The 72,089-nt window shown below is 37.1% G+C and overlaps 5 protein-coding genes across 9 annotated transcripts; all 5 read left to right on the top strand.

The window, feature by feature from the left end:
* The first annotated feature begins 2,304 nt into the window (after positions 1-2,304).
* On the top strand, positions 2,305-3,314 carry LOC147625758 (thaumatin-like protein). The gene is made up of 2 exons (XM_086817315.1): positions 2,305-2,502; positions 2,606-3,314. Exons 1-2 carry the CDS (start codon positions 2,445-2,447, stop codon positions 3,073-3,075), a joined length of 528 nt encoding a protein of 175 aa, XP_086673441.1. The 5' UTR covers positions 2,305-2,444; the 3' UTR covers positions 3,076-3,314.
* Positions 3,315-11,837: 8,523 nt separating this feature from the next.
* LOC147625757 (thaumatin-like protein) lies at positions 11,838-12,869 on the top strand. Its single transcript, XM_086817314.1, has 2 exons — positions 11,838-12,057; positions 12,161-12,869. Exons 1-2 carry the CDS (start codon positions 12,000-12,002, stop codon positions 12,628-12,630), a joined length of 528 nt encoding a protein of 175 aa, XP_086673440.1. The 5' UTR covers positions 11,838-11,999; the 3' UTR covers positions 12,631-12,869.
* An 8,523-nt stretch (positions 12,870-21,392) lies between these two features.
* Positions 21,393-22,383, top strand: LOC147625756 (thaumatin-like protein). The gene is made up of 2 exons (XM_086817313.1): positions 21,393-21,578; positions 21,682-22,383. Exons 1-2 carry the CDS (start codon positions 21,533-21,535, stop codon positions 22,149-22,151), a joined length of 516 nt encoding a protein of 171 aa, XP_086673439.1. The 5' UTR covers positions 21,393-21,532; the 3' UTR covers positions 22,152-22,383.
* A 20,384-nt stretch (positions 22,384-42,767) lies between these two features.
* On the top strand, positions 42,768-46,183 carry LOC147625755 (thaumatin-like protein). 3 transcript variants are annotated; one of them, XM_086817310.1, is made up of 2 exons: positions 42,768-42,964; positions 45,482-46,183. In XM_086817310.1, the coding sequence occupies exons 1-2, from the start codon at positions 42,907-42,909 to the stop codon at positions 45,949-45,951; spliced, it is 528 nt and encodes a 175-aa protein (XP_086673436.1). In that variant the 5' UTR covers positions 42,768-42,906; the 3' UTR covers positions 45,952-46,183. The 3 variants fall into 3 exon arrangements, 2 of the variants coding, with proteins under 2 accessions (XP_086673436.1, XP_086673437.1); XR_015268726.1 differs by lacking the exon at positions 45,482-46,183 and adding an exon at positions 43,067-43,118 and having other exon boundaries at positions 42,780-42,964; XM_086817311.1 differs by lacking the exon at positions 42,768-42,964 and adding an exon at positions 45,193-45,378.
* Positions 46,184-66,522: 20,339 nt separating this feature from the next.
* LOC147625754 (thaumatin-like protein) lies at positions 66,523-69,936 on the top strand. Of its 3 annotated transcripts, none has more exons than XM_086817308.1 (2): positions 66,523-66,717; positions 69,235-69,936. In XM_086817308.1, the coding sequence occupies exons 1-2, from the start codon at positions 66,660-66,662 to the stop codon at positions 69,702-69,704; spliced, it is 528 nt and encodes a 175-aa protein (XP_086673434.1). In that variant the 5' UTR covers positions 66,523-66,659; the 3' UTR covers positions 69,705-69,936. The 3 variants fall into 3 exon arrangements, 2 of the variants coding, with proteins under 2 accessions (XP_086673434.1, XP_086673435.1); XR_015268725.1 differs by lacking the exon at positions 69,235-69,936 and adding an exon at positions 66,820-66,871 and having other exon boundaries at positions 66,533-66,717; XM_086817309.1 differs by lacking the exon at positions 66,523-66,717 and adding an exon at positions 68,988-69,131.
* Positions 69,937-72,089: the final 2,153 nt, after the last annotated feature.

Here is a 72,089-nt window from a genome sequence, read left to right as displayed (position 1 = left end):
AGCATAAACTCGATAAAACTGGACACCCTGATCTTGCAACAACCCGCAAAATGCTTAATGCATAAGGCTTTATGCGTAAAGCATTATGCATAAAACTTTATGCATGACCTTATGCATAAAGCTTAATGCATAAATAAAAACTTTGCTTATCTTAATACTTTTTGTAGCTAGATTTAGGGTTTCTTCTCCAAAGAAGATCAACTGCATACAAGCCTTCTCACAAGCATAAGAGGTAAGCCCCTTCACCTTGCTCTTTGTTTTTGCACCTTCAAGTGTCTGGGATCATTTTTCTTATATATGTTTCACCTCTAAGCCTTATTCATGCATGAGTCTCTATGCATGAGACTCTATGCATAAAGCTCAATACATAAGCCTAATGAACTAAGGATCTATGCATGAGCTCTATACATGAGGCTCTATGAATGAGGATTCATACATGATATCTATGCATAAAGCTCAATGCATAAGCCTTATGCATTAAGGCTCTATGCACAAGGCTTTATGCACGACTCAAGAGGCTCTGTGCATGAGGATCTATGCATTGAGGCTTTATGCATAGGGCTCTATCCATTAAGACTCTATGCAGGAAAATTCATCTAAGAGACTCTATGCATTAGAGTCTATGCATAAAGCTCAATGCATGAGCCTTATGCATTAAGCTCTATGCATGGGACTCTATGCATTGAGGTTTCATGCATTAATCTCTATACATTAAAACTTTATGCATAAGCTTTTTATGTAATGTATGCTCTATGTGAGCTATGTTTTTATGTGTTTATGTAATGTTTCTATGCATATAGATGTGGCCATCATAGCGTTCATCGCCAACGGACCAAAATTGGATATATGGAGGGGCGTCTTCTAATGCCGCCTCCATACTCATAGATGACCTAGATTTGCAATGTATTCTAGAGGCACAGGCGGCTTGGAACCCCACCTGAACTCTAGGTACGGAGCCGAGCAATTGAGTCGCTCGGTATTATGTCCTTCCTACTATGTGCTTGGCATGTCAGTTGTCCCATAGTAACCCCTATACCTCTTGACCGCTTCACTCGACTCGCTCTCCTATTTTACTCCTACATTTACCCCTCTCCCATCACACCCCGTTTTCTTTATTCCTTACCTGAACACTTCGCCCACATCCATGCTTCCCACCACCTTTTCTACTCCTATCACTTCTAGTTTACTTAGAATGAACAAATGTGTGCCAGATACAAAAGATAAGTACATACCCCAAAATGAGTAGATATGATGGTGTACATACGATGCAAGAGAGAAAAAGCCTCCTAGTGAGGGAAAAAGTGCCTCGATGCTCCCAAGTGTGTACACACGCATCACTACCATATAATGCTACAGTCGATACTCAAGGTTCGAGTGTGAGAAAAGTAGCTCAAAGAAAAAAACTATCTTGGAATTTAGTCACATTAAAGGAAAAGTATGATGTAAAAAGCGGTCAATACTCAAGATGAAGTGTGAGAATAGTACCTACAGAAGGCACGTGGAACAAAGAAAAACACTACCTTGGCATTTACTCACATCAAGTAAAAAGTAGCTGTATTTCACATGTATAATGTAAAAAGTGGTGATCAAGTGTGAGAATTGTACCTAGAGAAGATAAGTGGGAGAAAGGAAAACGCTAGCTTCGCCTTTAGTCATCGAGGAAAAAACAATTGTATTCCACATGTATGGATGTAAAAAGTGGTTTATACTCAAGATCGAGTATGAGAATAGTATCCTAAGAAAGAACAAGTGAGACAAAGAAAAAAACTATCTTGGGATTCACTTATCGAAGAAAAAAGCCACATATTTGACGTAGATCTCAATGATTTGCACTTCAATGATATAAAAAAAAAGTTCTTTTTAACCCTTAAAATTAAAGGTCTTTAATGCTTGGCTTAACCAAGATTTCAACTTGAAAATCACTAGAAATCATATAAATGCTAGGATTTGCAATTAAAATGTACAAATTTCATGGCTTAAAATTAAAGGCAACGTCAAATTCGAATTTTTGAATTATACTATAAACTCGGTTATGTGAGCACTAATTTGAACCTGGCTTAAAGGTGAAGCGTAAGGCCATCTTTGAATCTTTCCATAGCCAAGTTTGAAAACTTAGCCAAAGCCTTTATTGCCTCTTTATTGGGCGCGTAGACCGTCGTGGACCGTGCTGGGCACAGCTGAAAAGGTGATGGAACAGTGAACACTTACACAATTTACTTTTGGCACAGTGCGCGTGCCAAAAGTGAACACTGCAAGGAGGTTCTGCTATTGGGCGCACAGTGGTGTATAAATAGCGGGGACGTGTGCCTCTCCTCCTCCTCCTCCTCTACATTGTGTTGTTCTTCTGTCGCTTCAATTAGTAGTAGTTGGTGGTGGTGGTGGTGGTAGTGTGTGTGTGTGAGAGAGAGAGAGAGAGAGAGTGAGAGAGATTGAACAATAATATCATGGGTATCAAAATGGGAATATCATCCGTATTGCTGCTCATTCTTGTTGGAGCCTCGGGTAAGTACTAAGGCGCGTCAATTTAATTAAACGCTAGTAGGCGGAAAGGCCTACTTAGTTTTCTTTTTGTATTTTTAAACATGAAATGATATGCATCATGCAGGAGGGTGGGTTCTGGTGAATGCAACGACGATCTATGTCCACAATCAGTGCAGCTCAACTGTGTGCGCCAAGTATTGGGTACCCAACAACGGAGTCGGTGGGGCGTGCTCGCAGCTAGCGCCAGGGCAGACCTGGACTGTAGCTGCATCGCCGAGCTGGTCAGCTGGGACGGTTTGGGCTATTGTAGGGGGCTGCGGGGGCCAAGCATGCAACACTGGTCCACCGTCCGGCGTCTCGCAGTTCGAGATCACGGTGGACGGTGGCAACCGCCTGGACTACTATGATATCTCCGTCTTGGCAGGCTTCAATGTGGCTCTCAAAGTGGTTCCTACAAACGGCGCTTGTGCTTCGGTGGACTGTACTGGCACAACTGCGAGTACTTGCCCAAATGGCTACTACAACGGATCTCCCGACGAAACGAAGGCTTGCGCTTATGGCTCTACCGATTACAACCTCTACTTGTGCCAGTAGTAGTAGGCCGGACTCCGGAGGAGCGGCTGCATATATAACACGCGGCGCAGAATAAAGCTTTGAGGAGCTATCATGGTTATAACTTCCAAAAATAGTTTAAGATGCCCTATAATAAGTAAGCTCCTACACTATGAAGATCGTATGAGCTGCTTTATAAAGGTTTATAATATATAGATCTTATGAGCTATTTATTATGGTTGTACGTTATAAATTAATAATTGCATGATGTGATCTTGTTAGATGATTCTGTGTGCCCATCCGTGGACTCGGAGTAGGACTAGATGGAACTATTTGTGATTACATCCTCATTTAGGAACTCAAGCTGATGTTGGTGGGGTAGATTCGTAACACGTATGAGATTAAATGAAAGCTTAAAGGTGTGAAGATCACTTTCTTTGCCACATGAAGGAGCATCAACAACAACAACAACGTCACTCTTAGCATAGGCTAGAAGGGGGATCGACATTGAAGTCATCCATCTTCCCTACACGAACAAATCAAAAAAACAAAAAACAAAGGAAGAATGGCAAATTCTATATTTGTTTTTTGCACAAGACAAAAAGATATAACACAACCATGCCTAGCATTTGAATAATAAAACTTAGGCCTTTTATCATCTTGAGCCGAGGTCGCATATTATAGGTTTTAGTGTTGGTAAAACAAACAGCCAAGATTTACGTGTAGTTTTAGGGTTAGAAGACATGAACAGCTCCTATTTGTTGGAAATATCTGGATCGAGATGTAGAGGAGATATAGATACGGCTCTGATTATATCCTTGTATCTCGATTGAGATATATGAACAACTAAGACGTGCATGTATCAAACTCCCTCCTCAAAATGCTATACCCAAATCAAGGGATCCACAGTATTTCCTTAATTTTATCTCTTCTTGAGAAATTCGTCAGAGATCAAATCATTCATAGAAATGTGGGTGACTATTTATGATTTTTATTTACTAAAAAAGTTTACACTCTTGATATGATAATTATATGTATAAGTTTATACTTATATAATGCAATGTTTATATTCATAAGTTTTTTATCATATAGGCACTACGTGTGGGTGGTTGTACAATAAGGATCCTCACTTGATACACCTTTCAAGTTGGCCAAGGAATTTTAACGTTGAGGTCTTCTAATGAAACATCACACGCTAGTAGTTGTACAGTTAAACATAATATGGTTTGATAAAAAAATCAAAAATTTAAAACATTTGTGTCATAAATGTAGTTATGGCTTGTCCCATATTTTATGTGTCATAAATTTATATTTATGGCCTGACCCAAATTTAAAAGAGGTAGACAATATGATCTTAAAATGTTAATAAATTTCTTGTTTTGACTACCATTCCATCCCCACTTTGCACGCTAGAAAAGCATTTAATGGTGGTGATCTTAACTTGGTTTATTGAGTAAGTTTTTGCATATAGTTTCTTTTTATAATTAATTATTATATGTTTCGAAGGTATGCAAAAGAGTAGTTTTTCTGTACATTACATATTTTTCTTGATTAAATGACAAATAGATAGATATATATGAGGTTACTGTGGCTATATGGTCAAAATTCATTTTTGGGGATTAGATTTTCGAAGATCTCTATTGGAAATTCACTTCAAAGTCTTAGAGCAGTTGAATATAATTGGTAAATTAATTTTATTCTTTAAATTAAGCAATAATTTTATGTGAGATAGGAGTGCTAAAACATGGTGAATCTATGAAAAACCATTTGGTTTAATTTGAGTAAGAAAAGGTATATTTTCATCCATTCTATCTGAAAATAGCTCTGCTTGAATTATTTTTATATGAAAATGGCTTTAGTTGAGTAGTTTCTTCCCTTCCAAGCCTAAACCTAACCCTAACTAGGCTTGGTAACCTAGCTTAGGTAATATACCAAGTCTAGGTGGAGACCCCTAAGGAGGTCATCCATGTGCGCACATGTGTGACATCACCTACACATTGGCATGCTTTCCACCTCAATGAGCCATCTCAACGTACCACTTCATTATGCCACCTCATTAGGAATGAGATAGCATGCCATCTCACTATGCCACCTCATTTGATGCCATGTCACATGCATTAACACATCATCGAGGAGGAAGAGTTGCCACCTCACTCTAATTGCTACATCATTGGTCCATGCCATCAAAACATCCACCATATGGACATACCACATTATCCTTGATTTGGTGCCACATTTCATAGACATATATGCCATGTCAGCAATGTGCACTACCATGTCATCATCACTCCATATGCATGGGTGCATTCATTATAGTTTCACATGCATATAAAATAAATATAGCTAATTTATAGATAATCCATACATATGAATGCAAAATACACCTACTACAACGGATCTCCTAGCAAAACTTAGACTTGTTCTTATGGCTCTATTGATTATAACCTCTACTTGTGCTAGTACCCTCTATGCAAGTGTTCACGGCCACGTCGGCCACGTACTAGATGCAGAATATTAACAGCAATACTACAATTGCTAGAACCACATGAAATGTGTTTTTTGGATGGAGATCTACCTAATGAATATGCATATCAACATATCCTCGCATAAAGCACTCGAGCTAAATAAACAAGTTGTAATTTACAAACGGCCAGGTATGGTCATAAAGGAAAGGCCTAGCCATGATCTAATGTTCTTTCTAAAATGCCACAATATATCTAACAATACAATAAACTCAATGGTATTATATATCTTTATGGTAAAGCACCCAATGTCTACTTTTGCCATTAATTAATCAAGATGTTGAAAAAAGAAATTTAGTGGACCTTAGGTTTTTTAAGGTATAAGATCTTTGACACAAAAGATTTGGTATATTATTCTGCTATTAATTCATCAAGATGTTTAAAAAATAATTTGGTGGACCTTAGGTTTTTTAACGTTTTAGACATTGACACACAAGATTTGGTAAATGCATGTCATGATGCTTGTATTACATATCTTTCCATTTGATTTGGAAGAAAAACTCTATAAATTATTTGTAGCCAAGAGAAGCAGCTGGACACAACAGTAAGGTCCATTATCACATCTTAAAGCGCCCTTCGTGGTGGTCAGCAAAGGGGCGTTGTAATATGCAATTTGATAATTTTGATTCGAAGCTATGTCAGGCCTAGTTTCAGCTCTGCAAGTTTTTCACAAGCACTCTATGAAAGTGTCAATGTTGACTATATATGTCCAATTTCTAGTTGTTGAGTTGCAGCATAAATTTGGTTACAGGATAATTTGTCACAAAATTTTAGATTTACAAGTCATTTGTAACAAAGTGTTCTTAGGATGCACATGCACATGGGATGGGCCTAGGCACCTGGGCTTAGGGTCATTTACATGTGGGATTAGGGCACATGGGCCTTGGGACTATAAGAGGCATGTGCTCTAGGAATATTGTACCTTTTGAACCTTTTAATAATGATCAATACACAAGTCACTTACTCTCTCTTCTCTCTAAACCTAGGCTAATCATCCTAATCTAGTCTAATCTAAGGTTAATTAAGATAAATCCAAGTTAATCTAGATGCTACTTTCTTTTATTGAATCCATGTTAATCTAGATGCTACTTTCTTTCGTTGGTATTTTGTAACAAAGTGTTCTCAAGATGCACATGCACATGGGATGGACCTAGGCACATGGGCTTAGGGTCATTTACATATGGGATTAGGACACATGGACCTTGGGTCTATAAAAGGTATGTGCTCTAAGAGTATTGTAACTTTTGAACCTTTTGATAATCATCAATATAAAAGTCACTTACTCTCTCTAAACCTAAGCTAATCATCCTAATCTAAGCTAATCCAAGACCAATTAAGCTATATCCAATTTATCTAGATGGTGCTTTATTTCATCAAATTTATGTTAATCTAGACGCTATTTTCTTTCATTGGTATCAGAGCTCTTGGCTTAGGTAGTAATTAGTGATAATCATTTTCAAAGTTAATTTTAACACAATTTTCAGATTTGCTAATTTCTTGTTTTGACAGTATTATAAATTTTTTGTTAATCATTTTTGAATTTATATTGGTAACTATTTTCATAACCCTAATCCACTGTACAGTTTGATTTCTTGATCTTCTTGATCTTCTTGATCTTGATTTTCTTGAAATTTTCTTGATTTTTGAAATTAAGGTTTGCATAGATTTTAGTAACCAATATTGATTGATTTTCTTGCATTATCTTACTTAGAGAGCTTACAATTTCAAATATCAATCCTTAAAGCCCTTACTTCTTCAAGATCAAATGCTAGATTACCAAATCTTTGAGTTCTTGGAGAAAAATTACAAGAAGAAGATTGTTGTGTAGAAAAACAAGGTTATTGTATAAAGTTTTCAGATTACCGTGCAAAATATTCAGATTGGTGTGCAAAGTTCTCATAGTAATGTTGTAGAGTTGTAGAGTGTTGTGCTAAGTAGAGATTCCTTGCAATTTTAAGGGCATCGACAGTGACGATCGGAGCGGTCGGAGGGCATCGGCGGTGGTCGGAGCGGTTGAAGCATTAGAGGTGATGGTGGGAAGCTCTTGGTGGAGTGTGGAGGATCTGGCTTCCCATCCACATCTCCCTCAAAATCCCTCCTCCTCTTCTCCCCTTCCCACCTTCACAAGACCTCCTCCTATCAAGGTATGTACCATATCCTTATCTTCTTTGTTTTCTTTAATTTTTTATTTTTTGAAAGTTCACTAATCTAGGATTTGAGACTTACCTTTTGTTACTTGCTTCTCTTTCATCTTTTGTTGCTTACTTCTCTTGTATGATTTCATACTCTCTTGCTTACTCTCTTGTATGATTTCATACTCTCTTGCTTACTCTCTTGTATGCTTGTATGCTCTCTTAAATGCTTAAATAGTTATATTAGTAGTTTCTTATAAATAGAAACTTAGCTTATCTTAATGCTTTTTGTGTCTAGGTTTAGGGTTTCTTGTCCAAAGAATATCAACCGCTAGCCCTTCTTATTATAAGCATAACAGGTAAGCCCCTACACCTTGCTCTCTTGTATGCCTGTTTTCTCTCTTAAATGCTTACTAATTATATTAATAGTTTTTTATAAATAAAAACTTTGCTTATCTTAATTCTTCTTGTGGCTAAGTTTAGGGTTTCTTCTTCAAGAAAGATCAACTATGTAGTACAAGCCACAAGAATAAGAGGTAATCCCCTTGACCTTGATCTTTGTTATTTTTGCACCTTCGGATGTTGGGAATTATTTTTCTTGCATATGTTTTGCCTCTAGACCTTATGCATGCATGAGACTTTATGCATGAGACTTTGTGCATGAGCCTTATGTATTACTCTCTATGCATGAGGCTTATGTATGAGCCTTATGTATTAAGGTCTATGCATGAGGCTTCATACATGAGACTCTATGCATAAAGCATAATGCATAAGGATCTATGCATGAGGCTTCATGCATGAGACTCTATGCATGAGCTTTGTGCAGCATAAGGCTCTATGCATGAGACGTCATGCTGCAGAAGCTCTATGCATGAGCTTAATGTAGATGTCTCTATGCATGAGACTCTATGCAAGGGTGGTTGCAAGATCAGGGTGCCCAGTTTTATCCACTCAGGCACCCTGTAAACAGTAAAAAAACAGGCATTTGTTTACCTTTAGTGGCTAATCTCTCCTAGTAAATGAAGGAATTTCGTTTCAAGTTCTTTTGTTGGAACATCATATTCAAAGTTGGAAATATAGTTGCATAATTTGATTAAGCATTAGATAGTCAAAAGTCCTCATTTTCTTAGGTACAAAGTCTATGTATACACCCTGTCCCAAATTTGAACTAATTCCATAAAATGCTAATATCTTTTGCATATAAACTCATATGAGATTCCCACTTTGTACCTTAGATCTTCACATAATATGGAGCTTAACTTGATTTTTCGAGAAAATTTCAAGATATTTGTCTATTTTCTTTAAATATTTCAAGGTCTTTAAAGTGTTATAATATACGCCACTTTTTGTACCCACAATAGCTACCACTTAAAATCCTCAATCTTGTAGATCAAAAGAGTGGGTAGATACTGAGACATTAGTATAATGTGGTGGTTAGTAAAAATTACAAATCCAATTGTTGTATTTTTAATGATCTCTTTTTTAAAATTCTTCCAGACTATCAGAAGGCCTGTAAATATTAATAATCTAATTAGTAAAATTACATTTTTGATGTGAATCATCTAAAACCTATAGGGACTAGTGTACTTGTAATGGTGCATCTATGGAAAAATAAATTGGATCACTCTAAGTATGGAAAGATCATTTGTTTATCATTTCATCATATTTTTGATTAATTCTGACCAATTAGACTAATTTATATTAATTTAAGTTATACTGGGTTAATTTAAGGGCAAGCGTATTTTCTATTATTTGCTTGATCTCATTTTAAGTACCTTGCCCCCCAAAATTTGCTCTCCAAGCATTGTCCCAGTCCAGCATAAACTCGATAAAACTGGACACCCTGATCTTGCAACAACCCGCAAAATGCTTAATGCATAAGGCTTTATGCGTAAAGCATTATGCATAAAACTTTATGCATGACCTTATGCATAAAGCTTAATGCATAAATAAAAACTTTGCTTATCTTAATACTTTTTGTAGCTAGATTTAGGGTTTCTTCTCCAAAGAAGATCAACTGCATACAAGCCTTCTCACAAGCATAAGAGGTAAGCCCCTTCACCTTGCTCTTTGTTTTTGCACCTTCAAGTGTCTGGGATCATTTTTCTTATATATGTTTCACCTCTAAGCCTTATTCATGCATGAGTCTCTATGCATGAGACTCTATGCATAAAGCTCAATACATAAGCCTAATGAACTAAGGATCTATGCATGAGCTCTATACATGAGGCTCTATGAATGAGGATTCATACATGATATCTATGCATAAAGCTCAATGCATAAGCCTTATGCATTAAGGCTCTATGCACAAGGCTTTATGCACGACTCAAGAGGCTCTGTGCATGAGGATCTATGCATTGAGGCTTTATGCATAGGGCTCTATCCATTAAGACTCTATGCAGGAAAATTCATCTAAGAGACTCTATGCATTAGAGTCTATGCATAAAGCTCAATGCATGAGCCTTATGCATTAAGCTCTATGCATGGGACTCTATGCATTGAGGTTTCATGCATTAATCTCTATACATTAAAACTTTATGCATAAGCTTTTTATGTAATGTATGCTCTATGTGAGCTATGTTTTTATGTGTTTATGTAATGTTTCTATGCATATAGATGTGGCCATCATAGCGTTCATCGCCAACGGACCAAAATTGGATATATGGAGGGGCGTCTTCTAATGCCGCCTCCATACTCATAGATGACCTAGATTTGCAATGTATTCTAGAGGCACAGGCGGCTTGGAACCCCACCTGAACTCTAGGTACGGAGCCGAGCAATTGAGTCGCTCGGTATTATGTCCTTCCTACTATGTGCTTGGCATGTCAGTTGTCCCATAGTAACCCCTATACCTCTTGACCGCTTCACTCGACTCGCTCTCCTATTTTACTCCTACATTTACCCCTCTCCCATCACACCCCGTTTTCTTTATTCCTTACCTGAACACTTCGCCCACATCCATGCTTCCCACCACCTTTTCTACTCCTATCACTTCTAGTTTACTTAGAATGAACAAATGTGTGCCAGATACAAAAGATAAGTACATACCCCAAAATGAGTAGATATGATGGTGTACATACGATGCAAGAGAGAAAAAGCCTCCTAGTGAGGGAAAAAGTGCCTCGATGCTCCCAAGTGTGTACACACGCATCACTACCATATAATGCTACAGTCGATACTCAAGGTTCGAGTGTGAGAAAAGTAGCTCAAAGAAAAAAACTATCTTGGAATTTAGTCACATTAAAGGAAAAGTATGATGTAAAAAGCGGTCAATACTCAAGATGAAGTGTGAGAATAGTACCTACAGAAGGCACGTGGAACAAAGAAAAACACTACCTTGGCATTTACTCACATCAAGTAAAAAGTAGCTGTATTTCACATGTATAATGTAAAAAGTGGTGATCAAGTGTGAGAATTGTACCTAGAGAAGATAAGTGGGAGAAAGGAAAACGCTAGCTTCGCCTTTAGTCATCGAGGAAAAAACAATTGTATTCCACATGTATGGATGTAAAAAGTGGTTTATACTCAAGATCGAGTATGAGAATAGTATCCTAAGAAAAAACAAGTGAGACAAAGAAAAAAACTATCTTGGGATTCACTTATCGAAGAAAAAAGCCACATATTTGACGTAGATCTCAATGATTTGCACTTCAATGATATAAAAAAAAAGTTCTTTTTAACCCTTAAAATTAAAGGTCTTTAATGCTTGGCTTAACCAAGATTTCAACTTGAAAATCACTAGAAATCATATAAATGCTAGGATTTGCAATTAAAATGTACAAATTTCATGGCTTAAAATTAAAGGCAACGTCAAATTCGAATTTTTGAATTATACTATAAACTCGGTTATGTGAGCACTAATTTGAACCTGGCTTAAAGGTGAAGCGTAAGGCCATCTTTGAATCTTTCCATAGCCAAGTTTGAAAACTTAGCCAAAGCCTTTATTGCCTCTTTATTGGGCGCGTAGACCGTCGTGGACCGTGCTGGGCACAGCTGAAAAGGTGATGGAACAGTGAACACTTACACAATTTACTTTTGGCACAGTGCGCGTGCCAAAAGTGAACACTGCAAGGAGGTTCTGCTATTGGGCGCACAGTTGAAAAGGTGATGGCCAAGTTGCATCAAGGTGTATAAATAGCGGGGACGTGTGCCTCTCCTCCTCCTCCTCCTCTACATTGTGTTGTTCTTCTGTCGCTTCAATTAGTAGTAGTTGGTGGTGGTGGTGGTGGTAGTGTGTGTGTGTGTGTGTGTGTGTGTGTGTGTGTGAGAGAGAGAGAGAGAGAGAGAGTGAGAGAGATTGAACAATAATATCATGGGTATCAAAATGGGAATATCATCCGTATTGCTGCTCATTCTTGTTGGAGCCTCGGGTAAGTACTAAGGCGCGTCAATTTAATTAAACGCTAGTAGGCGGAAAGGCCTACTTAGTTTTCTTTTTGTATTTTTAAACATGAAATGATATGCATCATGCAGGAGGGTGGGTTCTGGTGAATGCAACGACGATCTATGTCCACAATCAGTGCAGCTCAACTGTGTGCGCCAAGTATTGGGTACCCAACAACGGAGTCGGTGGGGCGTGCTCGCAGCTAGCGCCAGGGCAGACCTGGACTGTAGCTGCATCGCCGAGCTGGTCAGCTGGGACGGTTTGGGCTATTGTAGGGGGCTGCGGGGGCCAAGCATGCAACACTGGTCCACCGTCCGGCGTCTCGCAGTTCGAGATCACGGTGGACGGTGGCAACCGCCTGGACTACTATGATATCTCCGTCTTGGCAGGCTTCAATGTGGCTCTCAAAGTGGTTCCTACAAACGGCGCTTGTGCTTCGGTGGACTGTACTGGCACAACTGCGAGTACTTGCCCAAATGGCTACTACAACGGATCTCCCGACGAAACGAAGGCTTGCGCTTATGGCTCTACCGATTACAACCTCTACTTGTGCCAGTAGTAGTAGGCCGGACTCCGGAGGAGCGGCTGCATATATAACACGCGGCGCAGAATAAAGCTTTGAGGAGCTATCATGGTTATAACTTCCAAAAATAGTTTAAGATGCCCTATAATAAGTAAGCTCCTACACTATGAAGATCGTATGAGCTGCTTTATAAAGGTTTATAATATATAGATCTTATGAGCTATTTATTATGGTTGTACGTTATAAATTAATAATTGCATGATGTGATCTTGTTAGATGATTCTGTGTGCCCATCCGTGGACTCGGAGTAGGACTAGATGGAACTATTTGCGATTACATCCTCATTTAGGAACTCAAGCTGATGTTGGTGGGGTAGATTCGTAACACGTATGAGATTAAATGAAAGCTTAAAGGTGTGAAGATCACTTTCTTTGCCACATGAAGGAGCATCAACAACAACAACAACGTCACTCTTAGCATAGGCTAGAAGGGGGATCGACATTGAAGTCATCCATCTTCCCTACACGAACAAATCAAAAAAACAAAAAACAAAGGAAGAATGGCAAATTCTATATTTGTTTTTTGCACAAGACAAAAAGATATAACACAACCATGCCTAGCATTTGAATAATAAAACTTAGGCCTTTTATCATCTTGAGCCGAGGTCGCATATTATAGGTTTTAGTGTTGGTAAAACAAACAGCCAAGATTTACGTGTAGTTTTAGGGTTAGAAGACATGAACAGCTCCTATTTGTTGGAAATATCTGGATCGAGATGTAGAGGAGATATAGATACGGCTCTGATTATATCCTTGTATCTCGATTGAGATATATGAACAACTAAGACGTGCATGTATCAAACTCCCTCCTCAAAATGCTATACCCAAATCAAGGGATCCACAGTATTTCCTTAATTTTATCTCTTCTTGAGAAATTCGTCAGAGATCAAATCATTCATAGAAATGTGGGTGACTGTTTATGATTTTTATTTACTAAAAAAGTTTACACTCTTGATATGATAATTATATGTATAAGTTTATACTTATATAATGCAATGTTTATATTCATAAGTTTTTTATCATATAGGCACTACGTGTGGGTGGTTGTACAATAAGGATCCTCACTTGATACACCTTTCAAGTTGGCCAAGGAATTTTAACGTTGAGGTCTTCTAATGAAACATCACACGCTAGTAGTTGTACAGTTAAACATAATATGGTTTGATAAAAAAATCAAAAATTTAAAACATTTGTGTCATAAATGTAGTTATGGCTTGTCCCATATTTTATGTGTCATAAATTTATATTTATGGCCTGACCCAAATTTAAAAGAGGTAGACAATATGATCTTAAAATGTTAATAAATTTCTTGTTTTGACTACCATTCCATCCCCACTTTGCACGCTAGAAAAGCATTTAATGGTGGTGATCTTAACTTGGTTTATTGAGTAAGTTTTTGCATATAGTTTCTTTTTATAATTAATTATTATATGTTTCGAAGGTATGCAAAAGAGTAGTTTTTCTGTACATTACATATTTTTCTTGATTAAATGACAAATAGATAGATATATATGAGGTTACTGTGGCTATATGGTCAAAATTCATTTTTGGGGATTAGATTTTCGAAGATCTCTATTGGAAATTCACTTCAAAGTCTTAGAGCAGTTGAATATAATTGGTAAATTAATTTTATTCTTTAAATTAAGCAATAATTTTATGTGAGATAGGAGTGCTAAAACATGGTGAATCTATGAAAAACCATTTGGTTTAATTTGAGTAAGAAAAGGTATATTTTCATCCATTCTATCTGAAAATAGCTCTGCTTGAATTATTTTTATATGAAAATGGCTTTAGTTGAGTAGTTTCTTCCCTTCCAAGCCTAAACCTAACCCTAACTAGGCTTGGTAACCTAGCTTAGGTAATATACCAAGTCTAGGTGGAGACCCCTAAGGAGGTCATCCATGTGCGCACATGTGTGACATCACCTACACATTGGCATGCTTTCCACCTCAATGAGCCATCTCAACGTACCACTTCATTATGCCACCTCATTAGGAATGAGATAGCATGCCATCTCACTATGCCACCTCATTTGATGCCATGTCACATGCATTAACACATCATCGAGGAGGAAGAGTTGCCACCTCACTCTAATTGCTACATCATTGGTCCATGCCATCAAAACATCCACCATATGGACATACCACATTATCCTTGATTTGGTGCCACATTTCATAGACATATATGCCATGTCAGCAATGTGCACTACCATGTCATCATCACTCCATATGCATGGGTGCATTCATTATAGTTTCACATGCATATAAAATAAATATAGCTAATTTATAGATAATCCATACATATGAATGCAAAATACACCTACTACAACGGATCTCCTAGCAAAACTTAGACTTGTTCTTATGGCTCTATCGATTATAACCTCTACTTGTGCTAGTACCCTCTATGCAAGTGTTCACGGCCACGTCGGCCACGTACTAGATGCAGAATATTAACAGCAATACTACAATTGCTAGAACCACATGAAATGTGTTTTTTGGATGGAGATCTACCTAATGAATATGCATATCAACATATCCTCGCATAAAGCACTCGAGCTAAATAAACAAGTTGTAATTTACAAACGGCCAGGTATGGTCATAAAGGAAAGGCCTAGCCATGATCTAATGTTCTTTCTAAAATGCCACAATATATCTAACAATACAATAAACTCAATGGTATTATATATCTTTATGGTAAAGCACCCAATGTCTACTTTTGCCATTAATTAATCAAGATGTTGAAAAAAGAAATTTAGTGGACCTTAGGTTTTTTAAGGTATAAGATCTTTGACACAAAAGATTTGGTATATTATTCTGCTATTAATTCATCAAGATGTTTAAAAAATAATTTGGTGGACCTTAGGTTTTTTAACGTTTTAGACATTGACACACAAGATTTGGTAAATGCATGTCATGATGCTTGTATTGCATATCTTTCCATTTGATTTGGAAGAAAAACTCTATAAATTATTTGTAGCCAAGAGAAGCAGCTGGACACAACAGTAAGGTCCATTATCACATCTTAAAGCGCCCTTCGTGGTGGTCAGCAAAGGGGTGTTGTAATATGCAATTTGATAATTTTGATTCGAAGCTATGTCAGGCCTAGTTTCAGCTCTGCAAGTTTTTCACAAGCACTCTATGAAAGTGTCAATGTTGACTATATATGTCCAATTTCTAGTTGTTGAGTTGCAGCATAAATTTGGTTACAGGATAATTTGTCACAAAATTTTAGATTTACAAGTCATTTGTAACAAAGTGTTCTTAGGATGCACATGCACATGGGATGGGCCTAGGCACCTGGGCTTAGGGTCATTTACATGTGGGATTAGGGCACATGGGCCTTGGGACTATAAGAGGCATGTGCTCTAGGAATATTGTACCTTTTGAACCTTTTAATAATGATCAATACACAAGTCACTTACTCTCTCTTCTCTCTAAACCTAGGCTAATCATCCTAATCTAGTCTAATCTAAGGTTAATTAAGATAAATCCAAGTTAATCTAGATGTTACTTTCTTTTATTGAATCCATGTTAATCTAGATGCTACTTTCTTTCGTTGGTATTTTGTAACAAAGTGTTCTCAGGATGCACATGCACATGGGATGGACCTAGGCACATGGGCTTAGGGTCATTTACATATGGGATTAGGACACATGGACCTTGGGTCTATAAAAGGTATGTGCTCTAAGAGTATTGTAACTTTTGAACCTTTTGATAATCATCAATATAAAAGTCACTTACTCTCTCTAAACCTAAGCTAATCATCCTAATCTAAGCTAATCCAAGACCAATTAAGCTATATCCAATTTATCTAGATGGTGCTTTATTTCATCAAATTTATGTTAATCTAGACGCTATTTTCTTTCATTGGTATCAGAGCTCTTGGCTTAGGTAGTAATTAGTGATAATCATTTTCAAAGTTAATTTTAACACAATTTTCAGATTTGCTAATTTCTTGTTTTGACAGTATTGTAAATTTTTTGTTAATCATTTTTGAATTTATATTGGTAACTATTTTCATAACCCTAATCCACTGTACAGTTTGATTTCTTGATCTTCTTGATCTTCCTGATCTTGATTTTCTGGAAATTTTCTTGATTTTTGAAATTAAGGTTTGCATAGATTTTAGTAACCAATATTGATTGATTTTCTTGCATTATCTTACTTAGAGAGCTTACAATTTCAAATATCAATCCTTAAAGCCCTTACTTCTTCAAGATCAAATGCTAGATTACCAAATCTTTGAGTTCTTGGAGAAAAATTACAAGAAGAAGATTGTTGTGTAGAAAAACAAGGTTATTGTATAAAGTTTTCAGATTACCGTGCAAAATATTCAGATTGGTGTGCAAAGTTCTCATAGTAATGTTGTAGAGTTGTAGAGTGTTGTGCTAAGTAGAGATTCCTTGCAATTTTAAGGGCATCGACAGTGACGATCGGAGCGGTCGGAGGGCATCGGCGGTGGTCGGAGCGGTTGAAGCATTAGAGGTGATGGTGGGAAGCTCTTGGTGGAGTGTGGAGGATCTGGCTTCCCATCCACATCTCCCTCAAAATCCCTCCTCCTCTTCTCCCCTTCCCACCTTCACAAGACCTCCTCCTATCAAGGTATGTACCATATCCTTATCTTCTTTGTTTTCTTTAATTTTTTATTTTTTGAAAGTTCACTAATCTAGGATTTGAGACTTACCTTTTGTTACTTGCTTCTCTTTCATCTTTTGTTGCTTACTTCTCTTGTATGATTTCATACTCTCTTGCTTACTCTCTTGTATGATTTCATACTCTCTTGCTTACTCTCTTGTATGCTTGTATGCTCTCTTAAATGCTTAAATAGTTATATTAGTAGTTTCTTATAAATAGAAACTTAGCTTATCTTAATGCTTTTTGTGTCTAGGTTTAGGGTTTCTTGTCCAAAGAATATCAACCGCTAGCCCTTCTTATTATAAGCATAACAGGTAAGCCCCTACACCTTGCTCTCTTGTATGCATGTTTTCTCTCTTAAATGCTTACTAATTATATTAATAGTTTTTTATAAATAAAAACTTTGCTTATCTTAATTCTTCTTGTGGCTAAGTTTAGGGTTTCTTCTTCAAGAAAGATCAACTATGTAGTACAAGCCACAAGAATAAGAGGTAATCCCCTTGACCTTGATCTTTGTTATTTTTGCACCTTCGGATGTTGGGAATTATTTTTCTTGCATATGTTTTGCCTCTAGACCTTATGCATGCATGAGACTTTATGCATGAGACTTTGTGCATGAGCCTTATGTATTACTCTCTATGCATGAGGCTTATGTATGAGCCTTATGTATTAAGGTCTATGCATGAGGCTTCATACATGAGACTCTATGCATAAAGCATAATGCATAAGGATCTATGCATGAGGCTTCATGCATGAGACTCTATGCATGAGCTTTGTGCAGCATAAGGCTCTATGCATGAGACGTCATGCTGCAGAAGCTCTATGCATGAGCTTAATGTAGATGTCTCTATGCATGAGACTCTATGCAAGGGTGGTTGCAAGATCAGGGTGCCCAGTTTTATCCACTCAGGCACCCTGTAAACAGTAAAAAAACAGGCATTTGTTTACCTTTAGTGGCTAATCTCTCCTAGTAAATGAAGGAATTTCGTTTCAAGTTCTTTTGTTGGAACATCATATTCAAAGTTGGAAATATAGTTGCATAATTTGATTAAGCATTAGATAGTCAAAAGTCCTCATTTTCTTAGGTACAAAGTCTATGTATACACCCTGTCCCAAATTTGAACTAATTCCATAAAATGCTAATATCTTTTGCATATAAACTCATATGAGATTCCCACTTTGTACCTTAGATCTTCACATAATATGGAGCTTAACTTGATTTTTCGAGAAAATTTCAAGATATTTGTCTATTTTCTTTAAATATTTCAAGGTCTTTAAAGTGTTATAATATACGCCACTTTTTGTACCCACAATAGCTACCACTTAAAATCCTCAATCTTGTAGATCAAAAGAGTGGGTAGATACTGAGACATTAGTATAATGTGGTGGTTAGTAAAAATTACAAATCCAATGGTTGTATTTTTAATGATCTCTTTTTTAAAATTCTTCCAGACTATCAGAAGGCCTGTAAATATTAATAATCTAATTAGTAAAATTACATTTTTGATGTGAATCATCTAAAACCTATAGGGACTAGTGTACTTGTAATGGTGCATCTATGGAAAAATAAATTGGATCACTCTAAGTATGGAAAGATCATTTGTTTATCATTTCATCATATTTTTGATTAATTCTGACCAATTAGACTAATTTATATTAATTTAAGTTATACTGGGTTAATTTAAGGGCAAGCGTATTTTCTATTATTTGCTTGATCTCATTTTAAGTACCTTGCCCCCCAAAATTTGCTCTCCAAGCATTGTCCCAGTCCAGCATAAACTCGATAAAACTGGACACCCTGATCTTGCAACAACCCGCAAAATGCTTAATGCATAAGGCTTTATGCGTAAAGCATTATGCATAAAACTTTATGCATGACCTTATGCATAAAGCTTAATGCATAAATAAAAACTTTGCTTATCTTAATACTTTTTGTAGCTAGATTTAGGGTTTCTTCTCCAAAGAAGATCAACTGCATACAAGCCTTCTCACAAGTATAAGAGGTAAGCCCCTTCACCTTGCTCTTTGTTTTTGCACCTTCAAGTGTCTGGGATCATTTTTCTTATATATGTTTCACCTCTAAGCCTTATTCATGCATGAGTCTCTATGCATGAGACTCTATGCATAAAGCTCAATACATAAGCCTAATGAACTAAGGATCTATGCATGAGCTCTATACATGAGGCTCTATGAATGAGGATTCATACATGATATCTATGCATAAAGCTCAATGCATAAGCCTTATGCATTAAGGCTCTATGCACAAGGCTTTATGCACGACTCAAGAGGCTCTGTGCATGAGGATCTATGCATTGAGGCTTTATGCATAGGGCTCTATCCATTAAGACTCTATGCAGGAAAATTCATCTAAGAGACTCTATGCATTAGAGTCTATGCATAAAGCTCAATGCATGAGCCTTATGCATTAAGCTCTATGCATGGGACTCTATGCATTGAGGTTTCATGCATTAATCTCTATACATTAAAACTTTATGCATAAGCTTTTTATGTAATGTATGCTCTATGTGAGCTATGTTTTTATGTGTTTATGTAATGTTTCTATGCATATAGATGTGGCCATCGTAGCGTTCATCGCCAACGGACCAAAATTGGATATATGGAGGGGCGTCTTCTAATGCCGCCTCCATACTCATAGATGACCTAGATTTGCAATGTATTCTAGAGGCACAGGCGGCTTGGAACCCCACCTGAACTCTAGGTACGGAGCCGAGCAATTGAGTCGCTCGGTATTATGTCCTTCCTACTATGTGCTTGGCATGTCAGTTGTCCCATAGTAACCCCTATACCTCTTGACCGCTTCACTCGACTCGCTCTCCTATTTTACTCCTACATTTACCCCTCTCCCATCACACCCCGTTTTCTTTATTCCTTACCTGAACACTTCGCCCACATCCATGCTTCCCACCACCTTTTCTACTCCTATCACTTCTAGTTTACTTAGAATGAACAAATGTGTGCCAGATACAAAAGATAAGTACATACCCCAAAATGAGTAGATATGATGGTGTACATACGATGCAAGAGAGAAAAAGCCTCCTAGTGAGGGAAAAAGTGCCTCGATGCTCCTAAGTGTGTACACACGCATCACTACCATATAATGCTACAGTCGATACTCAAGGTTCGAGTGTGAGAAAAGTAGCTCAAAGAAAAAAACTATCTTGGAATTTAGTCACATTAAAGGAAAAGTATGATGTAAAAAGCGGTCAATACTCAAGATGAAGTGTGAGAATAGTACCTACAGAAGGCACGTGGAACAAAGAAAAACACTACCTTGGCATTTACTCACATCAAGTAAAAAGTAGCTGTATTTCACATGTATAATGTAAAAAGTGGTGATCAAGTGTGAGAATTGTACCTAGAGAAGATAAGTGGGAGAAAGGAAAACGCTAGCTTCGCCTTTAGTCATCGAGGAAAAAACAATTGTATTCCACATGTATGGATGTAAAAAGTGGTTTATACTCAAGATCGAGTATGAGAATAGTATCCTAAGAAAAAACAAGTGAGACAAAGAAAAAAACTATCTTGGGATTCACTTATCGAAGAAAAAAGCCACATATTTGACGTAGATCTCAATGATTTGCACTTCAATGATATAAAAAAAAAGTTCTTTTTAACCCTTAAAATTAAAGGTCTTTAATGCTTGGCTTAACCAAGATTTCAACTTGAAAATCACTAGAAATCATATAAATGCTAGGATTTGCAATTAAAATGTACAAATTTCATGGCTTAAAATTAAAGGCAACGTCAAATTCGAATTTTTGAATTATACTATAAACTCGGTTATGTGAGCACTAATTTGAACCTGGCTTAAAGGTGAAGCGTAAGGCCATCTTTGAATCTTTCCATAGCCAAGTTTGAAAACTTAGCCAAAGCCTTTATTGCCTCTTTATTGGGCGCGTAGACCGTCGTGGACCGTGCTGGGCACAGCTGAAAAGGTGATGGAACAGTGAACACTTACACAATTTACTTTTGGCACAGTGCGCGTGCCAAAAGTGAACACTGCAAGGAGGTTCTGCTATTGGGCGCACAGTTGAAAAGGTGATGGCCAAGTTGCATCAAGGTGTATAAATAGCGGGGACGTGTGCCTCTCCTCCTCCTCCTCCTCCTCTACATTGTGTTGTTCTTCTGTCGCTTCAATTAGTAGTAGTTGGTGGTGGTGGTGGTGGTAGTGTGTGTGTGTGTGTGAGAGAGAGAGAGTGAGAGAGATTGAACAATAATATCAAAATGGGAATATCATCCGTATTGCTGCTCATTCTTGTTGGAGCCTCGGGTAAGTACTAAGGCGCGTCAATTTAATTAAACGCTAGTAGGCGGAAAGGCCTACTTAGTTTTTTTTTTGTATTTTTAAACATGAAATGATATGCATCATGCAGGAGGGTGGGTTCTGGTGAATGCAACGACGATCTATGTCCACAATCAGTGCAGCTCAACTGTGTGCGCCAAGTATTGGGTACCCAACAACGGAGTCGGTGGGGCGTGCTCGCAGCTAGCGCCAGGGCAGACCTGGACTGTAGCTGCATCGCCGAGCTGGTCAGCTGGGACGGTTTGGGCTATTGTAGGGGGCTGCGGGGGCCAAGCATGCAACACTGGTCCACCGTCCGGCGTCTCGCAGTTCGAGATCACGGTGGACGGTGGCAACCGCCTGGACTACTATGATATCTCCGTCTTGGCAGGCTTCAATGTGGCTCTCAAAGTGGTTCCTACAAACGGCGCTTGTGCTTCGGTGGACTGTACTGGCACAACTGCGAGTACTTGCCCAAATGGCTACTACAACGGATCTCCCGACGAAACGAAGGCTTGCGCTTATGGCTCTACCGATTACAACCTCTACTTGTGCCAGTAGTAGTAGGCCGGACTCCGGAGGAGCGGCTGCATATATAACACGCGGCGCAGAATAAAGCTTTGAGGAGCTATCATGGTTATAACTTCCAAAAATAGTTTAAGATGCCCTATAATAAGTAAGCTCCTACACTATGAAGATCGTATGAGCTGCTTTATAATATATAGATCTTATGAGCTATTTATTATGGTTGTACGTTTTAAATTAATAATTGCATGATGTGATCTTGTTAGATGATTCTGTGTGCCCATCCGTGGACTCGGAGTAGGACTAGATGGAACTATTTGCGATTACATCCTCATTTAGGAACTCAAGCTGATGTTGGTGGGGTAGATTCGTAACACGTATGAGATTAAATGAAAGCTTAAAGGTGTGAAGATCACTTTCTTTGCCACATGAAGGAGCATCAACAACAACAACAACGTCACTCTTAGCATAGGCTAGAAGGGGGATCGACATTGAAGTCATCCATCTTCCCTACACGAACAAATCAAAAAAATAAAAAACAAAGGAAGAATGGCAAATTCTATATTTGTTTTTTGCACAAGACAAAAAGATATAACACAACCATGCCTAGCATTTGAATAATAAAACTTAGGCCTTTTATCATCTTGAGCCGAGGTCGCATATTATAGGTTTTAGTGTTTGTAAAACAAAGAGCCAAGATTTACGTGTAGTTTTAGGGTTAGAAGACATGAGCAGCTCCTATTTGTTGGAAATATCTGGATCGAGATGTAGAGGAGATATAGATACGGCTCTGATTACATCCTTGTATCTCGATTGAGATATATGAACAACTAAGACGTGCATGTATCAAACTCCCTCCTCAAAATGCTATACCCAAATCAAGGGATCCACAGTATTTCCTTAATTTTATCTCTTCTTGACAAATTCGTCAGAGATCAAATCATTCATAGAAATGTGGGTGACTGTTTATGATTTTTATTTACTAAAAATGTTTACACTCTTGATATGATAATTATATGTATAAGTTTATACTTATATAACGCAATGTTCATATTCATAAGTTTATTATCATATAGGCACTACGTGTGGGTGGTTGTACAATAAGGATCCTCACTTGATACACCTTCCAAGTTGGCCAAGGAATTTTAACGTTGAGGTCTTCTAATGAAACATCACACCCTAGTAGTTGTACAGTTAAACATAATATGGTTTGATAAAAAATCAAAAATTTAAAACATTTGTGTCATAAATGTAGTTATGGCTTGTCCCATATTTTATGTGTCATAAATTTATATTTATGGCCTGACCCAAATTTAAAAGAGGTAGACAATATGATCTTAAAATGCTAATAAATTTCTTGTTTTGACTACCATTCCATCCCCACTTTGCACGCTAGAAAAGCATTTAATGGTGGTGATCTTAACTTGGTTTATTGAGTAAGTTTTTGCATATAGTTTCTTTTTATAATTAATTATTATATGTTTCGAAGGTATGCAAAAGAGTAGTTTTTCTGTACATTACATATTTTTCTTGATTAAATGACAAATAGATAGATATATATGAGGTTACTGTGGCTATATGGTCAAAATTCATTTTTGGGGATTAGATTTTCGAAGATCTCTATTGGAAATTCACTTCAAAGTCTTAGAGCAGTTGAATATAATTGGTAAATTAATTTTATTCTTTAAAGTAAGCAATAGTTTTATGTGAGATAGGAGTGCTAAAACATGGTGAATCTATGAAAAACCATTTGGTTTAATTTGAGTAAGAAAAGGTATATTTTCATCCATTCTATCTGAAAATAGCTCTGCTTGAATTATTTTTATATGAAAATGGCTTTAGTTGAGTAGTTTCTTCCCTTCCAAGCCTAAACCTAACCCTAACTAGGCTTGGTAACCTAGCTTAGGTAATATACCAAGTCTAGGTGGAGACCCCTAAGGAGGTCATCCATGTGCGCACATGTGTGACATCACCTACACATTGGCATGCTTTCCACCTCAATGAGCCATCTCAACGTACCACTTCATTATGCCACCTCATTAGGAATGAGATAGCATGCCATCTCACTATGCCACCTCATTTGATGCCATGTCACATGCATTAACACATCATCGAGGAGGAAGAGTTGCCACCTCACTCTAATTGCTACATCATTGGTCCATGCCATCAAAACATCCACCATATGGACATACCACATTATCCTTGATTTGGTGCCACATTTCATAGACATATATGCCATGTCAGCAATGTGCACTACCATGTCATCATCACTCCATATGCATGGGTGCATTCATTATAGTTTCACATGCATATAAAATAAATATAGCTAATTTATAGATAATCCATACATATGAATGCAAAATACACCTACTACAACGGATCTCCCAGCAAAACTTAGACTTGTTCTTATGGCTCTATCGATTATAACCTCTACTTGTGCTAGTACCCTCTATGCAAGTGTTCACGGCCACGTCGTAGATGCAGAATATTAACAGCAATACTACAATTGCTAGAACCACATGAAATGTGTTTTTTGGATGGAGATCTACCTAATGAATATGCATATCAACATATCCTCGCATAAAGCACTCGAGCTAAATAAACAAGTTGTAATTTACAAACGGCCAGGTATGGTCATAAAGGAAAGGCCTAGCCATGATCTAATGTTCTTTCTAAAACGCCACAATAACAATACAATAAACTCAATGGTATTATATATCTTTATGATAAAGCACCCAATGTCTACTTTTGCCATTAATTAATCAAGATGTTTAAAAAAGAAATTTAGTGGACCTTAGGTTTTTTAAGGTATAGGATCTTTGACACAAAAGATTTGGTAGATTATTTTGCTATTAATTCATCAAGATGTTTAAAAAATAATTTGGTGGACCTTAGGTTTTTTAACGTTTTAGATATTGACACACAAGATTTGGTAACTTCATGTCATGATGTTGGTATTACATATCTTTCCATTTGATTTGGAAGAAAAACTGTATAAATTGTTTGTAGCCAAGAGAAGCAGCTAGACACAATAGTAAGGTCCATTATCACATCTTAAACCGCCCTTTGTGGTGGTCAAGTAAAGGGGCGTTGTAATATGCAATTTGATAATTTTGATTCGAAGCTATGTCAGGCCTAGTTTCAGCTCTGCAAGTTTTTTACAAGCACTCTATGAAAGTGTCAATTTTGACTATATATGTCCCATTTCTGGTTCGTTCAGTTGCAGCATAAATTTGGTTACAGGATAATTTGTCAAAAAAATTTAGATTTACAAGTCATTTGTAACAAAGTGTTCTTAGGATGCACATGCACATGGGATGGGCCTAGGCACCTAGGCTTACGATCATTTACATGTGGAATTAGGGCACCTGGGCCTTGGGACTATAAAAGGCATGTGCTCTAGGAGTATTGTACCTTTTGAACCTTTTAATAATGATCAATACACAAGTCACTTACTCTCTCTTCTCTCTAAACCTAGGCTAATCATCCTAATCTAGTCTAATCTAAGATTAATTAAGATAAATCCACGTTAATCTAGATGCTCCTTTCTTTTATTGAATCCATGTTAATCTAGATGCTACTTTCTTTCGTTGGTATTTTGTAACAAAGTGTTCTCAGGATGCACATGCACATGCACATGGGATGGACCTAGGCACATGGCCTTAGGGTCATTTACATGTGCATCCTGAGAAAGTGTTCTCAGGATGCACATGCACATGGGATGGACCTAGGCACATGGGCTTAGGGTCATTTACATGTGGGATTAGGACACATGGACCTTGGGTCTATAAAAGGTATGTGCTCTTAGAGTATTGTACCTTTTGAACCTTTTGATAATCATCAATATAAAAGTCACTTACTCTCTCTAAACCTAAGCTAATCATCCTAATCTAAGCTAATCCAAGACCAATTAAGCTATATCCAATTTATCTACATGGTGCTTTATTTCATCAAAGTTACGTTAATCTAGACACTACTTTCTTTCATTAGTATCAGAGCTCTTGGCTTAGGTAGTAATTAGTGATAATCATTTTCGAAGTTGATTTTAACACAATTTTCAGATTTGCTAATTTCTTGTTTTGACAATATTATAAAATTTTTCTTAATCATTTTTGAATTTATATTGGTAACTATTTTCATAACCCTAATCCACTGTACAGTTTGATTTCTTGATCTTCTTGATCTTCTTGATCTTGATTTTCTTGAAATTTTCTTGATTTTTGAAATTAAGGTTTGCATAGATTTAGTAACCAATATTGAGTGATTTTCTTGCATTATCTTACTTAGAGAGCTTACAATTTCAAATATCAATCCTTAAAGCCCTTACTTCTTCAAGATCAAACGCTAGATTACCAAATCTTTGAGTTCTTGGAGAAAAATTACAAGAAGAAGATTGTTGTGTAGAAAATCAAGGTTATTGTATAAAGTTTTCAGATTACCGTGCAAAATATTCAGATTAGTATGCAAAGTTCTCATAGTAATGTTGTAGAGTTGCAGAGTGTTCACTGTTGTGCTAAGTAGAGATTCCTTGCAATTTTAAGGGCATCGACAGTGACGATTGGAGCGGTCGGAGGGCATCGCGGTCGGAGCGGTTGAAGCATTAAAGGTGATGGTGGGAAGCTCTTGGTGGAGTGTGGAGGATCCGGCTTCCCATCCACATCTCCCTCACAATCCCTCATCCTCTTCTCCCTTCCCACCTCCACAAGACCTCCTCCTATCAAGGTATGTACCATATCCTTATCTTCTTTGTTTTCTTTAATTTTTTATTTTTTGAAAGTTCACTAATCTAGGATTTGAGACTTACCTTTTGTTACTTGCTTCTCTTTCATCTTTTGTTGCTTACTTCTCTCTTGTATGATTTCATACTCTCTTGCTTACTCTCTTGCTTACTCTCTTGTATGATTTCATACTCTCTTGCTTACTCTCTTGTATGCTTGTATGCTCTCTTAAATGCTTAAATAGTTATATTAGTAGTTTCTTATAAATAGAAACTTAGCTTATCTTAATGCTTTTTGTGTCTAGGTTTAGGGTTTCTTGTCTAAAGAAGATCAACCACTAGGTAAGCCCCTTCACCTTGCTCTCTTGTATGCTTGTTTTCTCTCTTAAATGCTTAATAATTATATTAATAGTTTTTTATAAATAAAAATTTTGCTTATCTTAATTCCTCTTGTGGCTAAGTTTAGGGTTTCTTCTTCAAGAAAGATCAACTATGTAGTACAAGCCACAAGCATAAGAGGTAATCCCCTTGACCTTGATCTTAGTTATTTTTGCACCTTCCGATGTTGGGAATTATTTTTCTTGCATATATTTTGCCTCTAGACCTTGTGCATGCATGAGACTTTATGCATGAGACTTTGTGCATGAGCCTTATGTATTACTCTCTATGCATGAGTCTTATGTATGAGCCTTATGTATTAAGGTCTATGCATGAGGCTTCACACATGAGACTCTATGCATAAAGCATAATGCGTAAAGATCTATGCATGAGGCTTCATGCATGAGACTCTATGCATGAGCTTTATGCATAAGGCTCTATGCATAGACGTCATGCTGTAGAAGCTCTATGCATTGGCTTAATGTAGATGTCTCTATGCATGAGACTCTATGCAAAATGCTTAATGCATAAGGCTTTATGCGTAAAGCATTATGCATAAAACTTTATGCATAAACTTTATGCATGACCTTATGCATAAAGCTTAATGCATAAATAAAAACTTTGCTTATCTTAATACTTTTTGTAGCTAGATTTAGGGTTTCTTCTCCAAAGAAGATCAACTGCGTACAAGCCTTCTCACAAGCATAAGAGGTAAGCCCCTTCACCTTGCTCTTTGTTTTTGCACCTTCAAGTGTCTGGGATCATTTTTCTTATATATGTTTCACCTCTAAGCCTTATTTATGCATGAGGCTCTATGCATGAGACTCTATGCATAAGCTATATGCATAAAGCTCAATACATAAGCCTAATGAATTAAGGATCTATACATGAGCTCTATACATGAGGCTCTATGAATGAGGATTCATACATGATGTCTATGCATAAAGCTCAATGCATAAGCCTTATGCATTAAGGCTCTATGCACAAGGCTTTATGCATGACTTAAGAGGCTCTGTGCATGAGGATCTATGCATTGAGGCTTTATGCATAGGGCTCTATCCATTAAGACTCTATGTAGGAAAATTCATGCAAGAGACGCTATGCATTAGAGTCTATGCATAAAGCTCAATGCATGAGCCTTATGCATTAAGCTCTATGCATGAGACTCTATGCATGGAGGTTTCATGCATTAATCTCTATACATTAAAACTTTATGCATAAGCTTTTTATGTAATGTATGCTCTATGTGAGCTATGTTTTTATGTGTTTATGTAATGTTTCTATGCATATAGATGTGGCCATCATAGCGTTCATCACCAACAGACCAAAATTGGATATATGGAGGGGCGTCTTCTAATGCCGCCTCCATACTCATAGATGACCTAGATTTGCAATGTATTCTAGAGGCACAGGTGGCTTGGAACCCCACCTGAACTCTAGGTACGGAGCTGAGCAATTGAGTCGCTCGGTATTATGTCCTTCCTACTATGTGCCTAGCATGTCAGCTTTCCCATAGTAACCCCCATACCTCTTGACCGCTTCACTCGACTCACTCTCCTATTTTACTCCTACATTTACCCCTCCCCCATCACACCTCGTTTTCTTTATTCCTTACCTCAACACTTCGCCCACATCCATGCTGCCCACCACCTTTCCTACTCCTATCACTTCTACTTTACTTAGAATGAACAAATGTGTGCCAGATACAAAAGATAAGTACATACCCCAAAATGAGTAAATATGATGGTGTACATACGACGCAAGGGAGAAAAAGCCTCCTAGTGAGGAAAAAAGTGCCTCGACACTCCTAAGTGTGTACACACGCATCACTACCATATAATGCTACAGTCGATACTCAAGGTTTGAGTGTGAGAAAAGTAGCTCAAAGAAAAAAACCATCTTGGAATTTAGTCACATTAAAGGAAAAGTATGATGTAAAAAGCGGTTAATACTCAAGATCAAGTGTGAGAATAGTACCTATAGAAGGCACGTGGAACAAAGAAAAACACTACCTTGGCATTTACTCACATCAAGTCAAAAGTAACTATATTTCACATGTATAATGTAAAAAGTGGTGATTAAGTGTGAGAATTGTACCTAGAGAAGATAAGTGGGAGAAAGGAAAACACTAGCTTCGCCTTTAGTCATCGAGGAAAAAACAGTTGTATTCCACATGTATGGATGTAAAAAGTGGTTTATACTGAAGATCGACTGTGAGAATAGTATCTCAAGAAAAAACAAGTGAGACAAAGAAAAAAACTATCTTTGGATTCACTTATCGAAGAAAAAAGCCACATATTTGACGTAGATCTCAATGATTTGAACCAATGCTATAAAAAAAGTCCTTTTCAACCCTTAAAATTAAAGGTCATTAAAGCTTGGCTTAACGGAGATTTCAACTTGAAAATCATTAGAAATCATATAAATGCTAGGATTTGCAATTAAAATGTACAAATTTCATGGCTTAAAATTAAAGGCAACATCAAATTTGAAATTTTGAATTACACTATAAACTGATTATGTGAGCACTAATTTGAACATGGCTTAAAGGTGAAGCGTAAGGCCATCTTTGAATCTTTCCATAGCCAAGTTTAAAAACTTAGCCAAAGCCGGACTCCCAAGGAGAGGCCGCATATATAACACGTGGCACAGAATAAAGCTTTGAGGAGCTATCATGGTTATAACTTTGAAAAATAGTTTAGGATGCTCTATAATAAGTAAGCTCCTACACTATGGAGATCGTATGAGATGCTTTATAAAGGTTTATAATATATAGATCTTATGAGCTATTTATTATGGTTGTACGTTTTAAATTTATAATTGCATGATGTTGTGATCTTGTTAGATGATTCTGTGTGCCCATCCGTGGACATAGGGCTCTATCCATTAAGACTCTATGCAGGAAAATTCATACAAGAGACTCTATGCATTAGAGTCTATGCATAAAGCTCAATGCATGAGCCTTATGCATTAAGCTCTATGCATGAGACTCTATGCATGGAGGTTTCATGCATTGATCTCTATACATTAAAACTTTATGCATAAGCTTTTTATGTAATGTATGCTCTATGTGAGCTATGTTTTTATGTGTTTATGTAATGTTTCTATGCATATAGATGTGGCCATCATAGCGTTCATCACCAACATACCAAAATCGGATATATGGAGGGGCATCTTCTAATGCCGCCTCCATACTCATAGATGACCTAGATTTGCAATGTATTCTAGAGGCACAGGCGGCTTGGAACCCCACCTGAACTCTAGGTACGGAGCCGAGCAATTGAGTCGCTCGCTATTATGTCCTTCCTACTATGTGCCTAGCATGTCAGCTGTCCCATAGTAACCCCAATACCTCTTGACCGCTTCACTCGACTCGCTCTCCTATTTTACTCCTACATTTACCCCTCCCCCATCACACCCCGTTCTCTTTATTCCTTACCTCAACACTTCGCCCACATCCATGCTTCCCACCACCTTCCCTACTCCTATCACTTCTACTTTACTTAGAATGAACAAATGTGTGCCAGATACAAAAGATAAGTACATACCCCAAAATGAGTAGATATGATGGTGTACATACGACGCAAGGCGGGAAAAGCCTCCTAGTGAGGGAAAAAGCACCTTGACGCTCCTAAGTGTGTACACACGCATCACTACCATATAATGCTACAGTCGATACTCAAGGTTCGAGTGTGAGAAAAGTAGCTCAAAGAAAAAAACTATCTTGGAATTTAGTCACATTAAAGGAAAAGTATGATGTAAAAAGTGGTCAATACTCAAGATCAAGTGTGAGAATAGTACCTATAGAAGGCACGTGGAACAAAGAAAAACACTACCTTGGCATTTACTCACATCAAGTAAAAAGTAACTGTATTTTCACATGTATAATGTAAAAAGTGGTGATCAAGTGTGAGAATTGTACCTAGAGAAGATAAGTGGGAGAAAGGAAAACACTAGCTTCACCTTTAGTCATCGAGGAAAAACAATTGTATTCCACATGTATGGATGTAAAAAGTGGTTTATACTCAAGATCGAGTGTGAGAATAGTATCTCAAGAAAAAACAAGTGAGACAAAGAAAAAAACTATCTTGGGATTCACTTATCAAAGAAAAAAGCCACATATTTGACGTAGATCTCAATGATTTGAACCAATGCTATTAAAAAAGTTCTTTTCAACCCTTAAAATTAAAGGTTATTATTGCTTGGCTTAACGAAGATTTCAACTTGAAAATCACTAGAAATCATATAAATGCCAGGATTTGCAATTAAAATGTACAAATTTCATGGCTTAGAATTAAAGGCAACGTCAAATTTGAAATTTTGAATTACACTATAAACTGGGTTATGTGAGCACTAATTTGAACATGGCTTAAAGGTGAAGCGTAAGGCCATCTTTGAATCTTTCCATAGCCAAGTTCAAAAACTTAGCCAAAGACGGACTCCCGAGGAGGCGCCACATATATAACACGCGGCACAGAATAAAGCTTTGAGGAGCTATCATGGTTATAACTTCCAAAAATAGTTTAGGATGCTCTATAATAAGTAAGCTTCTACACTGTGGAGATCGTATGAGCTGCTTTATAAAGGTTTATAATATATAGATCTCATGAGCTATTTATTATGGTTGTACGTTTTAAATTAATGGTTGTACATTTTAAATTATTAATTGAAGACAATATTAGATAATTTGGGAAAAATCTCATACTTTGGGAATTACCTTTTCAACATAGTTTTGGCCATATCTTGAGCATATTAACTCCAAATTTGTCGGACATTATAGACTTAGATCCTACTCTTCAAGATCTTTCCAATGATATGTCCCATGATGGGGTTTTGACAAAAGCTTGGATAGGTTCACCATGATTCCATTTTTCAAATGGGAATGGGATTTTTCCCAAATTATCTAATATGGTTTTATTGCATGATGTTGTGATCTTGTTAGATGATTCTGTGTGCCCATCCGTGGACTCGGAGTAGGACTAGATGGAACTATTTGTGATTACATCCTCATTTAGGAACTCAAGCTGATATTGTTGGGGTAGATCCGTAACACGTATGAGATTAAAGGTTATTTAATGAAAGCTTAAAGGTGTGAAGATCACTTTCTTTGCCACATGGTGGAGCATCAACAACAACAACAACGTCACTCTTAGCATAGGCTAGAAGGGGGACCGACATTGAAGTCATCCATCTTCCCTACACAAACAAATCAAAAAAAAAAAACAAAGGAAGAATGGCAAATTCTATATTTGTTTTTTACACAAGACAAAAAGATATAACACAACCATGCCTAGCATTTGAATAATAAAACTTAGGCCTTTTATAATCTCGAGCCAAGGTCGCATGTTACAGGTTTTAGTGTTGGTAAAACAAACAGCCCAGATTTACGTGTAGTTTTAGGGTTAGAAGACATGAACAACTCCTATTTGTTGGAAATATCTGGATCGAGATGTAGAGGAGATATAGATACGGCTGTGATTACATCCTTGTATCTCGATTGAGATATATGAACAACTGAGACTTGCATGTATCAAACTCCCTCCTCAAAATGCTATACCCAAATCAAGCGATCCACAGTATTTCCTTAATTTTATCTCTTCTTGAGAAATTCGTCAGAGATCAAATCATTCATAGAAATGTGGGTGATTGTTTATGATTTTTATTTACTAAAAATGTTTACACTCTTGATATGATAATTATATGTATAAGTTTATACTTATATAACGCAATGTTCATATTCATAAGTTTATTATCATATAGGCACTACGTGTGGGTGGTTATACAATAAGGATCCTCGCTTGATACACCTTCCAAGTTGGCCAAGGAATTTTAACGTTGAGGTCTTCTAATGAAACATCACACCCTAGTAGTTGTATAGTTACACATAAGCTTTTTAAGTACATCATGGGGTTCATCGCTAACGGACGAAAATCGGATATATGGAGGGGCATCTTCTAATGCCGCCTCCATACTCATAGATGACCTAGATTTGCAATGTAATCTAGAGGCACATGCGGCTTGAAACCTCGCCTGAACTCCAGGTACAGAGCTGAGCAATTGAGTCACTCGGTATTATCTCCTTCCTACTATGTGCCTGACATGTCAGTTGTCCCATAGTAACCCCTATACCTCGTGACCGCTTCACTAGACTCGCTCTCCTATTTTACTCCTACCTTTACCCCTGCCCCATCAAACCCCGTTCTCTTTATTCCTTACCTCAACACTTTGCCCACATCCATGCTTCCCACCACCTTCCCTACTCCTATCACTTTTACTTTACTTAGAATGAACAAATGTGTGCCAGATACAAAAGATAAGTACATACCCCAAAATGAGTAGATATGATGGTGTACATATGACGCAAGGGGGAAAAAGCCTCCTAGGGAGGGAAAAAGTGCCCCTACGCTCCTAAGTGTGCACACACGTATCACTACCATATAATGCTACAGTCGATACTCAAGGTTCGAGTGTGAGAAAAGTAGCTCAAAGAAAAAAACTATCTTGGAATTTAGTCACATTAAAGGAAAAGTATGATGTAAAATGCGGTCAATACTCAAGGTCAAGTGTGAGAATAGTACCTATAGAAGGCATGTGGAACAAAGAAAAACACTACCTTGGCATTTACTCACATCAAGTAAAAAGTAACTATATTTCACATGTATAATGTAAAAAGTGGTGATCAAGTGTGAGAATTTTACCTAGAGAAGATAAGTGGGAGAAAGGAAAACACTAGCTTCGGCTTTAGTCATCGAGGAAAAAACAATTGTATTCCACATGTATGGATGTAAAAAGTGGCTTATACTCAAGATCGAGTGTGAGAATAGTATCCTAAGAAAAAACAAGTGAGACAAAGAAAAAAACTATCTTGGGATTCACTTATCGAAGAAAAAAGCCACATATTTGACGTAGATCTCAATGATTTGAACTTCAATGATATAAAAAAAAACTTGTCCAAAGCCTTTATTGCCTCTTTATTGGGCGCGTAGACCGTCGTGGACCATGCTGGGCACAGCTGATGCGAGCCAACAATGAACACTTACACAATTTACTTTTGGCACAGTGCTGTGGCTTTTGCTCCACAAAGCTGTATGGACTAGTTCCAAAAGCAGGGAAGTGGGTCAGAGTGATGGATTTTGTACAAGATGTAAACAGTCAGTTGAGGATATTCCCCACCTTTTCCTCAATTGCCCAACCAACTCCCCAATTTTAGCCCCTTTGTTCAGGACATTAGGATTTCCCACCTCTTGGAAACAACTGATATTAGGAGACTCAGTGTCTCTGATTTCTGAATATTGGAACAAGTGTAGGGCAGAATTTCTCTGGGTCATATGGTCCTTCTGAAATAATGTTCTATTTACTCCTGCTTTTCAGGCTCTCAGCTTGAAAGCCCTCTTTTCTGGATGTGTAGTGCAGGATTCTACTCTCAAGTTGGACAGGGTAAGAATTTACAGGTGGCGCATTGGGGTGATTAAAGATGCAGTGAAGTTTTACAGTGAACAAGACAGTGACTCCCATCAGGCATTGGAAGAGGATGGAACAATGAACACCACACACGAATGGTTACAGGAGCTTGCTGATGACATACATGACCTAGCAAGGAGATTTGAAAAAGCTCATGAATTTGTGGCCAAGCTACAGGCGAAAATTGACAATTTGTAAAGCATTATGTTAGCTTGGTCAGTCTGTGTAAAAGGTCCTGATGCTTACTTCTTTTGTCTAAAGAGTCCTGATGTATATGAATACCCACCTAGCTTATCACCTTTCCCTTGGGTGATCTGATGTATTTTTTGGCTTTCTAATTAATTCACTGCGTATTTCGTTTTTTTTTTTTAAACGACGCTTGTGCTTCGGTGGACTGTACTGGCACAACTGCGATTACTTGCCTAAATGGCTACTACAACGGATCTCCCGACGAAACGAAGGCTTGCGCTTATGGCTCTACCGATTACAACCTCTACTTGTGCCAGTAGTAGTAGGTCGGACTCCGGAGGAGCGGCTGCATATATAACACGCGGCGCAGAATAAAGCTTTGAGGAGCTATCATGGTTATAACTTCCAAAAATAGTTTAAGATGCTCTATAATAAGTAAGCTCCTACACTATGAAGATCGTATGAGCTGCTTTATAAAGGTTTATAATATATAGATCTTATGAGCTATTTATTATGGTTGTACGTTTTAAATTAATAATTGCATGATGTGATCTTGTTAGATGATTCTGTGTGCCCATCCGTGGACTCGGAGTAGGACTAGATGGAACTATTTGTGATTACATCCTCATTTAGGAACTCAAGCTGATGTTGGTGGGGTAGATTCGTAACACGTATGAGATTAAAGGTTATTTAATGAAAGCTTAAAGGTGTGAAGATCACTTTCTTTGCCACATGAAGGAGCATCAACAACAACAACAACGTCACTCTTAGCATAGGCTAGAAGGGAGATCGACATTGAAGTCATCCATCTTCCCTACACGAACAAATCAAAAAAATAAAAAACAAAGGAAGAATGGCAAATTCTATATTTGTTTTTTGCACAAGACAAAAAGATATAACACAACCATGCCTAGCATTTGAATAATAAAACTTAGGCCTTTTATCATCTTGAGCCGAGGTCACATATTATAGGTTTTAGTGTTGGTAAAACAAACAGCCAAGATTTACGTGTAGTTTTAGGGTTAGAAGACATGAACAGCTCCTATTTGTTGGAAATATCTGGATCGAGATGTAGAGGAGATATAGATACGGCTCTGATTACATCCTTGTATCTCGATTGAGATATATGAACAACTGAGACATCCATGTATCAAACTCCCTCCTCTAAATGCTATACCCAAATCAAGCGATCCACAGTATTTCCTTAATTTTATCTCTTCTTGACAAATTCGTCAGAGATCAAATCATTCATAGAAATGTGGGTGACTGTTTATGATTTTTATTTACTAAAAATGTTTACACTCTTGATATGATAATTATATATATAAGTTTATACTTATATAACGTAATGTTCATATTCATAAGTTTATTATCATATAGGCACTACGTGTGGGTGGTTGTACAATAAGGATCCTCACTTGATACACCTTCCAAGTTGGCCAAGGAATTTTAACGTTGAGGTCTTCTAATGAAACATCACACCCTAGTAGTTGTATAGTTAAACATAATATGGTTTGATAAAAAATCAAAAATTTAAAACATTTGTGTCATAAATGTAGTTATGGCTTGTCCCATATTTTATGTGTCACAAATATATTTATGGCCTAACCCCAATTTAAAAGAGGTAGACAATATGATCTTTAAATGTTAATAAATTTCTTATTTTGACTATAATTCCATCCCCACTTTGTATGCTAGAAAAGCATTGAATGGTGGTGATCGTAACTTGGTTTATTGAGCAAGTTTTTGCATATAATTTCTTTTTATAATTAATTATTATATGTTTTGAAGGTATGCAAAAGAGTAGTTTTTCTGTACATTACATATTTTTCTTGATTAAACCACAAAAAACAAAAAATTATTAGGACACTACGGCTATATGTTCAAATTTCATTTTTAGGGATTAGATTTTATAAGATCTCTATTGGAAATTCACTTCAAAGTCTTAGAGCAGTTGAATATAATTGGTAAATTAATTTTATTCTTTAAATTAAGCAATAATTTTATGTGAGATAGGAGTGCTAAAACATGGTGAATCTATGAAAAACGATTTGGTTTAATTTGAGTAAGAAAAGTTATATTTTCATCCATTCTATCTGAGAATAGCTCTACTTGAATTTTTTTTATATGAAAATGGCTTTAGTTGAGTAGTTTCTTCCCTTCTAAGCCTAAACCTAACCCTAACTAGGCTTGGTAACCTAGCTTAGGTAATATACCAAGTCTAGGTGGAGACCCCTAAGGTGGTCATCCATGTGCGCATATGTGTGACATCACCTACACATTGGCATGCGTTCCACCTCAATGAGCCATCTCAATGTACCACTTCATTATGCCACCTCATTAGGAATGACATAGCATGCCATCTCACTATGCCACCTCATTTGATGCCATGTCACATGCATTAACACATCATCGAGGAGGAAGAGTTGCCACCTCACTCTAATTGCTACATCATTGGTCCATGACATCAAAACATCCACCATATGGACATACCACATTATCCTTGATTTGGTGCCACATTTCATAGACATATATGCCATGTCAGCAATGTGCATTGCCATGTCATCATCACTCCATATGCATGGGTGCATTCATTATAGTTTCACATGCATATAAAATAAATATAGCTAATTTATAGATAATCCATACATATGAATGCAAAATACACCTACTACAACGGATCTCCCAGCAAAACTTAGACTTGTTCTTATGGCTCTATCGATTATAACCTCTACTTGTGCTAGTACCCTCTATGCAAGTGTTCACGGCCACGTCGGCCACGTACTAGATGCAGAATATTAACAGCAATACTACAATTGCTAGAACCACATGAAATGTGTTTTTTGGATGGAGATCTACCTAATGAATATGCATATCAACATATCCTCGCATAAAGCACTCGAGCTAAATAAACAAGTTGTAATTTACAAACGGCCAGGTATGGTCATAAAGGAAAGGCCTAGCCATGATCTAATGTTCTTTCTAAAATGCCACAATAACAATACAATAAACTCAATGGTATTATATATCTTTATGATAAAGCACCCAATGTCTACTTTTGCCATTAATTAATCAAGATGTTTAAAAAAGAAATTTAGTGGACCTTAGGTTTTTTAAGGTATAGGATCTTTGACACAAAAGATTTGGTATATTATTTTGCTATTAATTCATCAAGATGTTTAAAAAATAATTTGGTGGACCTTAGGTTTTTTAACGTTTTAGACATTGACACACAAGATTTGGTAAATGCATGTCATGATGCTCGTATTACATATCTTTCAATTTGATTTGGAAGAAAAACTCTATAAATTATTTGTAGCCAAGAGAAGCAGCTGGACACAACAATAAGGTCCATTATCACATCTTAAAGCGCCCTTCGTGGTGGTCAGCAAAGGGGCGTTGTAATATGCAATTTGATAATTTTGATTCGAAGCTATGTCAGGCCTAGTTTCAGCTCTGCAAGTTTTTCACAAGCACTCTATGAAAGTGTCAATGTTGATTATATATGTCCAATTTCTAGTTATTGAGTTGCAGCATAAATTTGGTTACAGGATAATTTGTCACAAAATTTTAGATTTACAAGTCATTTGTAACAAAGTGTTCTTAGGATGCACATGCACATGGGATGGACCTAGGCACCTGGGCTTAGGGTCATTTACATGTGGGATTAGGGCACATGGGCCTTGGGACTATAAAAGGCATGTGCTCTAGGAATATTGTACCTTTTGAACCTTTTAATAATGATCAATACACAAGCCACTTACTCTCTCTTCTCTCTAAACCTAGGCTAATCATCCTAATCTAGTCTAATCCAAGGTTAATTAAGATAAATCCAAGTTAATCTAGATGCTACTTTCTTTTATTGAATCCATGTTAATCTAGATGCTACTTTCTTTCGTTGGTATTTTGTAACAAAGTGTTCTTAGGATGCACATGCACATGGGATGGACCTAGGCACATGGGCTTAGGGTCATTTACATGTGGGATTAGGACACATGGACCTTGGGTCTATAAAAGGTATGTGCTCTAAGAGTATTGTATCTTTTGAACCTTTTGATAAGCATCAATATAAGAGTCACTTACTCTCTCTAAACCTAAGCTAATCATCCTAATCTAAGCTAATCCAAGACCAATTAAGCTATATCCAATTTATCTAGATGGTGCTTTATTTCATCAAATTTATGTTAATCTAGACGCTACTTTCTTTCATTGGTATCAGAGCTCTTGGCTTAGGTAGTAATTAGTGATAATCATTTTCAAAGTTGATTTTAATACAATTTTTGGATTTGCTAATTTCTTGTTTTGACAGTATTATAAATTTTTTGTTAATCATTTTTGAATTTATATTGGTAACTATTTTCATAACCCTAATCCACTGTACAGTTTGATTTCTTGATCTTCTTGATCTTCTTGATCTTGATTTTCTTGAAATTTTCTTGATTTTTGAAATTAAGGTTTGCATAGATTTTAGTAACCAATATTGATTGATTTTCTTGCATTATCTTACTTAGAGAGCTTACAATTTCAAATATCAATCCTTAAAGCCCTTACTTCTTCAAGATCAAATGCTAGATTACCAAATCTTTGAGTTCTTGGAGAAAAATTACAAGAAGAAGATTGTTGTGTAGAAAATCAAGGTTATTGTATAAAGTTTTCAGATTACCGTGCAAAATATTCAGATTGGTGTGCAAAGTTCTCATAGTAATGTTGTAGAGTTGTAGAGTATTGTGCTAAGTAGAGATTCCTTGCAATTTTAAGGGCATCGACAGTGACGATCGGAGCGGTCGGAGGGCATCGGCGACGACGGTCAGAGTGGTTGAAGCATTAGAGGTGATGGTGGGAAGCTCTTGGTGGAGTGTGGAGGATCCGGCTTCCCATCCACATCTCCCTCAAAATCCCTCCTCCTCTGCTCCCCTTCCCACCTTCACAAGACCTCCTCCTATCAAGGTATGTACCATATCCTTATCTTCTTTGTTTTCTTTAATTTTTTATTTTTTGAAAGTTCACTAATCTAGGATTTGAGACTTACCTTTTGTTACTTGCTTCTCTTTCATCTTTTGTTGCTTACTTCTCTTGTATGATTTCATACTCTCTTGCTTACTCTCTTGCTTACTCTCTTGTATGATTTCATACTCTCTTGCTTACTCTCTTGTATGCTTGTATGCTCTCTTAAATGCTTAAATAGTTATATTAGTAGTTTCTTATAAATAGAAACTTAGCTTATCTTAATGCTTTTTGTGTCTAGGTTTAGGGTTTCTTGTCCAAAGAAGATCAACCGCTAGCCCTTCTTATAAGCATAACAGGTAAGCCCCTACACCTTGCTCTCTTGTATGCCTGTTTTCTCTCTTAAATGCTTACTAATTATATTAATAGTTTTTTATAAATAAAAACTTTGCTTATCTTAATTCTTCTTGTGGCTAAGTTTAGGGTTTCTTCTTCAAGAAAGATCAACTATGTAGTACAAGCCACAAGAATAAGAGGTAATCCCGTTGACCTTGATCTTTGTTATTTTTGCACCTTCGGATGTTGGAAATTATTTTTCTTGCATATGTTTTGCCTCTAGACCTTATGCATGCATCAGACTTTATGCATGAGACTTTGTGCATGAGCCTTATGTATTACTCTCTATGCATGAGGCTTATGTATGAGCCTTATGTATTAAGGTCTATGCATGAGGCTTCATACATGAGACTCTATGCATAAAGCATAATGCATAAGGATCTATGCATGAGGCTTCATGCATGAGACTCTATGCATGAGCTTTGTGCAGCATAAGGCTCTATGCATGAGACGTCATGCTGCAGAAGCTCTATGCATGAGCTTAATGTAGATGTCTCTATGCATGAGACTCTATGCAAAATGCTTAATGCATAAGGCTTTATGCGTAAAGCATTATGCATAAAACTTTATGCATAAGCTTTATGCATGACCTTATGCATAAAGCTTAATGCATAAATAAAAACTTTGCTTATCTTAATACTTTTTGTAGCTAGATTTAGGGTTTCTTCTCCAAAGAAGATCAACTGCAAACAAGCCTTCTCACAAGCATAAGAGGTAAGCCCCTTCACCTTGCTCTTTGTTTTTGCACCTTCGATCATTTTTCTTATATATGTTTCACCTCTAAGCCTTATTCATGCATGAGGCTCTATGCATGAGACTCTATGCATAAGCTCTATGCATAAAGCTCAATCCATAAGCCTAATGAATTAAGGATCTATGCATGAGCTCTATACATGAGGCTCTATGAATGAGGATTCATACATGATATCTATGCATAAAGCTCAATGCATAAGCCTTATGCATTAAGGCTCTATGCACAAGGCTTTATGCACGACTCAAGAGGCTCTGTGCATGAGGATCTATGCATTGAGGCTTTATGTATAGGGCTCTATCCATTAAGACTCTATGCAGGAAAATTCATCTAAGAGACTCTATGCATTAGAGTCTATGCATAAAGCTCAATGCATGAGCCTTATGCATTAAGCTCTATGCATGGGACTCTATGCATTGAGGTTTCATGCATTAATCTCTATACATTAAAACTTTATGCATAAGCTTTTTATGTAATGTATGCTCTATGTGAGCTATGTTTTTATGTGTTTATGTAATGTTTCTATGCATATAGATGTGGCCATCATAGCGTTCATCGCCAACGGACCAAAATTGGATATATGGAGGGGCGTCTTATAATGCCGCCTCCATACTCATAGATGACCTAGATTTGCAATGTATTCTAGAGGCACAGGCGGCTTGGAACCCCACCTGAACTCTAGGTACGGAGCCGAGCAATTGAGTCGCTCGGTATTATGTCCTTCCTACTATGTGCTTGGCATGTCAGTTGTCCCATAGTAACCCCTATACCTCTTGACCGCTTCACTCGACTCGCTCTCCTATTTTACTCCTACATTTACCCCTCTCCCATCACACCCCGTTTTCTTTATTCCTTACCTGAACACTTCGCCCACATCCATGCTTCCCACCACCTTTTCTACTCCTATCACTTCTAGTTTACTTAGAATGAACAAATGTGTGCCAGATACAAAAGATAAGTACATACCCCAAAATGAGTAGATATGATGGTGTACATACGATGCAAGGGAGAAAAAGCCTCCTAGTGAGGGAAAAAGTGCCTCGATGCTCCTAAGTGTGTACACACGCATCACTACCATATAATGCTACAGTCGATACTCAAGGTTCGAGTGTGAGAAAAGTAGCTCAAAGAAAAAAACTATCTTGGAATTTAGTCACATTAAAGGAAAAGTATGATGTAAAAAGCGGTCAATACTCAAGATGAAGTGTGAGAATAGTACCTACAGAAGGCACGTGGAACAAAGAAAAACACTACCTTGGCATTTACTCACATCAAGTAAAAAGTAACTGTATTTCACATGTATAATGTAAAAAGTGGTGATCAAGTGTGAGAATTGTACCTAGAGAAGATAAGTGGGAGAAAGGAAAACGCTAGCTTCGCCTTTAGTTATCGAGGAAAAAACAATTGTATTCCACATGTATGGATGTAAAAAGTGGTTTATACTCAAGATCGAGTGTGAGAATAGTATCCTCAGAAAAAACAAGTGAGACAAAGAAAAAAACTACGTGGGATTCACTTATCGAAGAAAAAAGCCACATATTTGACGTAGATCTCAATGATTTGAACTTCAATGATATAAAAAAAAGTTCTTTTTAACCCTTAAAATTAAAGGTCTTTAATGCTTGGCTTAACGAAGATTTCTGGGGACAGCTGAAAAGGTGATGGCCGTGCGAGCCAACAGTGAACACTTACACAATTTACTTTTGGCACAGTGCGCGTGCCAAAAGTGAACACTGCAAGGAGGTTCTGCTATTGGGCGCACAGTTGAAAAGGTGATGGCCAAGTTGCATCAAGGTGTATAAATAGCGGGGACGTGTGCCTCTCCTCCTCCTCCTCCTCCTCTACATTGTGTTGTTCTTCTGTCGCTTCAATTAGTAGTAGTTGGTGGTGGTGGTGGTGGTAGTGTGTGTGTGTGTGTGAGAGAGAGAGAGTGAGAGAGATTGAACAATAATATCATGGGTATCAAAATGGGAATATCATCCGTATTGCTGCTCATTCTTGTTGGAGCCTCGGGTAAGTACTAAGGCGCGTCAATTTAATTAAACGCTAGTAGGCGGAAAGGCCTACTTAGTTTTTTTTTGTATTTTTAAACATGAAATGATATGCATCATGCAGGAGGGTGGGTTCTGGTGAATGCAACGACGATCTATGTCCACAATCAGTGCAGGACTTAGTCAAACAGGTTTTAGTGTTGGTAAAACAAACAGCCCAGATTTACGTGTAGTTTTACAGTTAGAAGACATGAGCAGCTCCCATTTATTGGAAATATCTGGATCGAGATGTAGAGGAGATATAGATACGGCTGTGATTACATCCTTGTATCTCGATTGAGATAATGCTACAGTCGATACTCAAGGTTCGAGTGTGAGAAAAGTAGCTCAAAGAAAAAAACTATCTTGGAATTTAGTCACATTAAAGAAAAAGTATGATGTAAAAAGCGGTCAATACTCAAGATCAAGTGTGAGAATAGTACCTAGATAGAAGGCACGTGGAACAAAGAAAAATACTACCTTGGCATTTACTCACATCAAGTAAAAAGTAACTGTATTTCACATGTATAATGTAAAAAGTTGTGATCAAGTGTGAGAATTGTACCTAGAGAAGATAAGTGGGAGAAAGGAAAACACTAGCTTCGCCTTTAGTCATCGAGAAAAAAATAATTGTATTCCACATGTATGGATGTAAAAAGTGGTTTATACTCAAGATCGAGTGTGAGAATAGTATCTTAAGAAAAAACAAGTGAGACAAAGAAAAAAACTATCTTGGAATTCACTTATCGAAGAAAAAAGCCACATATTTGACGTAGATCTCAATGATTTGCACTTCAATGATATAAAAAAAAAGTTCTTTTTAACCCTTAAAATTAAAGGTCATTAATGCTTGGCTTAACAAAGATTTCAACTTGAAAATCACTAGAAATCATATAAATGCTAGGATTTGCAATTAAAATGTACAAATTTCGTGGCTTAAAATTAAAGGTAAATTTTTGAATTATACTATAAACTCGGTTATGTGAGCACTAATTTGAACATGGCTTAAAGGTGAAGCGTAAGGCCATCTAATTTATAATCTCGAGCTGAGGTCGCATGTTACAGGTTTTAGTGTTGGTAAAACAAACAGCCCAGATTTACGTGTAGTTTTACGGTTAGAAGACATGAGCAGCTCCCATTTATTGGAAATATCTGGATCGAGATGTAGAGGAGATATAGATACGGCTGTGTGATTACATCCTTGTATCTCGATTGAGATAATGCTACAGTCGATACTCAAGGTTCGAGTGTGAGAAAAGTAGCTCAAAGAAAAAAACTATCTTGGAATTTAGTCACATTAAAGGAAAAGTATGATGTAAAAAGCGGTCAATACTCAAGATGAAGTGTGAGAATAGTACCTAGATAGAAGGCACGTGGAACAAAGAAAAACACTACCTTGGCATTTACTCACATCAAGTAAAAAGTAACTGTATTTCACATGTATAATGTAAAAAGTGGTGATCAAGTGTGAGAATTGTACCTAGAGAAGATAAGTGGGAGAAAGGAAAACGCTAGCTTCGCCTTTAGTCATCGAGGAAAAAACAATTGTATTCCACATGTATGGATGTAAAAAGTGGTTTATACTCAAGATCGAGTGTGAGAATAGTATCCTAAGAAAAAACAAGTGAGACAAAGAAAAAAACTATCTTGGGATTCACTTATCGAAGAAAAAAGCCACATATTTGACGTAGATCTCAATGATTTGCACTTCAATGATATAAAAAAAAAGTTCTTTTTAACCCTTAAAATTAAAGGTCTTTAATGCTTGGCTTAACCAAGATTTCAACTTGAAAATCACTAGAAATCATATAAATGCTAGGATTTGCAATTAAAATGTACAAATTTCATGGCTTAAAATTAAAGGCAACGTCAAATTCGAAATTTTGAATTATACTATAAACTCGGTTATGTGAGCACTAATTTGAACATGGCTTAAAGGTGAAGCGTAAGGCCATCTAATTTGACCAAGTTTGAAAACTTAGCCAAAGCCTTTATTGCCTCTTTATTGGGCGCGTAGACCGTCGTGGACCGTGCTGGGCACAGCTGAAAAGGTGATGGCCGTGCGAGCCAACAGTGAACACTTACACAATTTACTTTTGGCACAGTGCGCGTGCCAAAAGTGAACACTGCAAGGAGGTTCTGCTATTGGGCGCACAGTTGAAAAGGTGATGGCCAAGTTGCATCAAGGTGTATAAATAGCGGGGACGTGTGCCTCTCCTCCTCCTCCTCCTCCTCTACATTGTGTTGTTCTTCTGTCGCTTCAATTAGTAGTAGTTGGTGGTGGTGGTGGTGGTAGTGTGTGTGTGTGTGTGAGAGAGAGAGAGTGAGAGAGATTGAACAATAATATCAAAATGGGAATATCATCCGTATTGCTGCTCATTCTTGTTGGAGCCTCGGGTAAGTACTAAGGCGCGTCAATTTAATTAAACGCTAGTAGGCGGAAAGGCCTACTTAGTTTTTTTTTTGTATTTTTAAACATGAAATGATATGCATCATGCAGGAGGGTGGGTTCTGGTGAATGCAACGACGATCTATGTCCACAATCAGTGCAGCTCAACTGTGTGCGCCAAGTATTGGGTACCCAACAACGGAGTCGGTGGGGCGTGCTCGCAGCTAGCGCCAGGGCAGACCTGGACTGTAGCTGCATCGCCGAGCTGGTCAGCTGGGACGGTTTGGGCTATTGTAGGGGGCTGCGGGGGCCAAGCATGCAACACTGGTCCACCGTCCGGCGTCTCGCAGTTCGAGATCACGGTGGACGGTGGCAACCGCCTGGACTACTATGATATCTCCGTCTTGGCAGGCTTCAATGTGGCTCTCAAAGTGGTTCCTACAAACGGCGCTTGTGCTTCGGTGGACTGTACTGGCACAACTGCGAGTACTTGCCCAAATGGCTACTACAACGGATCTCCCGACGAAACGAAGGCTTGCGCTTATGGCTCTACCGATTACAACCTCTACTTGTGCCAGTAGTAGTAGGCCGGACTCCGGAGGAGCGGCTGCATATATAACACGCGGCGCAGAATAAAGCTTTGAGGAGCTATCATGGTTATAACTTCCAAAAATAGTTTAAGATGCCCTATAATAAGTAAGCTCCTACACTATGAAGATCGTATGAGCTGCTTTATAATATATAGATCTTATGAGCTATTTATTATGGTTGTACGTTTTAAATTAATAATTGCATGATGTGATCTTGTTAGATGATTCTGTGTGCCCATCCGTGGACTCGGAGTAGGACTAGATGGAACTATTTGCGATTACATCCTCATTTAGGAACTCAAGCTGATGTTGGTGGGGTAGATTCGTAACACGTATGAGATTAAATGAAAGCTTAAAGGTGTGAAGATCACTTTCTTTGCCACATGAAGGAGCATCAACAACAACAACAACGTCACTCTTAGCATAGGCTAGAAGGGGGATCGACATTGAAGTCATCCATCTTCCCTACACGAACAAATCAAAAAAATAAAAAACAAAGGAAGAATGGCAAATTCTATATTTGTTTTTTGCACAAGACAAAAAGATATAACACAACCATGCCTAGCATTTGAATAATAAAACTTAGGCCTTTTATCATCTTGAGCCGAGGTCGCATATTATAGGTTTTAGTGTTTGTAAAACAAAGAGCCAAGATTTACGTGTAGTTTTAGGGTTAGAAGACATGAGCAGCTCCTATTTGTTGGAAATATCTGGATCGAGATGTAGAGGAGATATAGATACGGCTCTGATTACATCCTTGTATCTCGATTGAGATATATGAACAACTAAGACGTGCATGTATCAAACTCCCTCCTCAAAATGCTATACCCAAATCAAGGGATCCACAGTATTTCCTTAATTTTATCTCTTCTTGACAAATTCGTCAGAGATCAAATCATTCATAGAAATGTGGGTGACTGTTTATGATTTTTATTTACTAAAAATGTTTACACTCTTGATATGATAATTATATGTATAAGTTTATACTTATATAACGCAATGTTCATATTCATAAGTTTATTATCATATAGGCACTACGTGTGGGTGGTTGTACAATAAGGATCCTCACTTGATACACCTTCCAAGTTGGCCAAGGAATTTTAACGTTGAGGTCTTCTAATGAAACATCACACCCTAGTAGTTGTACAGTTAAACATAATATGGTTTGATAAAAAATCAAAAATTTAAAACATTTGTGTCATAAATGTAGTTATGGCTTGTCCCATATTTTATGTGTCATAAATTTATATTTATGGCCTGACCCAAATTTAAAAGAGGTAGACAATATGATCTTAAAATGCTAATAAATTTCTTGTTTTGACTACCATTCCATCCCCACTTTGCACGCTAGAAAAGCATTTAATGGTGGTGATCTTAACTTGGTTTATTGAGTAAGTTTTTGCATATAGTTTCTTTTTATAATTAATTATTATATGTTTCGAAGGTATGCAAAAGAGTAGTTTTTCTGTACATTACATATTTTTCTTGATTAAATGACAAATAGATAGATATATATGAGGTTACTGTGGCTATATGGTCAAAATTCATTTTTGGGGATTAGATTTTCGAAGATCTCTATTGGAAATTCACTTCAAAGTCTTAGAGCAGTTGAATATAATTGGTAAATTAATTTGATTCTTTAAAGTAAGCAATAGTTTTATGTGAGATAGGAGTGCTAAAACATGGTGAATCTATGAAAAACCATTTGGTTTAATTTGAGTAAGAAAAGGTATATTTTCATCCATTCTATCTGAAAATAGCTCTGCTTGAATTATTTTTATATGAAAATGGCTTTAGTTGAGTAGTTTCTTCCCTTCCAAGCCTAAACCTAACCCTAACTAGGCTTGGTAACCTAGCTTAGGTAATATACCAAGTCTAGGTGGAGACCCCTAAGGAGGTCATCCATGTGCGCACATGTGTGACATCACCTACACATTGGCATGCTTTCCACCTCAATGAGCCATCTCAACGTACCACTTCATTATGCCACCTCATTAGGAATGAGATAGCATGCCATCTCACTATGCCACCTCATTTGATGCCATGTCACATGCATTAACACATCATCGAGGAGGAAGAGTTGCCACCTCACTCTAATTGCTACATCATTGGTCCATGCCATCAAAACATCCACCATATGGACATACCACATTATCCTTGATTTGGTGCCACATTTCATAGACATATATGCCATGTCAGCAATGTGCACTACCATGTCATCATCACTCCATATGCATGGGTGCATTCATTATAGTTTCACATGCATATAAAATAAATATAGCTAATTTATAGATAATCCATACATATGAATGCAAAATACACCTACTACAACGGATCTCCCAGCAAAACTTAGACTTGTTCTTATGGCTCTATCGATTATAACCTCTACTTGTGCTAGTACCCTCTATGCAAGTGTTCACGGCCACGTCGTAGATGCAGAATATTAACAGCAATACTACAATTGCTAGAACCACATGAAATGTGTTTTTTGGATGGAGATCTACCTAATGAATATGCATATCAACATATCCTCGCATAAAGCACTCGAGCTAAATAAACAAGTTGTAATTTACAAACGGCCAGGTATGGTCATAAAGGAAAGGCCTAGCCATGATCTAATGTTCTTTCTAAAACGCCACAATAACAATACAATAAACTCAATGGTATTATATATCTTTATGATAAAGCACCCAATGTCTACTTTTGCCATTAATTAATCAAGATGTTTAAAAAAGAAATTTAGTGGACCTTAGGTTTTTTAAGGTATAGGATCTTTGACACAAAAGATTTGGTAGATTATTTTGCTATTAATTCATCAAGATGTTTAAAAAATAATTTGGTGGACCTTAGGTTTTTTAACGTTTTAGATATTGACACACAAGATTTGGTAACTTCATGTCATGATGTTGGTATTACATATCTTTCCATTTGATTTGGAAGAAAAACTGTATAAATTGTTTGTAGCCAAGAGAAGCAGCTAGACACAATAGTAAGGTCCATTATCACATCATAAACCGCCCTTTGTGGTGGTCAAGTAAAGGGGCGTTGTAATATGCAATTTGATAATTTTGATTCGAAGCTATGTCAGGCCTAGTTTCAGCTCTGCAAGTTTTTTACAAGCACTCTATGAAAGTGTCAATTTTGACTATATATGTCCCATTTCTGGTTCGTTCAGTTGCAGCATAAATTTGGTTACAGGATAATTTGTCAAAAAAATTTAGATTTACAAGTCATTTGTAACAAAGTGTTCTTAGGATGCACATGCACATGGGATGGGCCTAGGCACCTAGGCTTACGATCATTTACATGTGGAATTAGGGCACCTGGGCCTTGGGACTATAAAAGGCATGTGCTCTAGGAGTATTGTACCTTTTGAACCTTTTAATAATGATCAATACACAAGTCACTTACTCTCTCTTCTCTCTAAACCTAGGCTAATCATCCTAATCTAGTCTAATCTAAGATTAATTAAGATAAATCCACGTTAATCTAGATGCTCCTTTCTTTTATTGAATCCATGTTAATCTAGATGCTACTTTCTTTCGTTGGTATTTTGTAACAAAGTGTTCTCAGGATGCACATGCACATGCACATGGGATGGACCTAGGCACATGGCCTTAGGGTCATTTACATGTGCATCCTGAGAAAGTGTTCTCAGGATGCACATGCACATGGGATGGACCTAGGCACATGGGCTTAGGGTCATTTACATGTGGGATTAGGACACATGGACCTTGGGTCTATAAAAGGTATGTGCTCTTAGAGTATTGTACCTTTTGAACCTTTTGATAATCATCAATATAAAAGTCACTTACTCTCTCTAAACCTAAGCTAATCATCCTAATCTAAGCTAATCCAAGACCAATTAAGCTATATCCAATTTATCTACATGGTGCTTTATTTCATCAAAGTTACGTTAATCTAGACACTACTTTCTTTCATTAGTATCAGAGCTCTTGGCTTAGGTAGTAATTAGTGATAATCATTTTCGAAGTTGATTTTAACACAATTTTCAGATTTGCTAATTTCTTGTTTTGACAATATTATAAAATTTTTCTTAATCATTTTTGAATTTATATTGGTAACTATTTTCATAACCCTAATCCACTGTACAGTTTGATTTCTTGATCTTCTTGATCTTCTTGATCTTGATTTTCTTGAAATTTTCTTGATTTTTGAAATTAAGGTTTGCATAGATTTAGTAACCAATATTGAGTGATTTTCTTGCATTATCTTACTTAGAGAGCTTACAATTTCAAATATCAATCCTTAAAGCCCTTACTTCTTCAAGATCAAACGCTAGATTACCAAATCTTTGAGTTCTTGGAGAAAAATTACAAGAAGAAGATTGTTGTGTAGAAAATCAAGGTTATTGTATAAAGTTTTCAGATTACCGTGCAAAATATTCAGATTAGTATGCAAAGTTCTCATAGTAATGTTGTAGAGTTGCAGAGTGTTCACTGTTGTGCTAAGTAGAGATTCCTTGCAATTTTAAGGGCATCGACAGTGACGATTGGAGCGGTCGGAGGGCATCGCGGTCGGAGCGGTTGAAGCATTAAAGGTGATGGTGGGAAGCTCTTGGTGGAGTGTGGAGGATCCGGCTTCCCATCCACATCTCCCTCACAATCCCTCATCCTCTTCTCCCTTCCCACCTCCACAAGACCTCCTCCTATCAAGGTATGTACCATATCCTTATCTTCTTTGTTTTCTTTAATTTTTTATTTTTTGAAAGTTCACTAATCTAGGATTTGAGACTTACCTTTTGTTACTTGCTTCTCTTTCATCTTTTGTTGCTTACTTCTCTCTTGTATGATTTCATACTCTCTTGCTTACTCTCTTGTATGCTTGTATGCTCTCTTAAATGCTTAAATAGTTATATTAGTAGTTTCTTATAAATAGAAACTTAGCTTATCTTAATGCTTTTTGTGTCTAGGTTTAGGGTTTCTTGTCTAAAGAAGATCAACCACTAGGTAAGCCCCTTCACCTTGCTCTCTTGTATGCTTGTTTTCTCTCTTAAATGCTTAATAATTATATTAATAGTTTTTTATAAATAAAAATTTTGCTTATCTTAATTCCTCTTGTGGCTAAGTTTAGGATTTCTTCTTCAAGAAAGATCAACTATGTAGTACAAGCCACAAGCATAAGAGGTAATCCCCTTGACCTTGATCTTAGTTATTTTTGCACCTTCCGATGTTGGGAATTATTTTTCTTGCATATATTTTGCCTCTAGACCTTGTGCATGCATGAGACTTTATGCATGAGACTTTGTGCATGAGCCTTATGTATTACTCTCTATGCATGAGTCTTATGTATGAGCCTTATGTATTAAGGTCTATGCATGAGGCTTCACACATGAGACTCTATGCATAAAGCATAATGCGTAAAGATCTATGCATGAGGCTTCATGCATGAGACTCTATGCATGAGCTTTATGCATAAGGCTCTATGCATAGACGTCATGCTGTAGAAGCTCTATGCATTGGCTTAATGTAGATGTCTCTATGCATGAGACTCTATGCAAAATGCTTAATGCATAAGGCTTTATGCGTAAAGCATTATGCATAAAACTTTATGCATAAACTTTATGCATGACCTTATGCATAAAGCTTAATGCATAAATAAAAACTTTGCTTATCTTAATACTTTTTGTAGCTAGATTTAGGGTTTCTTCTCCAAAGAAGATCAACTGCGTACAAGCCTTCTCACAAGCATAAGAGGTAAGCCCCTTCACCTTGCTCTTTGTTTTTGCACCTTCAAGTGTCTGGGATCATTTTTCTTATATATGTTTCACCTCTAAGCCTTATTTATGCATGAGGCTCTATGCATGAGACTCTATGCATAAGCTATATGCATAAAGCTCAATACATAAGCCTAATGAATTAAGGATCTATACATGAGCTCTATACATGAGGCTCTATGAATGAGGATTCATACATGATGTCTATGCATAAAGCTCAATGCATAAGCCTTATGCATTAAGGCTCTATGCACAAGGCTTTATGCATGACTTAAGAGGCTCTGTGCATGAGGATCTATGCATTGAGGCTTTATGCATAGGGCTCTATCCATTAAGACTCTATGTAGGAAAATTCATGCAAGAGACGCTATGCATTAGAGTCTATGCATAAAGCTCAATGCATGAGCCTTATGCATTAAGCTCTATGCATGAGACTCTATGCATGGAGGTTTCATGCATTAATCTCTATACATTAAAACTTTATGCATAAGCTTTTTATGTAATGTATGCTCTATGTGAGCTATGTTTTTATGTGTTTATGTAATGTTTCTATGCATATAGATGTGGCCATCATAGCGTTCATCACCAACAGACCAAAATTGGATATATGGAGGGGCGTCTTCTAATGCCGCCTCCATACTCATAGATGACCTAGATTTGCAATGTATTCTAGAGGCACAGGTGGCTTGGAACCCCACCTGAACTCTAGGTACGGAGCTGAGCAATTGAGTCGCTCGGTATTATGTCCTTCCTACTATGTGCCTAGCATGTCAGCTTTCCCATAGTAACCCCCATACCTCTTGACCGCTTCACTCGACTCACTCTCCTATTTTACTCCTACATTTACCCCTCCCCCATCACACCTCGTTTTCTTTATTCCTTACCTCAACACTTCGCCCACATCCATGCTGCCCACCACCTTTCCTACTCCTATCACTTCTACTTTACTTAGAATGAACAAATGTGTGCCAGATACAAAAGATAAGTACATACCCCAAAATGAGTAAATATGATGGTGTACATACGACGCAAGGGAGAAAAAGCCTCCTAGTGAGGAAAAAAGTGCCTCGACACTCCTAAGTGTGTACACACGCATCACTACCATATAATGCTACAGTCGATACTCAAGGTTTGAGTGTGAGAAAAGTAGCTCAAAGAAAAAAACCATCTTGGAATTTAGTCACATTAAAGGAAAAGTATGATGTAAAAAGCGGTTAATACTCAAGATCAAGTGTGAGAATAGTACCTATAGAAGGCACGTGGAACAAAGAAAAACACTACCTTGGCATTTACTCACATCAAGTCAAAAGTAACTATATTTCACATGTATAATGTAAAAAGTGGTGATTAAGTGTGAGAATTGTACCTAGAGAAGATAAGTGGGAGAAAGGAAAACACTAGCTTCGCCTTTAGTCATCGAGGAAAAAACAGTTGTATTCCACATGTATGGATGTAAAAAGTGGTTTATACTGAAGATCGATTGTGAGAATAGTATCTCAAGAAAAAACAAGTGAGACAAAGAAAAAAACTATCTTTGGATTCACTTATCGAAGAAAAAAGCCACATATTTGACGTAGATCTCAATGATTTGAACCAATGCTATAAAAAAAGTCCTTTTCAACCCTTAAAATTAAAGGTCATTAAAGCTTGGCTTAACGGAGATTTCAACTTGAAAATCATTAGAAATCATATAAATGCTAGGATTTGCAATTAAAATGTACAAATTTCATGGCTTAAAATTAAAGGCAACATCAAATTTGAAATTTTGAATTACACTATAAACTGATTATGTGAGCACTAATTTGAACATGGCTTAAAGGTGAAGCGTAAGGCCATCTTTGAATCTTTCCATAGCCAAGTTTAAAAACTTAGCCAAAGCCGGACTCCCGAGGAGAGGCCGCATATATAACACGTGGCACAGAATAAAGCTTTGAGGAGCTATCATGGTTATAACTTTGAAAAATAGTTTAGGATGCTCTATAATAAGTAAGCTCCTACACTATGGAGATCGTATGAGATGCTTTATAAAGGTTTATAATATATAGATCTTATGAGCTATTTATTATGGTTGTACGTTTTAAATTTATAATTGCATGATGTTGTGATCTTGTTAGATGATTCTGTGTGCCCATCCGTGGACATAGGGCTCTATCCATTAAGACTCTATGCAGGAAAATTCATACAAGAGACTCTATGCATTAGAGTCTATGCATAAAGCTCAATGCATGAGCCTTATGCATTAAGCTCTATGCATGAGACTCTATGCATGGAGGTTTCATGCATTGATCTCTATACATTAAAACTTTATGCATAAGCTTTTTATGTAATGTATGCTCTATGTGAGCTATGTTTTTATGTGTTTATGTAATGTTTCTATGCATATAGATGTGGCCATCATAGCGTTCATCACCAACATACCAAAATCGGATATATGGAGGGGCATCTTCTAATGCCGCCTCCATACTCATAGATGACCTAGATTTGCAATGTATTCTAGAGGCACAGGCGGCTTGGAACCCCACCTGAACTCTAGGTACGGAGCCGAGCAATTGAGTCGCTCGCTATTATGTCCTTCCTACTATGTGCCTAGCATGTCAGCTGTCCCATAGTAACCCCTATACCTCTTGACCGCTTCACTCGACTCGCTCTCCTATTTTACTCCTACATTTACCCCTCCCCCATCACACCCCGTTCTCTTTATTCCTTACCTCAACACTTCGCCCACATCCATGCTTCCCACCACCTTCCCTACTCCTATCACTTCTACTTTACTTAGAATGAACAAATGTGTGCCAGATACAAAAGATAAGTACATACCCCAAAATGAGTAGATATGATGGTGTACATTCGACGCAAGGGGGGAAAAGCCTCCTAGTGAGGGAAAAAGCACCTTGACGCTCCTAAGTGTGTACACACGCATCACTACCATATAATGCTACAGTCGATACTCAAGGTTCGAGTGTGAGAAAAGTAGCTCAAAGAAAAAAACTATCTTGGAATTTAGTCACATTAAAGGAAAAGTATGATGTAAAAAGTGGTCAATACTCAAGATCAAGTGTGAGAATAGTACCTATAGAAGGCACGTGGAACAAAGAAAAACACTACCTTGGCATTTACTCACATCAAGTAAAAAGTAACTGTATTTTCACATGTATAATGTAAAAAGTGGTGATCAAGTGTGAGAATTGTACCTAGAGAAGATAAGTGGGAGAAAGGAAAACACTAGCTTCACCTTTAGTCATCGAGGAAAAACAATTGTATTCCACATGTATGGATGTAAAAAGTGGTTTATACTCAAGATCGAGTGTGAGAATAGTATCTCAAGAAAAAACAAGTGAGACAAAGAAAAAAACTATCTTGGGATTCACTTATCAAAGAAAAAAGCCACATATTTGACGTAGATCTCAATGATTTGAACCAATGCTATTAAAAAAGTTCTTTTCAACCCTTAAAATTAAAGGTTATTATTGCTTGGCTTAACGGAGATTTCAACTTGAAAATCACTAGAAATCATATAAATGCCAGGATTTGCAATTAAAATGTACAAATTTCATGGCTTAGAATTAAAGGCAACGTCAAATTTGAAATTTTGAATTACACTATAAACTGGGTTATGTGAGCACTAATTTGAACATGGCTTAAAGGTGAAGCGTAAGGCCATCTTTGAATCTTTCCATAGCCAAGTTCAAAAACTTAGCCAAAGACGGACTCCCGAGGAGGCGCCACATATATAACACGCGGCACAGAATAAAGCTTTGAGGAGCTATCATGGTTATAACTTCCAAAAATAGTTTAGGATGCTCTATAATTAATAAGTAAGCTTCTACACTGTGGAGATCGTATGAGCTGCTTTATAAAGGTTTATAATATATAGATCTCATGAGCTATTTATTATGGTTGTACGTTTTAAATTAATGGTTGTACATTTTAAATTATTAATTGAAGACAATATTAGATAATTTGGGAAAAATCTCATACTTTGGGAATTACCTTTTCAACATAGTTTTGGCCATATCTTGAGCATATTAACTCCAAATTTGTCGGACATTATAGACTTAGATCCTACTCTTCAAGATCTTTCCAATGATATGTCCCATGATGGGGTTTTGACAAAAGCTTGGATAGGTTCACCATGATTCCATTTTTCAAATGGGAATGGGATTTTTCCCAAATTATCTAATATGGTTTTATTGCATGATGTTGTGATCTTGTTAGATGATTCTGTGTGCCCATCCGTGGACTCGGAGTAGGACTAGATGGAACTATTTGCGATTACATCCTCATTTAGGAACTCAAGCTGATATTGTTGGGGTAGATCCGTAACACGTATGAGATTAAAGGTTATTTAATGAAAGCTTAAAGGTGTGAAGATCACTTTCTTTGCCACATGGTGGAGCATCAACAACAACAACAACGTCACTCTTAGCATAGGCTAGAAGGGGGACCGACATTGAAGTCATCCATCTTCCCTACACAAACAAATCAAAAAAAAAAAAACAAAGGAAGAATGGCAAATTCTATATTTGTTTTTTACACAAGACAAAAAGATATAACACAACCATGCCTAGCATTTGAATAATAAAACTTAGGCCTTTTATAATCTCGAGCCAAGGTCGCATGTTACAGGTTTTAGTGTTGGTAAAACAAACAGCCCAGATTTACGTGTAGTTTTAGGGTTAGAAGACATGAACAACTCCTATTTGTTGGAAATATCTGGATCGAGATGTAGAGGAGATATAGATACGGCTGTGATTACATCCTTGTATCTCGATTGAGATATATGAACAACTGAGACTTGCATGTATCAAACTCCCTCCTCAAAATGCTATACCCAAATCAAGCGATCCACAGTATTTCCTTAATTTTATCTCTTCTTGAGAAATTCGTCAGAGATCAAATCATTCATAGAAATGTGGGTGATTGTTTATGATTTTTATTTACTAAAAATGTTTACACTCTTGATATGATAATTATATGTATAAGTTTATACTTATATAACGCAATGTTCATATTCATAAGTTTATTATCATATAGGCACTACGTGTGGGTGGTTATACAATAAGGATCCTCGCTTGATACACCTTCCAAGTTGGCCAAGGAATTTTAACGTTGAGGTCTTCTAATGAAACATCACACCCTAGTAGTTGTATAGTTACACATAAGCTTTTTAAGTACATCATGGGGTTCATCGCTAACGGACGAAAATCGGATATATGGAGGGGCATCTTCTAATGCCGCCTCCATACTCATAGATGACCTAGATTTGCAATGTAATCTAGAGGCACATGCGGCTTGAAACCTCGCCTGAACTCCAGGTACAGAGCTGAGCAATTGAGTCACTCGGTATTATCTCCTTCCTACTATGTGCCTGACATGTCAGTTGTCCCATAGTAACCCCTATACCTCGTGACCGCTTCACTAGACTCGCTCTCCTATTTTACTCCTACCTTTACCCCTGCCCCATCAAACCCCGTTCTCTTTATTCCTTACCTCAACACTTTGCCCACATCCATGCTTCCCACCACCTTCCCTACTCCTATCACTTTTACTTTACTTAGAATGAACAAATGTGTGCCAGATACAAAAGATAAGTACATACCCCAAAATGAGTAGATATGATGGTGTACATATGACGCAAGGGGGAAAAAGCCTCCTAGGGAGGGAAAAAGTGCCCCTACGCTCCTAAGTGTGCACACACGTATCACTACCATATAATGCTACAGTCGATACTCAAGGTTCGAGTGTGAGAAAAGTAGCTCAAAGAAAAAAACTATCTTGGAATTTAGTCACATTAAAGGAAAAGTATGATGTAAAATGCGGTCAATACTCAAGGTCAAGTGTGAGAATAGTACCTATAGAAGGCATGTGGAACAAAGAAAAACACTACCTTGGCATTTACTCACATCAAGTAAAAAGTAACTATATTTCACATGTATAATGTAAAAAGTGGTGATCAAGTGTGAGAATTTTACCTAGAGAAGATAAGTGGGAGAAAGGAAAACACTAGCTTCGGCTTTAGTCATCGAGGAAAAAACAATTGTATTCCACATGTATGGATGTAAAAAGTGGCTTATACTCAAGATCGAGTGTGAGAATAGTATCCTAAGAAAAAACAAGTGAGACAAAGAAAAAAACTATCTTGGGATTCACTTATCGAAGAAAAAAGCCACATATTTGACGTAGATCTCAATGATTTGAACTTCAATGATATAAAAAAAAACTTGTCCAAAGCCTTTATTGCCTCTTTATTGGGCGCGTAGACCGTCGTGGACCATGCTGGGCACAGCTGATGCGAGCCAACAATGAACACTTACACAATTTACTTTTGGCACAGTGCTGTGGCTTTTGCTCCACAAAGCTGTATGGACTAGTTCCAAAAGCAGGGAAGTGGGTCAGAGTGATGGATTTTGTACAAGATGTAAACAGTCAGTTGAGGATATTCCCCACCTTTTCCTCAATTGCCCAACCAACTCCCCAATTTTAGCCCCTTTGTTCAGGACATTAGGATTTCCCACCTCTTGGAAACAACTGATATTAGGAGACTCAGTGTCTCTGATTTCTGAATATTGGAACAAGTGTAGGGCAGAATTTCTCTGGGTCATATGGTCCTTCTGAAATAATGTTCTATTTACTCCTGCTTTTCAGGCTCTCAGCTTGAAAGCCCTCTTTTCTGGATGTGTAGTGCAGGATTCTACTCTCAAGTTGGACAGGGTAAGAATTTACAGGTGGCGCATTGGGGTGATTAAAGATGCAGTGAAGTTTTACAGTGAACAAGACAGTGACTCCCATCAGGCATTGGAAGAGGATGGAACAATGAACACCACACACGAATGGTTACAGGAGCTTGCTGATGACATACATGACCTAGCAAGGAGATTTGAAAAAGCTCATGAATTTGTGGCCAAGCTACAGGCGAAAATTGACAATTTGTAAAGCATTATGTTAGCTTGGTCAGTCTGTGTAAAAGGTCCTGATGCTTACTTCTTTTGTCTAAAGAGTCCTGATGTATATGAATACCCACCTAGCTTATCACCTTTCCCTTGGGTGATCTGATGTATTTTTTGGCTTTCTAATTAATTCACTGCGTATTTCGTTTTTTTTTTTTTTTAACGACGCTTGTGCTTCGGTGGACTGTACTGGCACAACTGCGATTACTTGCCCAAATGGCTACTACAACGGATCTCCCGACGAAACGAAGGCTTGCGCTTATGGCTCTACCGATTACAACCTCTACTTGTGCCAGTAGTAGTAGGTCGGACTCCGGAGGAGCGGCTGCATATATAACACGCGGCGCAGAATAAAGCTTTGAGGAGCTATCATGGTTATAACTTCCAAAAATAGTTTAAGATGCTCTATAATAAGTAAGCTCCTACACTATGAAGATCGTATGAGCTGCTTTATAAAGGTTTATAATATATAGATCTTATGAGCTATTTATTATGGTTGTACGTTTTAAATTAATAATTGCATGATGTGATCTTGTTAGATGATTCTGTGTGCCCATCCGTGGACTCGGAGTAGGACTAGATGGAACTATTTGCGATTACATCCTCATTTAGGAACTCAAGCTGATGTTGGTGGGGTAGATTCGTAACACGTATGAGATTAAATGAAAGCTTAAAGGTGTGAAGATCACTTTCTTTGCCACATGAAGGAGCATCAACAACAACAACAACGTCACTCTTAGCATAGGCTAGAAGGGAGATCAACATTGAAGTCATCCATCTTCCCTACACGAACAAATCAAAAAAATAAAAAACAAAGGAAGAATGGCAAATTCTATATTTGTTTTTTGCACAAGACAAAAAGATATAACACAACCATGCCTAGCATTTGAATAATAAAACTTAGGCCTTTTATCATCTTGAGCCGAGGTCACATATTATAGGTTTTAGTGTTGGTAAAACAAACAGCCAAGATTTACGTGTAGTTTTAGGGTTAGAAGACATGAACAACTCCTATTTGTTGGAAATATCTGGATCGAGATGTAGAGGAGATATAGATACGGCTCTGATTACATCCTTGTATCTCGATTGAGATATATGAACAACTGAGACATCCATGTATCAAACTCCCTCCTCTAAATGCTATACCCAAATCAAGCGATCCACAGTATTTCCTTAATTTTATCTCTTCTTGACAAATTCGTCAGAGATCAAATCATTCATAGAAATGTGGGTGACTGTTTATGATTTTTATTTACTAAAAATGTTTACACTCTTGATATGATAATTATATATATAAGTTTATACTTATATAACGTAATGTTCATATTCATAAGTTTATTATCATATAGGCACTACGTGTGGGTGGTTGTACAATAAGGATCCTCACTTGATACACCTTCCAAGTTGGCCAAGGAATTTTAACGTTGAGGTCTTCTAATGAAACATCACACCCTAGTAGTTGTATAGTTAAACATAATATGGTTTGATAAAAAATCAAAAATTTAAAACATTTGTGTCATAAATGTAGTTATGGCTTGTCCCATATTTTATGTGTCACAAATATATTTATGGCCTAATCCCAATTTAAAAGAGGTAGACAATATGATCTTTAAATGTTAATAAATTTCTTATTTTGACTATAATTCCATCCCCACTTTGTATGCTAGAAAAGCATTGAATGGTGGTGATCGTAACTTGGTTTATTGAGCAAGTTTTTGCATATAATTTCTTTTTATAATTAATTATTATATGTTTTGAAGGTATGCAAAAGAGTAGTTTTTCTGTACATTACATATTTTTCTTGATTAAACCACAAAAAACAAAAAATTATGAGGACACTACGGCTATATGTTCAAATTTCATTTTTAGGGATTAGATTTTATAAGATCTCTATTGGAAATTCACTTCAAAGTCTTAGAGCAGTTGAATATAATTGGTAAATTAATTTTATTCTTTAAATTAAGCAATAATTTTATGTGAGATAGGAGTGCTAAAACATGGTGAATCTATGAAAAACGATTTGGTTTAATTTGAGTAAGAAAAGTTATATTTTCATCCATTCTATCTGAGAATAGCTCTACTTGAATTTTTTTTATATGAAAATGGCTTTAGTTGAGTAGTTTCTTCCCTTCTAAGCCTAAACCTAACCCTAACTAGGCTTGGTAACCTAGCTTAGGTAATATACCAAGTCTAGGTGGAGACCCCTAAGGTGGTCATCCATGTGCGCATATGTGTGACATCACCTACACATTGGCATGCGTTCCACCTCAATGAGCCATCTCAATGTACCACTTCATTATGCCACCTCATTAGGAATGACATAGCATGCCATCTCACTATGCCACCTCATTTGATGCCATGTCACATGCATTAACACATCATCGAGGAGGAAGAGTTGCCACCTCACTCTAATTGCTACATCATTGGTCCATGACATCAAAAAATCCACCATATGGACATACCACATTATCCTTGATTTGGTGCCACATTTCATAGACATATATGCCATGTCAGCAATGTGCATTGCCATGTCATCATCACTCCATATGCATGGGTGCATTCATTATAGTTTCACATGCATATAAAATAAATATAGCTAATTTATAGATAATCCATACATATGAATGCAAAATACACCTACTACAACGGATCTCCCAGCAAAACTTAGACTTGTTCTTATGGCTCTATCGATTATAACCTCTACTTGTGCTAGTACCCTCTATGCAAGTGTTCACGGCCACGTCGGCCACGTACTAGATGCAGAATATTAACAGCAATACTACAATTGCTAGAACCACATGAAATGTGTTTTTTGGATGGAGATCTACCTAATGAATATGCATATCAACATATCCTCGCATAAAGCACTCGAGCTAAATAAACAAGTTGTAATTTACAAACGGCCAGGTATGGTCATAAAGGAAAGGCCTAGCCATGATCTAATGTTCTTTCTAAAATGCCACAATAACAATACAATAAACTCAATGGTATTATATATCTTTATGATAAAGCACCCAATGTCTACTTTTGCCATTAATTAATCAAGATGTGTAAAAAAGAAATTTAGTGGACCTTAGGTTTTTTAAGGTATAGGATCTTTGACACAAAAGATTTGGTATATTATTTTGCTATTAATTCATCAAGATGTTTAAAAAATAATTTGGTGGACCTTAGGTTTTTTAACGTTTTAGACATTGACACACAAGATTTGGTAAATGCATGTCATGATGCTCGTATTACATATCTTTCAATTTGATTTGGAAGAAAAACTCTATAAATTATTTGTAGCCAAGAGAAGCAGCTGGACACAACAATAAGGTCCATTATCACATCTTAAGGCGCCCTTCGTGGTGGTCAGCAAAGGGGCGTTGTAATATGCAATTTGATAATTTTGATTCGAAGCTATGTCAGGCCTAGTTTCAGCTCTGCAAGTTTTTCACAAGCACTCTATGAAAGTGTCAATGTTGATTATATATGTCCAATTTCTAGTTATTGAGTTGCAGCATAAATTTGGTTACAGGATAATTTGTCACAAAATTTTAGATTTACAAGTCATTTGTAACAAAGTGTTCTTAGGATGCACATGCACATGGGATGGACCTAGGCACCTGGGCTTAGGGTCATTTACATGTGGGATTAGGGCACATGGGCCTTGGGACTATAAAAGGCATGTGCTCTAGGAATATTGTACCTTTTGAACCTTTTAATAATGATCAATACACAAGCCACTTACTCTCTCTTCTCTCTAAACCTAGGCTAATCATCCTAATCTAGTCTAATCCAAGGTTAATTAAGATAAATCCAAGTTAATCTAGATGCTACTTTCTTTTATTGAATCCATGTTAATCTAGATGCTACTTTCTTTCGTTGGTATTTTGTAACAAAGTGTTCTTAGGATGCACATGCACATGGGATGGACCTAGGCACATGGGCTTAGGGTCATTTACATGTGGGATTAGGACACATGGACCTTGGGTCTATAAAAGGTATGTGCTCTAAGAGTATTGTATCTTTTGAACCTTTTGATAATCATCAATATAAGAGTCACTTACTCTCTCTAAACCTAAGCTAATCATCCTAATCTAAGCTAATCCAAGACCAATTAAGCTATATCCAATTTATCTAGATGGTGCTTTATTTCATCAAATTTATGTTAATCTAGACGCTACTTTCTTTCATTGGTATCAGAGCTCTTGGCTTAGGTAGTAATTAGTGATAATCATTTTCAAAGTTGATTTTAATACAATTTTTGGATTTGCTAATTTCTTGTTTTGACAGTATTATAAATTTTTTGTTAATCATTTTTGAATTTATATTGGTAACTATTTTCATAACCCTAATCCACTGTACAGTTTGATTTCTTGATCTTCTTGATCTTCTTGATCTTGATTTTCTTGAAATTTTCTTGATTTTTGAAATTAAGGTTTGCATAGATTTTAGTAACCAATATTGCTTGATTTTCTTGCATTATCTTACTTAGAGAGCTTACAATTTCAAATATCAATCCTTAAAGCCCTTACTTCTTCAAGATCAAATGCTAGATTACCAAATCTTTGAGTTCTTGGAGAAAAATTACAAGAAGAAGATTGTTGTGTAGAAAATCAAGGTTATTGTATAAAGTTTTCAGATTACCGTGCAAAATATTCAGATTGGTGTGCAAAGTTCTCATAGTAATGTTGTAGAGTTGTAGAGTATTGTGCTAAGTAGAGATTCCTTGCAATTTTAAGGGCATCGACAGTGACGATCGGAGCGGTCGGAGGGCATCGGCGACGACGGTCGGAGTGGTTGAAGCATTAGAGGTGATGGTGGGAAGCTCTTGGTGGAGTGTGGAGGATCCGGCTTCCCATCCACATCTCCCTCAAAATCCCTCCTCCTCTGCTCCCCTTCCCACCTTCACAAGACCTCCTCCTATCAAGGTATGTACCATATCCTTATCTTCTTTGTTTTCTTTAATTTTTTATTTTTTGAAAGTTCACTAATCTAGGATTTGAGACTTACCTTTTGTTACTTGCTTCTCTTTCATCTTTTGTTGCTTACTTCTCTTGTATGATTTCATACTCTCTTGCTTACTCTCTTGCTTACTCTCTTGTATGATTTCATACTCTCTTGCTTACTCTCTTGTATGCTTGTATGCTCTCTTAAATGCTTAAATAGTTATATTAGTAGTTTCTTATAAATAGAAACTTAGCTTATCTTAATGCTTTTTGTGTCTAGGTTTAGGGTTTCTTGTCCAAAGAAGATCAACCGCTAGCCCTTCTTATAAGCATAACAGGTAAGCCCCTACACCTTGCTCTCTTGTATGCCTGTTTTCTCTCTTAAATGCTTACTAATTATATTAATAGTTTTTTATAAATAAAAACTTTGCTTATCTTAATTCTTCTTGTGGCTAAGTTTAGGGTTTCTTCTTCAAGAAAGATCAACTATGTAGTACAAGCCACAAGAATAAGAGGTAATCCCGTTGACCTTGATCTTTGTTATTTTTGCACCTTCGGATGTTGGAAATTATTTTTCTTGCATATGTTTTGCCTCTAGACCTTATGCATGCATCAGACTTTATGCATGAGACTTTGTGCATGAGCCTTATGTATTACTCTCTATGCATGAGGCTTATGTATGAGCCTTATGTATTAAGGTCTATGCATGAGGCTTCATACATGAGACTCTATGCATAAAGCATAATGCATAAGGATCTATGCATGAGGCTTCATGCATGAGACTCTATGCATGAGCTTTGTGCAGCATAAGGCTCTATGCATGAGACGTCATGCTGCAGAAGCTCTATGCATGAGCTTAATGTAGATGTCTCTATGCATGAGACTCTATGCAAAATGCTTAATGCATAAGGCTTTATGCGTAAAGCATTATGCATAAAACTTTATGCATAAGCTTTATGCATGACCTTATGCATAAAGCTTAATGCATAAATAAAAACTTTGCTTATCTTAATACTTTTTGTAGCTAGATTTAGGGTTTCTTCTCCAAAGAAGATCAACTGCAAACAAGCCTTCTCACAAGCATAAGAGGTAAGCCCCTTCACCTTGCTCTTTGTTTTTGCACCTTCGATCATTTTTCTTATATATGTTTCACCTCTAAGCCTTATTCATGCATGAGGCTCTATGCATGAGACTCTATGCATAAGCTCTATGCATAAAGCTCAATCCATAAGCCTAATGAATTAAGGATCTATGCATGAGCTCTATACATGAGGCTCTATGAATGAGGATTCATACATGATATCTATGCATAAAGCTCAATGCATAAGCCTTATGCATTAAGGCTCTATGCACAAGGCTTTATGCACGACTCAAGAGGCTCTGTGCATGAGGATCTATGCATTGAGGCTTTATGTATAGGGCTCTATCCATTAAGACTCTATGCAGGAAAATTCATCTAAGAGACTCTATGCATTAGAGTCTATGCATAAAGCTCAATGCATGAGCCTTATGCATTAAGCTCTATGCATGGGACTCTATGCATTGAGGTTTCATGCATTAATCTCTATACATTAAAACTTTATGCATAAGCTTTTTATGTAATGTATGCTCTATGTGAGCTATGTTTTTATGTGTTTATGTAATGTTTCTATGCATATAGATGTGGCCATCATAGCGTTCATCGCCAACGGACCAAAATTGGATATATGGAGGGGCGTCTTATAATGCCGCCTCCATACTCATAGATGACCTAGATTTGCAATGTATTCTAGAGGCACAGGCGGCTTGGAACCCCACCTGAACTCTAGGTACGGAGCCGAGCAATTGAGTCGCTCGGTATTATGTCCTTCCTACTATGTGCTTGGCATGTCAGTTGTCCCATAGTAACCCCTATACCTCTTGACCGCTTCACTCGACTCGCTCTCCTATTTTACTCCTACATTTACCCCTCTCCCATCACACCCCGTTTTCTTTATTCCTTACCTGAACACTTCGCCCACATCCATGCTTCCCACCACCTTTTCTACTCCTATCACTTCTAGTTTACTTAGAATGAACAAATGTGTGCCAGATACAAAAGATAAGTACATACCCCAAAATGAGTAGATATGATGGTGTACATACGATGCAAGGGAGAAAAAGCCTCCTAGTGAGGGAAAAAGTGCCTCGATGCTCCTAAGTGTGTACACACGCATCACTACCATATAATGCTACAGTCGATACTCAAGGTTCGAGTGTGAGAAAAGTAGCTCAAAGAAAAAAACTATCTTGGAATTTAGTCACATTAAAGGAAAAGTATGATGTAAAAAGCGGTCAATACTCAAGATGAAGTGTGAGAATAGTACCTACAGAAGGCACGTGGAACAAAGAAAAACACTACCTTGGCATTTACTCACATCAAGTAAAAAGTAACTGTATTTCACATGTATAATGTAAAAAGTGGTGATCAAGTGTGAGAATTGTACCTAGAGAAGATAAGTGGGAGAAAGGAAAACGCTAGCTTCGCCTTTAGTTATCGAGGAAAAAACAATTGTATTCCACATGTATGGATGTAAAAAGTGGTTTATACTCAAGATCGAGTGTGAGAATAGTATCCTCAGAAAAAACAAGTGAGACAAAGAAAAAAACTACGTGGGATTCACTTATCGAAGAAAAAAGCCACATATTTGACGTAGATCTCAATGATTTGAACTTCAATGATATAAAAAAAAGTTCTTTTTAACCCTTAAAATTAAAGGTCTTTAATGCTTGGCTTAACGAAGATTTCTGGGGACAGCTGAAAAGGTGATGGCCGTGCGAGCCAACAGTGAACACTTACACAATTTACTTTTGGCACAGTGCGCGTGCCAAAAGTGAACACTGCAAGGAGGTTCTGCTATTGGGCGCACAGTTGAAAAGGTGATGGCCAAGTTGCATCAAGGTGTATAAATAGCGGGGACGTGTGCCTCTCCTCCTCCTCCTCCTCCTCTACATTGTGTTGTTCTTCTGTCGCTTCAATTAGTAGTAGTTGGTGGTGGTGGTGGTGGTAGTGTGTGTGTGTGTGTGAGAGAGAGAGAGTGAGAGAGATTGAACAATAATATCATGGGTATCAAAATGGGAATATCATCCGTATTGCTGCTCATTCTTGTTGGAGCCTCGGGTAAGTACTAAGGCGCGTCAATTTAATTAAACGCTAGTAGGCGGAAAGGCCTACTTAGTTTTTTTTTGTATTTTTAAACATGAAATGATATGCATCATGCAGGAGGGTGGGTTCTGGTGAATGCAACGACGATCTATGTCCACAATCAGTGCAGGTCTTAGTCAAACAGGTTTTAGTGTTGGTAAAACAAACAGCCCAGATTTACGTGTAGTTTTACAGTTAGAAGACATGAGCAGCTCCCATTTATTGGAAATATCTGGATCGAGATGTAGAGGAGATATAGATACGGCTGTGATTACATCCTTGTATCTCGATTGAGATAATGCTACAGTCGATACTCAAGGTTCGAGTGTGAGAAAAGTAGCTCAAAGAAAAAAACTATCTTGGAATTTAGTCACATTAAAGGAAAAGTATGATGTAAAAAGCGGTCAATACTCAAGATCAAGTGTGAGAATAGTACCTAGATAGAAGGCACGTGGAACAAAGAAAAACACTACCTTGGCATTTACTCACATCAAGTAAAAAGTAACTGTATTTCACATGTATAATGTAAAAAGTTGTGATCAAGTGTGAGAATTGTACCTAGAGAAGATAAGTGGGAGAAAGGAAAACACTAGCTTCGCCTTTAGTCATCGAGAAAAAAATAATTGTATTCCACATGTATGGATGTAAAAAGTGGTTTATACTCAAGATCGAGTGTGAGAATAGTATCTTAAGAAAAAACAAGTGAGACAAAGAAAAAAACTATCTTGGAATTCACTTATCGAAGAAAAAAGCCACATATTTGACGTAGATCTCAATGATTTGCACTTCAATGATATAAAAAAAAAGTTCTTTTTAACCCTTAAAATTAAAGGTCATTAATGCTTGGCTTAACAAAGATTTCAACTTGAAAATCACTAGAAATCATATAAATGCTAGGATTTGCAATTAAAATGTACAAATTTCGTGGCTTAAAATTAAAGGCAAATTTTTGAATTATACTATAAACTCGGTTATGTGAGCACTAATTTGAACATGGCTTAAAGGTGAAGCGTAAGGCCATCTAATTTATAATCTCGAGCTGAGGTCGCATGTTACAGGTTTTAGTGTTGGTAAAACAAACAGCCCAGATTTACGTGTAGTTTTACGGTTAGAAGACATGAGCAGCTCCCATTTATTGGAAATATCTGGATCGAGATGTAGAGGAGATATAGATACGGCTGTGTGATTACATCCTTGTATCTCGATTGAGATAATGCTACAGTCGATACTCAAGGTTCGAGTGTGAGAAAAGTAGCTCAAAGAAAAAAACTATCTTGGAATTTAGTCACATTAAAGGAAAAGTATGATGTAAAAAGCGGTCAATACTCAAGATGAAGTGTGAGAATAGTACCTAGATAGAAGGCACGTGGAACAAAGAAAAACACTACCTTGGCATTTACTCACATCAAGTAAAAAGTAACTGTATTTCACATGTATAATGTAAAAAGTGGTGATCAAGTGTGAGAATTGTACCTAGAGAAGATAAGTGGGAGAAAGGAAAACGCTAGCTTCGCCTTTAGTCATCGAGGAAAAAACAATTGTATTCCACATGTATGGATGTAAAAAGTGGTTTATACTCAAGATCGAGTGTGAGAATAGTATCCTAAGAAAAAACAAGTGAGACAAAGAAAAAAACTATCTTGGGATTCACTTATCGAAGAAAAAAGCCACATATTTGACGTAGATCTCAATGATTTGCACTTCAATGATATAAAAAAAAAGTTCTTTTTAACCCTTAAAATTAAAGGTCTTTAATGCTTGGCTTAACCAAGATTTCAACTTGAAAATCACTAGAAATCATATAAATGCTAGGATTTGCAATTAAAATGTACAAATTTCATGGCTTAAAATTAAAGGCAACGTCAAATTCGAAATTTTGAATTATACTATAAACTCGGTTATGTGAGCACTAATTTGAACATGGCTTAAAGGTGAAGCGTAAGGCCATCTAATTTGACCAAGTTTGAAAACTTAGCCAAAGCCTTTATTGCCTCTTTATTGGGCGCGTAGACCGTCGTGGACCGTGCTGGGCACAGCTGAAAAGGTGATGGCCGTGCGAGCCAACAGTGAACACTTACACAATTTACTTTTGGCACAGTGCGCGTGCCAAAAGTGAACACTGCAAGGAGGTTCTGCTATTGGGCGCACAGTTGAAAAGGTGATGGCCAAGTTGCATCAAGGTGTATAAATAGCGGGGACGTGTGCCTCTCCTCCTCCTCCTCCTCCTCTACATTGTGTTGTTCTTCTGTCGCTTCAATTAGTAGTAGTTGGTGGTGGTGGTGGTGGTAGTGTGTGTGTGTGTGTGAGAGAGAGAGAGTGAGAGAGATTGAACAATAATATCAAAATGGGAATATCATCCGTATTGCTGCTCATTCTTGTTGGAGCCTCGGGTAAGTACTAAGGCGCGTCAATTTAATTAAACGCTAGTAGGCGGAAAGGCCTACTTAGTTTTTTTTTTGTATTTTTAAACATGAAATGATATGCATCATGCAGGAGGGTGGGTTCTGGTGAATGCAACGACGATCTATGTCCACAATCAGTGCAGCTCAACTGTGTGCGCCAAGTATTGGGTACCCAACAACGGAGTCGGTGGGGCGTGCTCGCAGCTAGCGCCAGGGCAGACCTGGACTGTAGCTGCATCGCCGAGCTGGTCAGCTGGGACGGTTTGGGCTATTGTAGGGGGCTGCGGGGGCCAAGCATGCAACACTGGTCCACCGTCCGGCGTCTCGCAGTTCGAGATCACGGTGGACGGTGGCAACCGCCTGGACTACTATGATATCTCCGTCTTGGCAGGCTTCAATGTGGCTCTCAAAGTGGTTCCTACAAACGGCGCTTGTGCTTCGGTGGACTGTACTGGCACAACTGCGAGTACTTGCCCAAATGGCTACTACAACGGATCTCCCGACGAAACGAAGGCTTGCGCTTATGGCTCTACCGATTACAACCTCTACTTGTGCCAGTAGTAGTAGGCCGGACTCCGGAGGAGCGGCTGCATATATAACACGCGGCGCAGAATAAAGCTTTGAGGAGCTATCATGGTTATAACTTCCAAAAATAGTTTAAGATGCCCTATAATAAGTAAGCTCCTACACTATGAAGATCGTATGAGCTGCTTTATAATATATAGATCTTATGAGCTATTTATTATGGTTGTACGTTTTAAATTAATAATTGCATGATGTGATCTTGTTAGATGATTCTGTGTGCCCATCCGTGGACTCGGAGTAGGACTAGATGGAACTATTTGCGATTACATCCTCATTTAGGAACTCAAGCTGATGTTGGTGGGGTAGATTCGTAACACGTATGAGATTAAATGAAAGCTTAAAGGTGTGAAGATCACTTTCTTTGCCACATGAAGGAGCATCAACAACAACAACAATGTCACTCTTAGCATAGGCTAGAAGGGGGATCGACATTGAAGTCATCCATCTTCCCTACACGAACAAATCAAAAAAATAAAAAACAAAGGAAGAATGGCAAATTCTATATTTGTTTTTTGCACAAGACAAAAAGATATAACACAACCATGCCTAGCATTTGAATAATAAAACTTAGGCCTTTTATCATCTTGAGCCGAGGTCGCATATTATAGGTTTTAGTGTTTGTAAAACAAAGAGCCAAGATTTACGTGTAGTTTTAGGGTTAGAAGACATGAGCAGCTCCTATTTGTTGGAAATATCTGGATCGAGATGTAGAGGAGATATAGATACGGCTCTGATTACATCCTTGTATCTCGATTGAGATATATGAACAACTAAGACGTGCATGTATCAAACTCCCTCCTCAAAATGCTATACCCAAATCAAGGGATCCACAGTATTTCCTTAATTTTATCTCTTCTTGACAAATTCGTCAGAGATCAAATCATTCATAGAAATGTGGGTGACTGTTTATGATTTTTATTTACTAAAAATGTTTACACTCTTGATATGATAATTATATGTATAAGTTTATACTTATATAACGCAATGTTCATATTCATAAGTTTATTATCATATAGGCACTACGTGTGGGTGGTTGTACAATAAGGATCCTCACTTGATACACCTTCCAAGTTGGCCAAGGAATTTTAACGTTGAGGTCTTCTAATGAAACATCACACCCTAGTAGTTGTACAGTTAAACATAATATGGTTTGATAAAAAATCAAAAATTTAAAACATTTGTGTCATAAATGTAGTTATGGCTTGTCCCATATTTTATGTGTCATAAATTTATATTTATGGCCTGACCCAAATTTAAAAGAGGTAGACAATATGATCTTAAAATGCTAATAAATTTCTTGTTTTGACTACCATTCCATCCCCACTTTGCACGCTAGAAAAGCATTTAATGGTGGTGATCTTAACTTGGTTTATTGAGTAAGTTTTTGCATATAGTTTCTTTTTATAATTAATTATTATATGTTTCGAAGGTATGCAAAAGAGTAGTTTTTCTGTACATTACATATTTTTCTTGATTAAATGACAAATAGATAGATATATATGAGGTTACTGTGGCTATATGGTCAAAATTCATTTTTGGGGATTAGATTTTCGAAGATCTCTATTGGAAATTCACTTCAAAGTCTTAGAGCAGTTGAATATAATTGGTAAATTAATTTGATTCTTTAAAGTAAGCAATAATTTTATGTGAGATAGGAGTGCTAAAACATGGTGAATCTATGAAAAACCATTTGGTTTAATTTGAGTAAGAAAAGGTATATTTTCATCCATTCTATCTGAAAATAGCTCTGCTTGAATTATTTTTATATGAAAATGGCTTTAGTTGAGTAGTTTCTTCCCTTCCAATCCTAAACCTAACCCTAACTAGGCTTGGTAACCTAGCTTAGGTAATATACCAAGTCTAGGTGGAGACCCCTAAGGAGGTCATCCATGTGCGCACATGTGTGACATCACCTACACATTGGCATGCTTTCCACCTCAATGAGCCATCTCAACGTACCACTTCATTATGCCACCTCATTAGGAATGAGATAGCATGCCATCTCACTATGCCACCTCATTTGATGCCATGTCACATGCATTAACACATCATCGAGGAGGAAGAGTTGCCACCTCACTCTAATTGCTACATCATTGGTCCATGCCATCAAAACATCCACCATATGGACATACCACATTATCCTTGATTTGGTGCCACATTTCATAGACATATATGCCATGTCAGCAATGTGCACTACCATGTCATCATCACTCCATATGCATGGGTGCATTCATTATAGTTTCACATGCATATAAAATAAATATAGCTAATTTATAGATAATCCATACATATGAATGCAAAATACACCTACTACAACGGATCTCCTAGCAAAACTTAGACTTGTTCTTATGGCTCTATCGA

Source organism: Cibotium barometz, chromosome 23 (genome assembly GCF_041138505.1).
Source record: "Cibotium barometz isolate CiBa-2024 chromosome 23, ASM4113850v1, whole genome shotgun sequence".
NCBI lineage: Eukaryota > Viridiplantae > Streptophyta > Polypodiopsida > Cyatheales > Cibotiaceae > Cibotium > Cibotium barometz.
Note: the sequence above shows the minus strand (reverse complement) of the source record. Positions and strands in the feature narration are given on the sequence as shown.

What these genes read in the sequence shown, in the direction of transcription:
- LOC147625754 (XM_086817308.1), top strand. Translation starts at nt 66,660, where the DNA reads ATGGGTATCAAAATGGGAATATCATCCGTATTGCTGCTCATTCTTGTT. An exon ending in CATTCTTGTTGGAGCCTCGG is followed by an intron (nt 66,718 to 69,234) that starts GTAAGTACTAAG and finishes TGCATCATGCAG; the next exon opens with GAGGGTGGGTTCTGGTGAAT.
- LOC147625757 (XM_086817314.1), top strand. Translation starts at nt 12,000, where the DNA reads ATGGGTATCAAAATGGGAATATCATCCGTATTGCTGCTCATTCTTGTT. An exon ending in CATTCTTGTTGGAGCCTCGG is followed by an intron (nt 12,058 to 12,160) that starts GTAAGTACTAAG and finishes TGCATCATGCAG; the next exon opens with GAGGGTGGGTTCTGGTGAAT.
- LOC147625758 (XM_086817315.1), top strand. Translation starts at nt 2,445, where the DNA reads ATGGGTATCAAAATGGGAATATCATCCGTATTGCTGCTCATTCTTGTT. An exon ending in CATTCTTGTTGGAGCCTCGG is followed by an intron (nt 2,503 to 2,605) that starts GTAAGTACTAAG and finishes TGCATCATGCAG; the next exon opens with GAGGGTGGGTTCTGGTGAAT.
- LOC147625756 (XM_086817313.1), top strand. Translation starts at nt 21,533, where the DNA reads ATGGGAATATCATCCGTATTGCTGCTCATTCTTGTTGGAGCCTCGG. An exon ending in CATTCTTGTTGGAGCCTCGG is followed by an intron (nt 21,579 to 21,681) that starts GTAAGTACTAAG and finishes TGCATCATGCAG; the next exon opens with GAGGGTGGGTTCTGGTGAAT.
- LOC147625755 (XM_086817310.1), top strand. Translation starts at nt 42,907, where the DNA reads ATGGGTATCAAAATGGGAATATCATCCGTATTGCTGCTCATTCTTGTT. An exon ending in CATTCTTGTTGGAGCCTCGG is followed by an intron (nt 42,965 to 45,481) that starts GTAAGTACTAAG and finishes TGCATCATGCAG; the next exon opens with GAGGGTGGGTTCTGGTGAAT.